Source organism: Juglans regia, chromosome 1 (assembly GCF_001411555.2).
Source record: "Juglans regia cultivar Chandler chromosome 1, Walnut 2.0, whole genome shotgun sequence".
Taxonomy (NCBI): Eukaryota; Viridiplantae; Streptophyta; class Magnoliopsida; order Fagales; family Juglandaceae; genus Juglans; species Juglans regia.
Window position 1 is genome coordinate 17,288,546 of NC_049901.1, and position 71,441 is coordinate 17,359,986.

Consider the following 71,441-nt stretch of genomic DNA (forward strand, 5'->3'; position numbering starts at 1 on the left):
CCAATGAGAGTGAGAGAGAGAGAGAGAGAGAGAATGATGGTATAGTTTTCTCTTTTATCCTGCTTCTTCTGCAATTTGTGATGCCAGAGCCTTTTGATGCCCACTGACTATGGATGTGCTTGGCCTGAGAACTTAAGAACTGGTTTAGATCTATGCAAAGGGCAACTTATCTATAGGGAAAAATCTTAGATCCAATTCAGCTTTAGGAGAGAGAGAGAAAGCAAGGGCATGAGATTTGATTTGCTATCGAGGGAGAGAGAGTGGAGAAAGAGAAAGAGAGAGACCGAACTGAGTGAAAGAGAGGAGGTGTTTTGATGTGTCGTTTTTACCGTAAATTGTCTATGCTTAAAACGTGTCACCCTCTTATCGAAGGTTATAAATCTAACAATAACACTGAGTCTGATCTGGAGAGGCTCTCTTTAGAATAATATTAGATATAATCTTAATGTGTGTAAATTTTGCGTAATTTATTTTTAAAAAATGGAATCTACTATTAAAGAATAATTTTTTTATATTTATCTTAGATTTAATTATTTTTTTTATAAGGTATTGCAAATATTATTTCTGTTATAGCAACCGGCAAGCGCTTACAACCTACGCCTCTCTCCTCCGAAATTTGAAACTATATTTTGGAGGGAAATGCCATTTCCATTTGTTCGCTCTCTCTGATATAAAAAAAAATCGAATACTTTCAAAACCTTCGCTATTTGTATCTGGTACGGTCGCTTCCATACTGTCCCCAACAATGGCCGAAACCCTAAGCCCGAACCCGAAGCAGAGGCTCCTCTCCTCGGCGGTCCCGCGGATCCAATCTCCGATCAGCCCATTCTTCCTGGGCTCCAACGACGATCAGCTCGAGCGCGCCCAGGCCCGCGCCGCTCGTGCCGCCAAGGTCCGCCGCAAGTCCATTGCACCCCCCCGACTTTGCGACGGAGATCCTGAGCCCGACCCTTGCCTCGGCAAGCAGCAGATCCTCGATCTCTTCCGCAATTGCATCAAACTCGCCAGCGAAAATGTCCGTATAATCATTCTCTCTCTCTAAAACTATATAGGTGTTTAAATTTGACTTGTTTAGTTTTAGGGTAACGTAACCGCTGAAAGAAGAAAACTAAACTTGAGAATTTTTCTGGAAGTTAATCAGATAGTATTTAATCATAATTGGAGGAATGTGACTTTCGCTGAGTTTTTCTTTCGTAAATGTTTTTGTGTTTCCTTTCTTAACTTCTTGGTGATTTTGAATCTGTTTGGGGCGTGCAGAAAATTAATCAAAAGAACACGTGGGAGCTAAATTTGATAGACCATTTAACAGAGATTATAAAGGTCGAGGAAGAAGACGATGCGGAGACGAATTTCCAAAAGGTACTCTATTGTACTTTATGTTGATTATAAGACTGACAATTCCAGCCTCTCTAACCGCCAATTTCTGTGTAAAATAGTTCTCAAGAAAATATTATTTGGGTGTAAATGGAATAAAAATTGGTCCTCGATTCAAGTGAAGGTGGGGCGCCCAAGATGTGCCTTCAAATTTTGTCGTGCGTTGTGTCCTACAAGAGGACGGGGTTGTTTTAGGTTTGTCGGAATTTTTGTAGGTAGAATTATAAGTTTTCAGTCCAAATTGATTTGCAAGTGATGGTTAAATTCCGCACACAGAATTATGCTTTGGGTCGGATTGTTTTAAGGTGGTTATTTTGGCCTGGTGGGAGTACAAATACCGTCACTCCATTTTTCTGAGTGGTCAACAGATATTACCTTCATTTTTTTTTTTTTACTCCGGGAGTCTAGTGCACCATTTTTTGCTGGGTTGTAGAAGTATATGCATAATGCGTACAGTTCAAGAATGAAGTTACTTTTGTTCCAAAACTGTGGGTGATATAACTTTCCTGACACGCTCTGGCACATGTTATATACCTCAAGTGTTAATTAATTTTCATTGTGTAGGCAAGTTGCACTCTTGAAGCTGGAGTTAAGATTTACTCTTTGAGAGTGGATTCAGTGCATTCAGAGGCTTATAAGGTCCTTGGTGGGATGAACAGAGCAGGTCAAGAAAATGAACAAGGTCGAGTTTATTACCATCAGAAGTTGCCTTTGTAATTTTCTTTTATGTGCGTGCATGTGCTTTTTTGAAGGGGGAGGGGTGAGGTTGGGTTTAGGAATTAAAAATATTGAAAATTTTAATTTCGAACATTTTAGTTATTGACACACGTGGGTTGCAAGAAATGTAAAGGAATATTCAAATTAAGTATATTGACCCTGATTATGAATTATAAAAGAAATTAAGAGGAATTATTGGCCTATAGATGGCAAAGTGACATATTTTCTAAAAAAGTCTTGCTTTCTGATGCATGTCATGGAAAGGTAAGAATAATTACTTGAGGTATCTGGTTATATTTTTGACGTTGTTGATTTGCATCACCAAATTTCACTTTTGAAGTCACGCCCTTTAAGTTCCATTAATTTTCTGATTCTGTATTGTAGCGTCAGATACTACTTTGGAGGATGCCAACGCTGACAGTGGACAAGAGGGAGGTCCTTCCAAAAAGGAGATGGAGAGAAAGGTGGATGATTGTCTTATCTTGAGAGTGGGTTTATTATTGAAAATATATACTAACAGATCTTATGAAATGCAGTTGTCGCCTTTATCAACACTGGAATCCTCTTTTGAGGCTCTTAACGTAAAGAAGTTTGATGGTGAACACATATCTTGTGCTGTGTCTGTTACTAGCATGAGTTGCAAGGTTGCGTTTATGATGGAGTTGCATTTGTATTTTCAGTTGCATTTGCAGTGGATCCACTTTATCATCAGACATCTGCACAATTCGATGAAGGAGGAGCCAAGGGTCTTTTAATGAATAACCTTGGGGTATATGGTGGATGCAGAATGCTCTTTGATTCACTGGAAATACCGAGGAAGTGCATGACATGTGAAAATCAGCATGATAAATCAGAAACAATTGATCTTTCTTTTGCCAAAGGTGTGTTGGTTTTGGTAATATATGTCGTTTCTGGTCTTATCAATAATAGGAAAATTTAGTTGCAATAACAGTCATTTCTTGTTCTTCGCAAAGACTATGTTGAACAGATGGTGCTGAACGTGCGGCTGAAGAATGAAATTTCTCCAACTCTAAGAGATATAGTCAATCAATTTGATGAAAATAATAGAAGACCATTGGATTTTTATTCTTCTGGCCAAAAATCAGCAGAGAAAGTTGGTGCAGCTTATGAGAATGAGGTTGATTTGGATGGTGATGCAGTTGAGAACTGTGGGGCCTGGAATTTTGATCATGATGACCAAACAAGTGTGCTTGATGACCCCATTTGTGCAGATTCAACTTACGCAAGTTATCATGAGGTGTTAGCTAAAGACTACCCATCAAATTGGTTTTGGCTGTCATATATGCTTTTCTATGATTTTTCTCTTTATTATAAGGGAATTAAGGATGGTGATGTTTGATCACAACTTGTTAAATTTTTGTAGGAAAATGAACCATTTTCTTTCCATGAATCTGGTAGTGATGACAGAGTTGAGAAAATTGATGGTTATCTGTTCTCAAATCTGGGGTTTACCAAACAAAATGCTTGGGCAGGTCCTGACCATTGGAAGTATCAGAAAGCTAAAGGTACGGTTCAGGGGACTACCAGCAGGTTATATCATCAATTGGCTTACTCATTTTGGTAGTATTTTGAATGCTATTGCTATGTGGAATACATTTTGAAGGTTCAGAGGATGATCCAGCTACAAAAAATGTGTCACCAGTGACAACAAAGCGACCGAGAAATAAGAAACAAACAGAAGTTGATATTGATTTCACAAAAGCGTTGGACGAAGATTTATCAGATGTCTTTGCTCCTCCAAAAAATCCCAAGTCGTTACTGTTGCCAGCAAATAGAGCACCTTGTAATACAAAACTTCCTGAAGATTGTCATTATCAACCAGAAGATCTTGTTAAATTATTTCTCCTCCCTAATGTAAAGGTAATAACTGCAGTTAAATTTATATTATGGTTCTTTTGAAATGCCATAATTTTATTTTCTTTTAGTATTGTTGAATGCTTAACTTGGTTGCAGTGCCTTCGGGTGCGGAGAAGAAAATGCTCAGGTAAAATTCTACAACATTATTCATAAATTTATCTTTTGATTCCTGAATTTCTCCTTATTCAGGCTAAAATATGCACTTTATGTTTAAAATGAACTATTGTAGTGAGCATCATTAGGCCTTCCTATATTTTCAGATGAACTGAGGCAGCAATCGGATGACTATGGGCCGCTGCCATCCTGGGACGATGCGAGTGTTTTTGGTGGGCAATATGACAATGGAAGTGACCATAGTGATGTAGAGGACTCCAGTGCACTTGTTTCTCAACCTCGCCAGGTTGGTTTCTTGCTTTTTCACTCCAGCATAATTTTATTTGTATTTGCATGCCAGTTGTGGACTTTTGAGGTAGGACTTCCTGTGGGTTGGAATCATAGGTGGCTTTTCAACCTTGATTTCTGCATCCTTGTTTTTAGGTTTAAAAATCTGCTATTATTTTCAGATTGCTTTGTTAAATAGAGCAAGCATGTACAGACAGTACTTGCAATTTGTACTCATAGTTCGTTCCTTTATGTAAACAATACAGGTCAATAAAATTGAAGTAAAGTATGACAAAACTTCTAAGCAAGTTGATGTCCAAGCATTGAAAGAAACTCTTTGGGACCATATACACGAATCTTCTGCAGTATCTCCTCAGGTACGGAAATAACTTTCTACAAATTGCAGTTATCCTCATCTGAATTCTTGCCAGCAACAGTGGCTTAATCTGGGATTTATCACTAAACTGAAATAACCATACAGAGGGTTGGCATATTGTTTGTTATTCCATGCTGCAGTTACATTTTTTCCCTCAAAGACATCTTAGCAGTTAATAATGCCTGAGGCCCTGATGACCTTGACACTAGATTTGTATTGTTAATTAAGAAAAAAATAAAAATAATGGGTATTTCTTGAACTATCATGCAATCTTTTATCACATCTTCAGAGCATCAATCCAGAGATACCGAATCTAGGGATTAAAATCCACTTTCAAGATACCTTGTTGGTGAAGTAGACACTTGATACCAAAACTTGGGCTTGTCTGATCTATATGCTATCAGCAATTTTAGTGTAAAAGAAACCAAAAGAAAAAGGAACAGAAGAATATAGAAGGCATCTGTAGACTTAGTTGGAACAATGAAGCTTATAGTAAAATAAAAATAACTAAGAGATGAAGCTTGAAAGGTTGAAAGGGGGCTTGAAAGAGAATATGAAAGTAGTCCATTTGGTATCCTATTGTATGAGCTGCCACAGGTTTACCTAAGCTACTTCTTGAAATAATGCCAAGAGTAGATGGTTTTTTTTTTTTCTGATGCAAAATTCCATATGTTGAGCTTATCTTATTATCCAAAGAGGATGTCTTGTTATTTTTTTTTTTCGGTACTGAATCACAAATAAACTTTGCTATTGATGAGGAAGAGTTACCTATAGAATATTCAAAAAGCATTCTTGCTACCTTCATTCTGTTAGGCAAAGATATTAATCTAATCTGAAACCTTCCTTAATCTCAACCTTATTATTCAAATTTATTATATCGTGTCAGCAAAAATATCTTTACTTGTTAGAAACCAATTTACTCTTTGCTGACTCAAAGAGTAAATTACACTCGTTATCTCCCTTGCACGTTTCCCCAAGTTGCTTTGAATCTACCATTTTTGAGTTTCTTCAATGTAGGATTGTCATGATGTTTATATCAGATGTAATATTTGTGTCTGTTATTTTCAAAAGTAGATTCTGAATTTACATATTTGTACATTGGAAAGGATCAGGAAGAAGCGGTGTCGTTCAGGCAAATCTTGGCCAGTTTTCCTAATGACTGCAGAGCTGCTGGAACTATAAATGAGATCTCCCCACATCTGTGTTTTATATGCCTACTACATTTAGCTAATGAGCATGGGTTGAGCATTCATGGACGTACCAGTTTGGATGATCTCAGCATTCACTTTCCTATTAGTGAGTGATACACGTGCAAGTGATTATCTAGGCCATTATTTAACCCACGAGTTATTGTACTCTGTTGTGGAAAATATGTAGTAAGCCTTTTGAATCTATACACCTCTGATCAATATGGGATGAGGGATTCGTGGTTCCACCAACTTGGATGATCTCAGCGTAAGCCTTCCTCATGATGATGATAAAAGAAAACAGAGCTGGTCATCTAAATTTGGCCTACTCTTTCTTGTGTTTTAGTATGAAAATTGTAGGCAGTGTATAATCCACTGATCCATGTACCGATCTTCCCATGTCCGCCTATATTTAATTTTTCTAGATCGGTAGATTTCGTTTTTGATCGCTGCTTTCAGACTGTAAACAACATGACCAATGTTATAACATGAGTGCTAATTTCCATATCTGGCATTTTTGTGGAAAAGATGGCATCAATCTGATCAGCTTGCCAATAATTTCACCATGCATGATGTTGGTGGATGCTAAGCTACATCCAGACAGAATATGCATTTTAAACAAAGAAAGCAAGGGATAAGAATATGGCACCCCTGATTTCTTGTTTTGCATGGAAATAAGAATAGCCACTGATCTACCACTTTGTGAGTCTTACAAGTTGAACATTGACTAAATTTGAGGTGGAAAAAAAATCCACAGATAGGCGGACTCCAGTGTCCATAATAACGAGATTCCTATACTTTGCTATTAATGATTATACACTGATTTAGATAGGCTTAGGATGACGAACAAATTCATGAGCCTCTTTGAGGCAAGGCCTGTTGAAAATTCATCACCACCAGCCGAGACCTCCCCTTGAATGACAGTAGCCTTAGATTGTGCCTTATGAGGTTATGATCAGTCTTTACACAGTCAGGACACTTCCCTGATTTTGGGTACGAGAGTTGGCAATATCTTCTTTCCATCCTCTCTGACGAGCTCTCAGCTCCCACATAGCTGTCAGTTTCTTTTGGGCCACTAATGTTAATTCAGATTTCTCCCTCGCTTCCTCGCATGTTTCCATGCCGGAACTACACTTATCTGCTTCCTTTTGATACTGGGATGTAATCTTCTTTGCCTCGAGCAGAGCCATGTCAGCATGCCGCTGATTTTCCAAAGCCTCAGCTTCCCGCAGCTTCAGCTCCTCTGTCAATAGCTCTGCAAAATTCTTTTCTGTGTCTTCACTCACCTCTGGGTCATGCTTTACACAATCTGATTATGCATGTCACATCCAACAAAGAAAAACTAGTATTACCAAAAGAAATGAGATCCAATAAAATTCAAATTCCAGTTATCATCCTCTAACAACTAGTTGATTTTCCAAAACCAATATCAAGGGAGAATGATGAAGTAAGAGAAAATACATGGTATTTCATGCTAACCAGAAGACAAGACATGTAAGCCATAAGGTAAAGTGCATTCCAGTATGGACGGGTGCAAGCCAAGTGAGAAACAAATATTGTCACGAATATCAAATTATCAATGCCAAAGTATTTCATATATATATTTTGTTGTCTACATGATGTGTGTCTCCCACATGTGGGAAAGCCCTAAGTTTCCACATAAAGATAGAATCAAAACTGCAAAGTGTGTAAGAGTACATTTGCAACACAGTTCACAAATCTGGCATATAGCATGATCCCACTTTTCAAGTCATTAATCCATCCAAATCCAACAAAATACCCAGGGAAACAAGAAAAACAAGTATTTGAAATAAAAGGTTACACATTACCAAAAATACATAATGGATTGAATAAAAAAACTCTCATATATTAAATTTCCTTGAGAAGATGATCTTCTATAACTGACTAGATACAATTATCACAAAATCATATGGAAGTACAAAAGGTATTCACAAAGACTGGATTAAAAAGAAATGAAAATAATTAATTTCTGTGTCGCCTGATACAAATACAAATTACACGTGAAGTGTCGAAGTGAATAGTTGAGATGGATTGTTAACCCCGGTTGAAATTATGTCAATAACCAGTCAAAAACCAAAACATGATGCATCCCTCACTTTTTCTTGGTGAGTAACAGGGGGATAATTTGTATTTCAGTTTTCAAAACAGTGTGTTAAAGCACATGCATGCTGGTGATATTGAGCAAAAATCTTTTTTGATAAGATATCGAGAAAAAATCTTAATTAAAACGGATCCTTAATAAATATCTCCTTCTGTGTTTGAAGCCGTAATTTTGAAGGAAATGTTAAAATAGCACAAGCTAAACTAAACAAGATCAGAATGTACAAGCCAGATTGTGATCCATCACAAAAAGAAAACTGCATAATATCTAACTGCAAGGAATAATGACATATTCTGCATCCGTACTTCCATGCAAATGCTTATGGGAACAATATTAAGAAAAACAATTCTGTTATTCAGTTTCATACACCAAATCAACTACATCCTAAACAGCTGATTCATGAACAGAAACTAACCTGCAAAGGAAGTATTGCTCAATCCTGCATAAGTACAGACAAAGAAACTGAAATAAGTACATGCTTCATTATAAGAATTATAGCAGGTGGGAGCAAAATATTGAGCATCATATAATCCACAAAGCAAGTGATTGACAATTTGCAGACAGACCAGGTGTTCTGGAAGTTAGAAACCTGGGCGTGTATTATTCACAACTGGCCATTGGACAGCAGTTTTGTTCATACCTAGGATACGTGGCCCAACTGAGGGGTTGCTCGATTCCTCATATCCAAAGATGAGCTGAAAGCAATGACCAATAAAATTCAATCCTAGTTCTTTGTATAAAGAGAATATTTTGCCTTTTCAAAGATGGAACTACGTGTTGCACATCTTACACATTACATGCATATAGTGGTCTTAACGGAGATTAGCTGCAAGGAAAATGGACTGGGATAAGGATTTGTCAAAGCATAGTCGAAATGTTTTGGATTGGGATCCTGAGTATGATAGTAGGAAGGCAAATCAATTTCAATTTATTCTAGCATTAGCAAAGAAAGAGTCACTAGTCACTACCCCGGTAGAAAACCTCACCAACCACACTTTCGGTTTAAAGCTTTTAGAAAGTTGTCCTAACTCTCTCGGTTTATATCAGAAATTTCAGGTCATTGTTGGCGTGGCATTTTTTAGATCAGTGTTGTTGAAGTATTCCTTCTCATAGGCACAAAAATCGCGCTTTTCAACAATCAAAAAGATAATTACAGGAAAAGTTGAAACCTAGGGCTTATAACACTGAGTGAGTGCTGAATATTACAATGTTCAGATACTACTATGAGATATCAAACCGGTTCAACGTAGATCTGGAGCCAATTGCACACCCCGGAAGACTTGTGTCAAAAGTAATAAAAAAGAAAGAAAGAAAGAAAGAAGCTACGAAACCTAGCTCAGAAACTAAAAGATCCCCAAGGCCATTAACGAACATCAATATTTCAACTATGCTTCAACAACACATTAACAATTTCCCATCAAGAATCTCAACAGAAAATAAAAAAGAGAAAAATCATTAATCGAAGCATTGTGGGAAATCATATTTTTTCTTTTATGCGCGAGATCTACACGATTTTTTGTTTTTTGTTTTTAAATTTAGCGGATCAAACAAGAAAAGAAAAGAGATCTAAGAAAGAAATAGACAGTGTGTAGAAGGTAAAAGATCATTCGTACGAACCTTGGGGAATGGAGAGCAGTGGCTGAGAGGAACAGTCGCATTGGCAGGGAGGACAGGAATTAGAGGAGGAGGAGTGGCTGACAGCGGCTAAGCCCTCCATGAAGTGCCAGTAGAGGGGTGGCCCAAGTATGTAACCCCCAATGCACAGCCCCACCACCACCAATCCCACCTTTAATACCATCGGATTATTCATTGCACCAGCGTAGATCAACTGCTCTTCCTCTTCCTCCTAGTCCTCTTCTTCTCTTTCCCGTTTGATTGTCGATATTTTTTTTCTCCGTCTTTCTTTTCTTTAATGAATACTATTATGAGCTTTATTTTCGTGTTTCAACTTTGAGCTGCCGTCGCAGCGGTTATTCGGTCTGATCCCTCTGTAATTTCCACTTTGAACGACTGGCATCTTGATCTTATAATTTAATGCTTTATAATTTTAAAAAAATAAATTTATAAATTAATATAAATTGAGATAAAACATAAATTATACAATTAATTTTACTATAAAATAGATTTAATATTTTTTATAAAATTATATTAATAAAATCTCTATTATAATATTTCTCAAATTTAATATAAACAATCCGTAAAATTTAGATTAAAATAAAATAAAATATTATTATAATATAATTTTATTTTAAAATTTAAAAAAATTAAATTATTTAAAAAAAATCTATTCATCATTTACTTTCTCATAAGATATAATATTAAATGATAAATTTATAAGTAAAATATAATAAATAATCTTTAATTATTTTTAATATCATCTTATAAGATAATAAAAAGATGATAAAAATTAAGATAATAAATAATATTATTTAATTATTTTTTATATTTTTTATAAAAATTTAAAAAATTTAAAAAATTTATAATAATTATATAAAATAATTTAATTTAATTTTGTCTAACCGAACAATCTTATATTGCCAGAGCGGTCACGCAGACAGCCTTCGGTTTACTTATCGAAAAACTCTTGCTCAATAGTCAATAGTGCGATAAACGATACCGTTTTGGTTCTTTCAATGGCCTCAAACGCAGAGAAACCTGCTCACTCTGTGCCCAACTGAAGGATTGCTCTCTCCATACACACTACACATACAGAGAGATAGAGAGGTGGGGGGAGAGAGCTTCCAAAACCTAATAATGGCGTTCGAAATCCCATACGATCTGATCAGGAAGGTCCAGATCTCTCTCCGTAATGAAGCGAATCTCTCTTCCTACGATCCGGACGATCCTTCGCTCCCAAGCCTCCCTTCTCTGCAACAAACCTTATCCCAACTCGATCCCTCGCCGCCTTACCTCCGCTGCAAGCACTGCGAAGCCAGACTCCTCCGAGGCATACAATCCCTGATCTGTGTCTTCTGTGGCCGATACCAGAGCAGGGACCCCACTCCTGAACCCCTCAACTTTCGAGACACGTTTGGATGCCGCTGGTTGCTCGAGTCCTTGGACCTTCAAGGAACGGTACGTATGGTAAATTTCGGTTGGCTACGGTTGTTTCAGCTTGGTTGCTGACAAATTATGAACTGAGGATGAGAAAAAGTACTGCTTTTGGAATATGAGGAAGGGTAGGGAACTGAACTTTGAGAAAGTCAATGAAATTATGCCGTCAATTGGTGTTTGGTTTCCGAATCCGAGAACGTACAGTAACATAAGTAATAAAAAGTTACAGCTTTGAATTTTGCATGTTTTATGTTTGGGTTTCCAACTAATAACTGGCTCATCTGTTTTTTTTTTTTTTTTTTAATTACGATAGAGCTAATCTTAGTACGTAGAAATGCAGCTAGGTAACGAATTTGAATGCAATTCTTATATTTCAGTGCATGAACTAGTTCGCAACCCGGAATGCATGTATGTATTTATGTACGTACGTTAAAAATGAACATCGCGGGATTCTTTGCATGAAGTATATTCTGTGAAATTGGTGCATTCTATTTTCAGGAGATGGTTGTACCATCTGTTGGAGCAAATGAATCAAACAGAGGACAGGGTGCACAAAAAGATGAGTTTCCCTTGTCAGATTTGTTGAATTTAGAAATAAAATGGTCTGTCGAATCTGAGAAAGTTTGGACTGCTGCCTCGAGTGAGACATCCATTCAAAGGTCCTTAAATTTGGCTGGCGTCGATATTGACAGCTTTTTTACTGATGGCGAGAGACGTGCCGCACCAAGTGCATCTGAAGAGCAGCTAGCCTGGAACAAACGAATTGGTAGGACAGAGAGCATGGAGTTCCAAGTTCGGGAAAATCTTAGTTTGTTTGAGAATGTTCAGCCTCCTGAGACAGCTACGTGGTCTACTGAAGATGTGGGTGGCGACTCTGTTTCTGGTTGGGAGGCAAACTTCCAGTCTGCTGATTCAGGGACAACTCATGAAGAGACCAAATCACTGGACCCTTTTGTGGGTTCTGTGGGTGATATTTCTGCTCATTTGGACTCAGTTTTTGGGCCTGGAAAAGATTCTGTTGATGGAAAAGCAAAAGACAATACTGTTTCATCAGCGTCCCTGGAGAGTGGCTGGTTTCAAGATGATCTATGGAGTAATTCCAATGCCGTAGTAACTGCACGGATAGAGCAGGCTGAAATAAGTGCAAACACTAAGGATAGCAGATTAGAGGAGAATGTGAATGATTCGTCTTCCACCAGTGTTGATTGGCTACAAGCTGATCAATGGCATACCAACAGTGACAAGGCACCTGATAATAAGATAATCAATGAAGATGATGATTCATTTGATTCATGGAATGATTTTGCAAGCTCTACTAGTGCACACAATCCTTCTACTAGTTCTTGGGATCAAACTGTTAGTCATGCAGCACCTTCTGTAGAACAAACTTCAGAAATAAATTTGTTTGTCTCAGCAAACAACTCGCAAGAATTAGATTTTGGTGGCTTTTTGCAACCGGGTTTATTCTCCGGAGCTTCTAGCAATCCAAATGGAGCTCCAGAAGTAAACACTAGTCAATCAGAGGCATCTAGTTCAGACAGGTTTGTATAATGCCAATTTCCATTTAACAGAATTGAAAGCAATCACTTGATTCTATCACTTGAGTTTTGAAGCATTCTGCTAGATGCCCAAGGAGTTAGTTTTCAGGTCATATAACTCATAATAGGTGTTACCATTTTATTCATTTACTTTACTTTAATAAATATTCATTAGCTTATTGACAACTTGAGTGATTGAGCGAATGTAAAACATTATAATACATGTGAAAAGTGATGAAGATGAAGTTAGTATGCTTCCACACTTTGCTAAATAAGTTAAAGAGAAACAATTGATTACAAGTTTGGAGATTTATCTATCTTTGGATGCCCCGTTCACCATGGGCTCCTGTTATAACTTTTGTTGCCGGTAACATATGTTTACCTTTTGCGGGTGTTAGGAGCAAATTTAGGTGTTGAGGGCATTTTACTTGCCTACATTTGTTATGGGTTGGATTCTAGGCTGTCATTTCACGATGGAAAGCCATTTTATAAATTTGGTGTTTAAGTGGCAATGTGGTTGTGGAAAGAAAAAGCTGATAATGAAGGGAGAACTGTCACCATCTGACATTGTCAGTGACGAGGCAAGGGGGGGCCATAGCCCCCCAAGGCTCTGGCATTTTTTTCTTTTTCTGTAAAATTTATGATAATTAAATTTTTTTCCTGTTTTATTTTAAAAATTAAACTAAAATATAATATTCATATTAGATTATTTCTCTTTTAAAGCTTGTAATTATTTGGGTAAAGCATACTTAACAAAAACCCTCACGTTCATTTTATAGCTGTCTACGCGGTATATAATTGCGCTAATTAATTTTTTTTTAAATATATGTTACTGCTATACATTATTCAGTGAAATACAAAACTTAGTTTATGGTTTACATATATTATGATATTACTCTTTTATATAATTCCCATATAGTCGTTTCCATAGTTCAATCTCACTTTTTGATTGCAATATATGAAATCTTAGATGTAAAATTACCAGTATTTATGGAAAAATGCAAATTTGAAATTTATTTGTTTCTTTCATATTGTTTACATGTTTTTTTATCACTTAGTTAAAAGTATTCTTAAAACAATTTCGATCTAACTATTTATTCCAGACCTAAAAGTATCCGACCCCTCCAAATTATAATCTTGGCTTCGTCCCTGGACGTTGTGGAGTTAGTTAAGGGTGAAGCATATGTTTTACGAGAGTGGTGGTGACCAAGGTACATTTTGTGCATATGAATTATATATTTGCGAGGGTTGTGATTGTGGGGTCAAGTTCTTAGATTTGCCAGCTATTTCAGCAAACAAGGAGGCTTTGGTGGCTAGAATATTAGTTGTCTTCTATGGCTTAAAGGTGCAAAAGATATTAAAAATTATTCTAGAACCTGGTTGAGATTCACACTCGTGCATGAGCACAAGTATGAGTTTTTGGATGGCTAGTTTATGCTAAAGAAATTTGCTGAGTAATAATTATCTCTTAGGTAATTACTTCATAGAAACCGATCAATTTAAAATTAAAGGTCTATAATATCTTTAGTTCATTCCCTAATTGCGTTTATTTGATTTATTAGGGTCTAATTTATTGATTAATCGACTTATTACATGGGAAAATTATGTTTGTCGGGAGAGGGGGATGAGGTGGAATTGGCAGGGTTTGGCAGCTATATGCTTTACATTTGTACCATTTATGTTTTATAGGTAAGAAGTACATCTTGCATGCTTAAGGTTATTCAATCTCGACTGGCTTCCCTTCTTGGTATTGGATTGCCGCTTATTATTTTTCAGTCACATGATCCATGCACTTCATCAGTTTTGGACCCCTGTAAATATAAATATAGCCTTTAAATTAGCATTTTGGTGTCGTGTGACCTTTAAATGTATAAAATCACTATATTTCATGCTTGAAAATGATTTTGGGCCAATTCTTTAAATTAGCATTTTGGTGCCGTGTGATCTTTAAATGTATAAATCACTTTATATTCATACTTGAAATAATTCTGGGCCAATTCTTTAATTTAGCATCTTGGTGTTGTACAACAATCAGCAGAATCAATTAATGAATCTTACATATTATGTTGCATGAAAAACATTAGAAGTCGTTGGGGGACCTTCCGGGGTCATGAGCATTTTGTAGTAGGCGATGGTTCGCGTGTCCCTTTTTGGCTTGATATATGGTGTGGCAACCATTGTTTACGAGATACCTTCCTTGCCATCTTTGCTCTTGCTAGAGTTAAGGAGTCTTCGATTGCTGATATCTTGGTCTTTTCAAATGGTGCCCCTCAATGAAATGTGGATTTCATTAGGGCAGCTCATGATTGGGAATTAGAGTCTTTTTCAGAGTTCTTTGCGGCTCTATATTCCGCAAGTTTTCTAGGGGGTTTCGGAGACAAGTTACTTTGGAATCTTTCTAAGAAATGTACTTTCTCTGTCAGTTCTTTTTACCATAAGCTCACGAACCCGGGTTTGTCGATGTTTCCGTGGAAGAGCATATGGAAGACGAAAGCTCCTTCAAAAGCAGCTTTCTTTGTCTGGATAGCTTCTTTGGGCAAGATTCTCACTACAGATAATTTGAGAAAACGTCGGGTTGTTGTCTTAGATTGGTGTTGTATGTGTAAAAAGCATGGAGAGTCAGTTGATCACCTGCTTCTACACTGCGAGGTGGTCAAGGCTATATGGGATGATGTCTTCTTAAGACTCGGACTGTCTTGGGTAATGCCTTGTAGATTGGTGGACTTTCTAGCAAGTTGGAGAGGCCTTCATGGTGACTCTCAGGTAGCGGCAGTTTGGAGATTGATACCAATATGCATGTGTTGGTGTATTTGGAATGAGAGAAATGCTAGATGTTTTGATGATCATGAGAGAACTTTGGCTGAGCTTAAAGCTTTCTTTTTTAAGTCATTGTTCCTATGGGCAGAGGCTACAGTTTGTAACGGATCTAGTGTCCATGATCTTCTCCTTTCTATTGTAACCTCTAGCTAGGCGTTTTTTCATGTATACTTCCTGTATACCTGGGCCTTGCCTAGTTCTATGAATACAATATCTTTGATTACTTATCAAAAAGAATATATTATGTTTCAGGATAGCCGAGACAAGTTCAAAAGTAGGAGGTGATGATGAAGATGTTACAAAAGGTGACGATGTCTCCAGTGCAAGAACCCGGTCAAGCTCCAGTGATGTGGAGTCAATAATGTCACAAATGAAGGATCTCTCGTTTATGCTTGAGAGCAATCTCTCAATTCCCCAGAAGCGGGATGGAAGCAATTCATTTTCTAATGGTAAGTGAGAGACCCGCCTAACATACTTTCTTTGCATGCCGTTCCCATATCTGTATCCTTGGTTTTTTCATGGTCAAAAAGCTTCATTTTCCTCCTTTTTTTCCCCTGAATTATTTTCTGCAAACGGATTTGATGTCCATGTGTGGTCATAAAACACATATTTGCCAGATTCACGAGTATGAGGATAAGTTCACTTGCCTCCGGTTCATTTTCTTTTTCTCAAGATGTTTGCTTAGGAACCGATGGACTATGTTTTATCAGCAGACTTTGTAGGTTTTGTTTGACAGTGATGGTAAGTAATCCAGGAGACAGATCTGGTACTTGCTTCCATAACCCTTGCTACGTGTACCAGTGCTTTGAAACCAAATCCGAACATTCTCAAAGTAGGCGAAACTGGCTTCTTATTCTTCTATTTAAACGTGGGTATTTGGGAAGTTCACTAAGAAAGAAGATCCACTTCACCAAATATTGAGTTAGTTCTATACTCATCCTCATTCTGATCTGTCAATGTACTTTGTGAAATGGAGCCTAGCATGTAAGCCTGCCTTGGCAAGCCATTTGCTTCAAACATAGTAAGCTAGCAGATAATATAACAAGTATTTACTACGTACCTTGTACCAACACAACACAATAAAATTACATAAATTTCTTTGGCGCACTTTCCAAGAAAATGCACAGCTAAGATTCATTTTGAAGTTGGATAGAGAAAAATGTATGCAATCAATGAGCACTAGCAGGAACAAATGCTACTTCTGAACTCAAACCTTCAGCTTTGGCAGTGGCAACAGGAAAAAAAAAAAAAGAAGAAAAGATATCCGATAACAGTATCTTGAAGCAGAATCTCGTGAACCATAAAGGATGTTATTTGTTTCCAAACAAAACATGAGTCGTTTCATTATCGGTGGTCTATTTAAGGTCACAAATATTAAGCATTTTTCCTTGCCATTTTGCCACCGCATCGATCCAAAATGGCTAAGCCAACAAACTATGTGATAAGGGAAAAGGAACAAGAGACGTAGCAGCAAGAAGAGCTTACATTAAGTTACACGGATGAGTTAGATATATTAATATTAGGATGTACAAGTTCTATGCACTTATTTAAAAAAGAGTCTACTATTAAAAAATAAGTTTTTTTTTTAATATGATTCTTATACTAAATCTATTTTTTTTTTTAAAAGAAATGTCCGAGATTTGTATATTCTAAAATTGTACAAATCATTTTCCTATATTTATTAAGATGGTGTAGTATACATTGCTAAGGTACTAGTAGGATAGTACTAGTGAGGGCGGCATTTGCTTGATTTCCATTTGCCTTATTAGCCAATCTCTATTAAAATACCCTAGCAATTTGAGTGCCACGTCAAGGGAAATGTATACCTCTCATTCCAAGAGGCAAAAATGCAAATAGAAGGTGTATAGAGAGGGAGCCAAATCTATGAAGTTTGAAAGGAAGCTGGTGAAGCACAATGGTAAATTGTCCTATGCACAAAGCTTAAAGATTAGGTGAAAGGTATTTTTCCTGCAACCAAACCTGCGAAGTTTGACAAGTAGCCAATTTTAACTGATGGTTTGGAGAATATTTTTTCTCCTCAGAGAGGTGGTGTTCCGGAAGACACCAAGGAGTGAAAATGGCAGGAAAAATTACCTCACAAGATCAAGCGAGCACCAACACGCAAAGACCCAGAGAAACCGAGACTTTTGCCTTCCAAAAATGAAGAATAGTGAGAGAAAAATACTCATGAAAACCTACCTGAGAACAACCTTGAGAATGGATGGAGTTTGGAAAAAATTCCAAGAAAAAGGAATTGAATTGTGAAAAGGGAAGAATAGATCAAGCTCGTGCTTAGACTTGATGCAGGATGAAGAAATGGAATGTAAGATGAATTCTAGGATGAGTTTTAGTAGGATTGAGCAAAAACCTGAAAATTCGACGTTGTACCGTCATAATCAGAGCTTTGACAAAATGAAGTCAGAGTCAGATTTTTTTTTTTTTTTTTTTTTAATTTTCTAGTTGGAGTTGGAATTGGAGGTATTGTCTAATCGACTCCACTCCGGTCCGATTGGATTTTGACTTATTCTCTTACTCCAGCTCTGATTCCAATATTGTACATATATTATAAAAATATATATTATTTATATATTGATCATATATACTAGTATAGTTTATTAGTTATATAACTAGAACTTATATAGTTAAGTTCAATACAATACCAGTACAAACTAGTTATTATAAAATAATATACTTATACTATAATATAAATAGACTAATAGTTTAGTATATATAAACCTCATAGTATTACTACCATGTATAATCAATTGGATGATTATCACCACCCCATCCATGGAATTACCGATAGGTTAGGCCAGCTAACTGATATGATTAGTGAATAATGATTAATCATATGATGAGAGGAGTTTTTTACCCCAAGGAGTTAGGTTGGAGTTTCCCCATTTTGATGGGAATAATTCTGCTAGGTGGATTTTCAAAGCCACCAAATATTTTAGATTCCATCAAACACCTTTCAACCATAGACTTTTGATGGCTTCTTACCATATGGAAGGTGAGGCCTTAGTATGGTACCAAGATGCCATGGATTGTGGGATTTTACTGGATGGGATTCATTTGTGAAGGCCTTGTAGATTAGGTTTCGGCCAATACATATGATGACTCTATGGAGGCTCTAACTCGCCTCAAGCAAACCTCTTCTATTGTTGCCTACAAGGCCTAGTTTGAAGGGTTATCTAACATAATAAGGGTATGCTAGAAAGGCATAAGTTGAACTATTTCTTAAGTGGATTGAAGAGATGAGATTTGTTTGCCTATATGAATGCTCAATCCTATCAACCTTAATGCAGCTTTAGATTATTAAAGATCCACAAGGAATACTTAATGCCATTTAGGAGAACATGGAGACATGGTGGAGTAAATGTTGAGAGGGGCCCTTTCAAACAATGGGAGAAAAGAGTAGAGTACTGAAGCCTAATATTCCAGTTAAAAAAAAAAAAATTCTCTTCACAAATGGATGAAAAGAGAATGAAGAGGCTTTATTATCATTGTGAAGAGAAATGGAACCTAACACGTGTGTAAATCCAAAGGTTTACTTTCTGCAAGTTGAGGATTATATAGTGAAGGGGGTAGAAAATGTAGATAATAATGACAGGTTGAATAGCTTAGAGAAGAGACCAATGGGGGGAGGATGAAAACTTGGAGATATACATCCATGCTATCTCGGGGTGTCCTAGCAATAATGTCATGAGATTGCTTTGAAGGATTGGAGGATTTTCAGTGAAAATTTTGGAGGATTCAGGAAGCACTCATAACTTCTTGAATCCATTAGAGGTTCAAGCAGCTAAATTGAGAATCCAAAATGATTACAGTTTACAAGTCAGAGTGGTTAATGGAGATAAGGTGTTGAGCAAGGGAAGATGTGAAGAAGTGATCAAGATCCAAGGCTCAAGATTGGCAGTTCCTTTTCATGTGTTGACTTTGGGGGACTGTGACATTGTGCTTGGGGTTTAGTAGCTGAAAACTTTGGGGCCCATTAATTGGGACTTCACCATGATGTATATGAGTTTGTTGTGGGGAAGATCACTATGACCTTGCAAGGACTTGATTATGAAAATATAGAAGTGCGAACATGAGAGAAGTGTTTGAAGTCCTATTTTGCGAGAAGTCAAGGTTGGTTCTTGTAGTTAGTAGCAATGGATTAGGGAAAAAAGGCTGAAAGTCCTTAGAAGAAAGTAACATAAGTCATTGATGAATTTGAGGAAGTTTTTGGATAACCAGTTGGGCTGCTGCCTATGAGAGCTTTTGATCATCAAATCTCCTTGAAGAAAAAAACTTCTCCTGTGTCAGTCAGACCCTATAGGTATCCACACTATCAGAAAACATAAATTGAGAAAATTATTCAAGACTTGCTGAAGTCTGGGGTGGTGAGACCTAGTCAAATTCCTTTAAAGGCAGATTGAAGCTGGAGAATGTGTGTGGATTACCGAGCATTAAATCAAGAAATCATCAAGGAAAAATTTCTCATACCTGTCATTGATGAGTTGCTTAATCAACATTTTGGAGAAATAATGTTTTCTAAGTTGGATTTGAGGTTGAGCTATCATCAAATTAGAGTTAAGGAAGAGGATATCCAAAAGACAACAATTAGAACTCATGAAGGCCCCTATGAGTTCTTAGTAATGCCTTTTGGCCTTACAAATGCCCTTGCTGCATTCCAAGGGTTAATGCATAAAGTATTCAAACCTTTCCTAAGTAGATTTATTTTAGTCTTCTTTGATGACATTTTGGTTTACAGCAAGACCCTTTATGAGTCTGTAGTGTACTTAAGATTTGTTTTGGAGGTATTGAGGCAACATAGTTTGTATACAAAGATGTCAAAGTGTAGGTTTGAAGTTGCTAAAATTGACTACTTAGGGCATATCATTTATGGCAGTGGAGTGAAGGCTAACCTATAAAAAATTGCCTTAATGGTGGAGTGGCCTATGCCTACCTCATTGAAATCATTGAGAGGGTTTTAGACTTCATGGGTTACTATAGGAAGTTCATAAGGCACTATGGATCCATAGCAACCTCATTAACTATGTTGTTGAAGAAAAGTTCATTTGTTTGGTCTAAAGAAGCAACCAAAGCTTTCCTCCAGCTGAAGCAGGTTGTCACTCAACCTCCTGTTTTGAAGTTACCTGATTTTTTCAAAAGCTTCATAATTGAATGTGATGCTTTTGGGGTAGGTTTGGGGGTTGTGCTTTTGTAGGAAGGCTAGCCCATTATCTTTTACAACACGGCTTTGAAGAGAAAGGCTTTATTGTTGTTAACATATAAAAAGGAGTTGCTGGCTCTGGTGTATGCAGTCAACAAATGGAGACCATACTTGTTGGGGTAGATCTTTAACATCAAAATTGATCAATAGGTTTTGAAGTATTTGTTGAAACAAAAGGTGGGGATTGATGCACAACAAAAGTGGATATCAAAGTTGACGGAACACGACTTTAGATTGATTATAGAAGATGGAACAATAATAATAAAGTGGCTAATGCACTTTCAAGGAGGGTCGAGGCCGAGGAAACAACTACTATAGCTTTAATTTTATTTCCAACTCCATTGTGGATAGAAGAATTGAAACAAAGTTATTTGTTGGCTCGTAAACTAAATGAGATTTACTCCCAACTTCATCAAGGTGGATAGGGTCCAAAGTACTACTCACTACAGCAAGGCTTATTTCCAAGGAAATGAAAGCTAGTGGTGGCCCTTTCTTTACCATTTAAGGCTAGAATACTACAGCATATACATCAAAGTCCACAAGTAGGACATGTGGGCTATCATAAAACATTGCAGAAGACCAAAATAGATTGTTATTGGGAGGGAATGCATAAGGACATTAAGAAGCTTGTGAGAGAGTGTGATTTGTGCCAAGCTAATAAGTATGAAACCCTCCATCTAGCTGGTTTACTGCATCCATTGCCAGCTCCCAGTAGACATTTCCATAGACTTCATTGAAGACCTCCCTCTCTCAAATGACTCGACTGTAGTGTTAATAGTGGTGGACAAACTTACAAAGTTTGCCTATTTTTTCCCTTTTTCTTACCCCTACACAACAAGTAAAGTGGCTTAGTTTTTTTTTTCCTAGAGTTTTTAAACTTCATGGGCTGTTCATGTCTATTGTCTCGAATAGGGACCCAATATTCACCAGCTCTATTTGGAAAGAGTTATTTAATTTAAAAGGGACATCATTGGCTTTCAGCTTAGTTTATCATCCTCAGTTTGATGGACAAACTGAAGCATTAAACAAGTGTTTGGAGGGTTATTTAAGATGTTATAACAATGACAAGTCAAAGGAATGGAGCATGTGGATTCCTATGGCTGAATGATGTTATAACACCACAAATCACTCTTCCATTGAGATTTCTCCCTTTGAAGCCCTCATGGGTATCCTCCACCTAAGTTGCTCACTTATGTTTAAGGAATAACTGCTAATGCTGCAGTATATCTATAGTTGAGGTCAATGGAGCAACTTTTATCATTATTGAAAGAGAACTTGCACAATGCCCAACAGAGAACGAAATTGTTTGTAGACAAGAAGAAGACTGAGAGGAGCTTTGAGTTGGGAGAATGAGTATTTTTAAGGCTACAACCTTACATGCAGAAAACAGTCTCAATGCGCCATAATTTGAAACTAGCCCCAAGATAATTTTGTCATTTTCAAGTGGTTGCAAAAATATGGACAATGGCCTATAGATTAAACTTACCCTCACTTCCAAACTTCACTCAGTTTTCCATTTGTCATGTTTGAAGAAAAAGTTGAGGCAACAAATCACTCCATTACCTACATTACCTCCATTGGACCCACAAGGGCATATTCAACCTGAGCCTGAATATAAACTAGAGAGAAGAATGGAGAAAGTTGGGAATTATGTAGTCACTGAGGTTCTAGTCAAATGATTGGGAGTACCAATAGAGGACAGTTCCTTGGAGTCTTTGTGGAAGCTCCACAACCTTTGCCTACACCTTGTGGGCAAGGTCCTTTAATGGATAGGGAGTTGTAAGTGGCCTTGGGGTCAAGGGCCTTAAGGGGAAGGGAATGTAAGATGAATTCTAGGATGAGTTATAGGGTGATTTGCTGGGAAAATGAGGAACAACATTATTAATAGACTGAAGTTTAAACGGGTCGTTCGGGTTTAGTCATACGATGCGTTTTATAAGAGGAAAAAAGACTGTGTTGGTGCATTAAGTGAAACGTTGCGTTTGAGTCTTTATTGTAATGAAACATTGTGTTTTGGGTCTCAAGTATAAATGATATGTTTTTCATTGTTAGTTAGCATTCTTAATGGTATATAAAGCTGAGTTAGCTTGAGAATTATATCTTGATCAAACTTGTGATGAACTGAAGTGAAGTGCCAGGTAGAAGGTTACTCGAAAACCTCTTCCAAGAATAAAGATTCAAATTCTTGGTTCTTTGTTTTCTTTCTTGCATTCTTTCTTTCTATTTGTTCTTGCTAGTACAAGGGAAGTGAGACTGTGACATGGAAGTATTGCCAAGCAAAGCATCCAATCGAAGACAAGAAGGAGAAATAGTGTATAAAAGAACCTAGAACGATCTAGGAAATGACGACCATGTTTGTTTATAAAAAAAAACTTGAGGATGTTAGATAACTTTTTTAGATATATTTTTCATTGGGTTTTGGTGGAAGTGAGTTTTGAATATATTTTTTTTAAATAAGTTTCGTGTTGGGATTTGTGAAAGTGGAAAGAGAGAGGTTAAAAGATATTTGGATATAAGTTTTTAGGAATACTTTTGGTTTGAAATTTATAAAGTAGTTTTGATTTTTGTCTGTATAATGATGGGATGAAAAGTTGGGAAATTGAAATAATGTAGTTTGTTTTTTGTGTATGAAAATGTTTGATTTGAAAATCTGAAATTTAGTGAAAACCAACACAAGATTTCAGAGAATTTTACTAAAACCAAACAAGGTGGAAACTTTCCATTAGGAGTGCTATCCACGCCCTATGGAGCCCCCTTCCCTCACCCCGTATACGCCATTGTATCTCGGGAGCGGGTTCCCGTTCGTGTGCCTGAGTGCGGAATGGAAAAATAAATCAAACAAAAGAGAAAACATAACAAAATACAAAATTACACAAAATATCCACAGTAATGAACAAAATACAAATAAAATCTACAACGCAATACACATCGAATGTTCCAAATCGAAAAAAAATATTGAAACTAGTAAAAAAAAACTCACGGACTCGGAGATGAGGAATCGAGGAGGAGGAGGATGAGTAGTAGAGGATTGTGATTGCATGAGGGAGACCCGAATAGAAAGCCATAGAAGAAAGAGAGAGAGAGGGAGGGGGAAGAGAAGAGAGTCTACAGGGGCGGGAGATTTAGGGTAACCCCAAAACGATATCGTTTCGGCATTTGTTTAAAAAAAAAAAAATGTGTTACCAAAATGATGGTAATGAATTATATATATATATATATATATATATGTTTTGGTTTGGGCTTAAGCCCAGCCCGGGGGGTGGGGTGAGGAGGGGCAGGCCTGGGCCCAGACCTCCCCTTGTTTCCCCTGCAGGCGGGGCCGAGGCATTGGGATGGCCGCCCCCTGTTGCCCAACCCTACTTCCTATCTATAGAAGGAAACACAACATTTCTTTGGAACCATGCTAGAGACAAGATCAGGAGAAGTGAATCCCTCATCAGGGGCACAACATCAATGCACAAGCCATTCCAATAAGTTGAGATCGTGCAATTTTTTGAGAACCAAAACCAAAATAAAATGTTTTTTAAAGTGTATTGAAAACCATGAAAACCAAAATAAAATGTTTTTTAATGTTTTCCTAAACCAAACATGGTCGAAGTTATCCATCTGAACAAGAAAATGCAGTGTTTCTTTGGAACCACATGGGACGGGACATGATGACCCGGAGAAGCGAAAAACTGAAAGTCCTATCAAGAACTTGACATCAATGCATAAGCGGTTCCAATAAGAGAGATAAAATGGATAAAATTAAACGAACTGTCTATAGAAGCCAACCTTAAAAAGCATGTCAGGATCATATTTGAATGGCGTTTTTGTCAGATACCCAATTACAACAAGGGCAATCAAATGACATTCATCTATCTAGACCAAATATTGGAAGACATTTTCGTCCATCCAAGTGCTAAGAAAAAAAAGTACAAAAACGCTCTTTTTCTACAGAGAATACATGCTAATTTTACTTGTGCTGGGAAAGCTTGGATTCCAGAGTTGTGTTTGTTCTGTTTAGCCTCCTACGTATAACTCTTATATAACAGTATATTGGTGTCCCATGGAGACGTTGTAAAGTAATTGTTGCAGAAACCCGACGGTTGTTGGGTCATCCTGAAAGGAAAGTCATACAAGATGGAGTCATTAAAGTACGTATTTTGCTTGCTCTATTACAAAATTTCCAAAGTGCAAAAACATCAGGAATGTAAATGAAGTCAGCGACGAACTTACACGGAGGAGGTTGATGATGTCGGGATCTCTTAAGCTGGCGGGAAGGCAAGTTCTCAAACCATCACGTGCCCTAGCATTTCAATAAGAATTATAATCCATGTCATGAATAGATAGAGACTGATCTTAACATTTCACATGCACATGATTAACGTTGGGTTGACCTTGGATTATGTGAGAGCCTCAGATAACAATAGATAATATATTTTAGCAGCCGTTTTCCGGGTAGCTCAGCACGACATTCCAACATGTTCCCCAAAGCACGACTCAAAGTATAAAACCGTTGTGCAAAAGCACAGCAATACCTCAACCCCTCCTCGTTTATAATAATTCTTTGAACAATATATGTGGCAACCTGTAGTGTCAAATATATTAACATGCAAGTTCATGACTAATTTCTGATCAGAATTAAGCATTTATACATACAAAGGAACAACAATCCATATGATTAATTAGATATTGCATACATGCGGTTGGACAGAATATAAAAATGAAAATAAAATGCGCTTGTGATATTTCTTTTTCTTGTTTAAACTGTCCACTAAACTCAAATTGCATTCTAGCTGAAAGTTCAATCGAGCTTTGGCTCAGCTTGTCTTGAGAGTAAAAGACTACTCGAGTTTTGCTTGCAAATATTGAAAAATCAAGCTCTAGTTTGCTTACAAAATGATTGAACATGTACAATCAATGAAAGTATTTCACAGTTCATAGAATTAAGAAATCGCAGCCAGTACTTACTGTTTTTGACAATTCACCGCCCACCTCCATGCAGCGAAGGCAATAAATAAATATTTCATTTTCTAGAAGGTAACTAACAGCTTCTGCATCACCAGCCTTCAGGTAGAAACAAGGATGAAAATGTAGTTAAAAAGCAATCAAGTCTATACAGAGAATGGATATTTCCCATGAAGCAGAGACTCTGTTTCCTGCATAATACAGGAAATATATGTGTTCTGATTGGAACAAACGTTTACCATGCAATTTTCGAAACAAACTTTAACTATCAACAATCAAATTGGGTGAGAAAATATATATATATATATATATATCAAGGAACATGGGAAAACAAAGTGCTTAAAGACTACTGAAGAGGTTGAAGGAAAGATTACCTTCACTAAGGAACCGATAACACCTAAGCTGGTAAGCCTTAGATGTTCATATGGCCTTTCCTTGTTCTCAATGTTAAGTAGAGGGAATAGATACGATGGAATTCTAGCTGCAAAAAGATCATGAATTTCAATCAGAAGGTCACCATATCCCTAAAAGGCAACCAACTTGTAACAATGCTTAACTCCATCTACAAGGCATATTAGATCACTTCCATAATTCTATAAGAAAACAGAAGGTACAAAAAAAGGCTAAATAAAAGACATGAACAACTTTTTCTAGGATGAATTTATATGAACTATGTGAAGATTCAGAAAAATCACATGGCGCATATGATTCAATTCTATATATATGTCACCAGAAAATAGGATTAAAAAACACAACCCCCATATGTCAGTCCAATTTTTCATCCTACTTCTCAATCATGGAATGGTTAAGTCCTGTACGTTGCTATTTTTGCTAGTAATGAAACTAAGATGTAAATTGGACTTCTTCTGAATCAAAACAATAGCCATTCTTTTTGGGATTGCGTAAAATTACCCTTGATAAACCGCATCCTTGTATCTCGGTGAGAAGCTACGCACTGTAAATGAAAACAATGTATGATCAGTTGCTTCTTAAATTGTAATGAAAACTCTCCGAGCATGGAAGCACATCATAAATAGAAAGAAAGAAAGGAAAAAGAGTTAAACATGTAACTGGACAATGACAGTGTAAGACCTTTGGAAAACATTAATGTATATATAGTTACTTCTTTAGAAGGAATGGCATCCAAAGGGGAAAAAAATGCTAGTTATGGTTTGATCACTCAAGAGAAACGTCTTCCATCTATAACCAAAAGTTAGTTAACAGTACATATACTGATCAATGTCATGAGAATGATTGAAAAACCTCATAAAAGAGTACACCAGCAAATTGATCTTACATGGAAGAAAAAGAACAATGCAGTGCTAACTTGATAATTATTTTTCTGAAAATGAAAACATGCGGCCCATATTATATGTACTTTTCAAACATAAAAATGAGCATATCATCCAATCAATTAAATAGGAAAAAACAAAAAGAAAGTAAATAAAAGTAGAATTAGATAGTGGCGCTATATAAAGCCAATATTGTAACCTGAAATAGAGCAAGAGCACAGCATACACGATTCGATGCTCTTTGTGTTAGGTTTTGGGCTGATATTAAGCGGTATACATCGAGTATTTCCTGAAATATTAATGATAGTAGGTTCAATTGTAAACGTCAATCTTGAAATTGAAAGTCAGTTTCAAATACATGATATATATATATATATATATATAGGAAACAAAAGAAAGCCTCAATTGCAAATGGGTGTAATTAATTTAGAATTTAATGTGTTAGAGAAATAAACAAATTAATGTAAGACAAAGGTGATCAAAATGCTATTAGCAAAACTCAGTTAAAGTTTATTAATGAATGGAAAAGGCATCCAGCGGATGGAGTGGCATGCCATACCTTTAAGAGCGAGTATATCGTACCGAAAGAATTCCATAACAATAGAGGTAAATCTTCACGAATTGATCCCCTACTCTGAGAAAAAAATTAAAAAGTAATCATAGAGATGGCAATCGGCTGCCAAAATCCTAAGTTTCAGCTTACTGTATAAACTGTCGTTGAATTGTTGAAAAGTTCTTCGAAAATTTGATGGCTTTTGAGTAATTAAATTTCTGTTTATAAAAGTGCTTTGGTCATCAATGTCCTGGCACGACACATAAAGGAGTGTCAATCAGTAAATTATTATAAACTACCTAGAGATCCTTATGACATTAACAAGATGATCATCTTTGTAGATTAGTATTCGACCTTTATTAAAATTAGCATCTTTAATTATATGCATGACTTGATATTCGATCTATCAGACTATCTATCTATACATATATATGGGTCCAAGATTTCTAAATTTACATAATATTCTACTATTTTCTTTGAACTTTGCTACTGATTGTTTTCACGTAAGTCTACTTTTGTTTCTTAGAATTCTAATTTTCATGTTCTATCAACATTAATATCTGAATTGAATTTAGGTGATTTATACTTAGGAGGACTCCAATTAGTAGCAACAACCTACTAAATTTTTTGGGCTGTTTGTGACGCAGGTGATTTATAATATTGAACACCGCAGTACAACTATTCTATTCTTCAATAGCTTGTAAGTTTTATTTATTATCACTGCATGCATCTAAGAGGCCAGGTTTTCTTGTTCTGAGTAGTACTGATCATATACGTACAAAAGTTCTGCATCAACTTGGAGTATAACGCTTGCTTAGATCGAGTACAATTAAGGCCTTTTCTTTGGAGTCAATATATATATATATATATATATATATATATATATGTATATATATATATATATATATATAGCAACCCTTGATGCAAGGCATTAGAATATTTCCAAAGCTGATACCAAGATTATGGAAAACATGAATTACAATGCACCTAGAACAATAACCAAAACCAGCTCAACCCATACCCATGTCAGACTAGATCTCCTTTAAATAAGGGTAATCTAAAACAGAAAAATCAATAAAATTCGATTATTGGGGAAGAAAAACTTTCGCTTTTATATATATTGGTTTTTACAGTACTGTTAAAATGGACTCCAAGAAGAAAAAAGCGGAATCCTTTATTAGGATCGAAGTACTGTTGCACCCTCAAATTTAAATTCTAGCATTTGTCCCAAAACTGTATGTAATAATCAAATTAATGGGCCACATTGAAGTGATGACGTCTCTAACCATTTATATATGCGTCTATTTATATTTTGCATTAACAATTTTAATTACACGACAAATATGACAAAGAAATGCCCAAATCGGCTAAGTGCGCTATAAATCATCACGAAAGAAAATGTTAAATGGTTCGTTTGTTTGGACTTTGGATACCAAAACAGAATGGGAAAAGCGATAAAAATTAAACCTCAAAAAGTTGTATACATTCTTTTCTCTCCCGTTATTTTCTTGGCAACCAATCAACCAATGAGAGGAGTTCTTTATTATAAGAGTTCTTACACCCTCAAAATGGCATGTTTGTCCATGAAAAATCAAAAAGATTTGGTTCAGACTCTCAATCCGACCGCCTTGCATTCATATGAATTTTTGTTATATGTGTGTGAAATGCAAAGTTATAATCAAAAATAAAATATCATCTATGATAAATTTTCTTGGCAACCAATCAACTTATGAAAGGAATTAGAGTTCTTGCACCCTCAAAGTGGCGTGCTGTACATGAAATCAAACAGATTTAGTTGTGACACTCAATCGACCGGACCGATCGACTTGCATGCATTCATACGAGTTTTTGTTATATGTATGTGAAATATAGAGTTATAATCAAATATAAAATATCATCTGTATGATATGTGCTTCAGAATCTTTAATGACGAACAAAAAATATAAGTAAATATCCTTACTGACTGTTTGTTTGGAGAGAGAAATCATCGGAAAATTAATAAAAGAAATGAAACACCGTACATCAACCATGGATGTAGTACTAGTTCTTTCCCCATTAATATCGTATCCGGAATCAAACATATATCGATCAATCAGAAACATGATGCAGTGTGTGCTTCCCGGAAAAACAAAACGAAAATAAAAACGAACCTTGTCTAGGAGGTAAAGAGCGCGCTCTCGTGTACGATAATCATTAAGGTCAAGAATCAAATGCAATATTTTGGCTCTTGAGGGGTCACCTTGATCATGATCAGAAGTTTTGTAAGTGTTGGCTCCGGACGTGCTAGGACCCGCTCCGAACGATGACGATGACGGTCTTGGATCTGAGAAAAACAGCGATTCTGGAAGGTTTGCCATTGATATCCCAATTGAAAATCTTGAAAGAATTTACACCTTTTTATCTCTGGGTGTGTGCCTGCGTGTATCTCTTTTTCAGAGCTGCGATACGTAGTGGGAAAAGAAACGTTTGGACTCGGGACTCGTACTGTGTACTACGGACTACTATGGAGGCCTTTGGAAGCTAGTAAGGTTTTTCTTCTTGCCCTCGTGAGAGTGATAAATCTTTGAAGGAGCATATTTATAGGGTAAAAAAGATACTATTGTACGTTTTCTAACACAAACTAATACAAGTGGTCCAGGATTATCGTCAGCTTGTGCCCAAAAATGTCCAATTAAGTCTCGCAACTTCTCGTACGTGTATATATATATATATATATAAAGAAGAAAATTCTAGTTGAATCAATAAAAGTGATGGATTAAGTTTTTAATTTTTAATCTTTTTTACTTAATGATTAAGAAAGTGAATATCAATGAATTGATTTTGTTTTTATTTTTTAAAAATATTTACAACTGCATAAAAAATGATTAAAAGAAAAGAGAAAAAAAAATAAAAAAAAGTACATTTATACTCATTGGTACACTTTCTTCGGTTAAATATCGGTCCTCGTAGTATTATCCATAAAAAGATATTATTGGTGCTGATACAAGTGGCACATAGCCGCCGTCAACTCGTGTTGTAAATTAAAATGTTAAATTAAGATCTACAACGAGTCCAACTCTTTTATTTAATATTAATTTTATCATTATTTTTAATTAATTAAAAAAAATCAAGAAAACAATATAGAGGCTAATACGCTATTATTATCAATATTATTAGTTAAAATGACAACCTTTTGCCAATGAATTATGAATTAGTAAATACATGGTAATCTCAATGTTTTCCCAAAAGAAAAAACATATTAAATTCATCATGATATTGTTGATTTGAATAAAATAATATAGTAAATACTTTAAATAGTATTATCTTAAGTATAAAGATGAAGAATTATATAAAGTATCACCAAGAAAACATACACTCAAATTGTATCAAATCAGACGCGAGCACTGACAGAATTGATAAAATGCATGTCCATGCTGTGGCTGCACGTGTCACGCATGCATCATTTTGGTTCTCTGAGAAAACAGAAAAGACAAAATTAATTAAAAAGAATGTAGAAAAACATGCAGGTCCAACTTTTTGGTTATCACGGCTGCATGCATGCAGGCAAAGACAGCCTAAAAGAGACCCGTCGTGTAATGACGTGGCACCGGCAAGAAAAGAAATCCAAGGAGCACTGTATCAAAAGAAGATGTTTTAATGGGATTCTATATATCAACCTCGTATATGTAATTAAGGTTTGGTTTGTTTTTAGAGATGAGAATAGATGAAATAAGATTAAAGTTAAAAATTTAAATAAAATATTATTAAAATATATTTTTTAATATTATTTTTATTTTAAAATTTAAAAAAATTGAATTGTTTATTTTATTTTATATTAAAAGTTGAAAAAATTATAATGATGAAATGAAATGAGATGTTTTTTCAAAACAAACGAGGCCTAAGGTTTATATACACATAATATATTTTATAATATATTGTATAATAATATTATAAAATAAGAGTATTTTTATAAAATAATATTATTTTTATAATATATTTTATAAAAATATTTCTTATTTAAAATATAGTTATATAAAATATTGTAAAAAGTATTATGTAGAAATCATTTTCCTTTTTCCTATATAGCTATTGTTTGCCAATTGGTTTCAGCAAATTGAACATGCAACGGCTTTAAAACAAAGTGCTTGGTGCTTTAGATGAGCCTTGGTACAAGCGATTTGGTACTAGTATAGATGCCGACATGATATTTTTTATTGAAAAGAAAAATTAAGAAAGGAAAATTTTGAGAGAAGAAGAATGTCATCTATCTCACGAAAATCATTTCCACTTCAATTCACACTATTTTATTAAACGGATACCTTATATGTCAGTATCGATGCGCGATTTGGTGCTTGAATTTGCTTGCAAGAAGATTTTTCTAAAAAGAATTGAAAATTGATAGTTGCAGTCGTGAGTGTATAAGGGCCATATAATCACTTTGAAAAAAATTAAATAAATATGAGATTCACAAGAAAAAAATTATTTTTTAAATGGTGGACCTCATTCTTTTCAAAACGACTGCATGGTACTTGCTTACTCCATAACTGCATATAACATTACTAAAAAAAATTTGTTAGGCTAGGTTCTTGTTGCCAACTATTAAAATAAATATAATGATAAGTTTATTACTTCTTACTATTTGTTTACTATTCTCTTTATTTTTTTTAATTTTTAATTTTTAGTTAATGGTAACGGAAGTGAGTTGTATATTTTTTAATTTTTTTTATGGTTAAGGATATTAAAAAAATACTTCAAAATAATAAAAAATAAAATTTTTAAATATATTTTAGAGTAGTAAATAAGTGGTAGTAAATAATTTATCCTAAGTTTTTATAAAAGTTGAAAAAAAATTAATAAGTCCATTTAAAATTAGAGATATCGTGCTAAAAAAGCAACAGCTTTTAGTAATCATTTCCCATCTCCACGTTGTGAAGGGAAATAAGTCAAACGACACCGTCTCTACCTCCTTTCCACGATCAAATGAGGTACATATAGACCCCGACCGAGTATACTGACGCAAGGATGTTAGCTTCCATCTTTACATCGTCAGCTTCCACACTCTTCCTCAAACCCTCAGCTTTCTCACTTGTACGGACGCTCTCTCCCTCCGCTTCTCGCCTTCAAGTTCGTTCAATGGCGGACTCTGCTTTCAAGAAAATTCAGATTAAGAGGGACGACACTGTGAGTTTCACTTACCAGATTTGTAATCAGCTGCTGTGATGTGTGCTTCATTTTCATTTCCTTCCTCATTCTGATTCTTTTTATTTCTTCTTGTTCCTTCCAATTTTTTCACGGGTTTTGAATTATGGGTTTGAGCTATTTGGTGATTTTGATTAACCGTTTATTTTCTTATTAATCGTTTTTAACTTTTGTTCCTCATTAGGGTTGTAATGTAGCCGAGATTTTTTTGGTACTTGAAGTACATTTGGATATCCTTGTGTAATTGAATGGCTGTGAATCAAATTGCATTGTAAATATAGGTATGACTATCCATGATGTTGAATTGATCTATTGAATTAGGATCAAAGGAAAAAGAAACAAATGAAAATGGTAGCCATCCCGGACAACAGATGACTGATTTTGATGGCGATCCTACGGAAATTGTGGCGACAGCGATAAATATTTTCCAATGCCCTCCTTGATGATCATCGGTTTTACTGCTAAATGTTTGTTTTAGAAATGATTGGACTATTCTAACACCATGGATGCCTGAAAAACCCGTTGGGAATGACTAGCTAACCGAATACAATTTGTGGGAATTTCATTCCCTCTAATGGAAGTTGTGGATGAAGTATTTGGTCTTTCGTGCTAGTTGTGAATATTGGGAAGAATAAAGTAAAAGGGTTGGCGATTCGTTTAATTACTTTTGGAGTGAGCAACTTTCAAGCATGTTCCATTGCCTTCTCCACGCACTCTATACAACTTAGTGCTTCACCTTACTAGGAGATTAGTGTCTCAGATTCATATGGGCTGTGAAATTTGAAATTGTGATGTTTCTAAATCTTATGGGATGTGGGATGTATATACGATGATGCTTAGAGGAAGGGAGATGCACTTGTAGCTGCTGTTTCACAAATTTAAGGATACCGGATACCGAGTATGTCAGCTCAATATATTATGCATGTCATGTTAAGGTGTTTCATTGCATCCATCTTAAAAGTCCACTATATAGCTGAATATTCTTACTTTATTGCATTGTGCACTGATAGTTTCCTTATATATTAATTTATTATTTTCATAATTGATCAGGCATTTGATGCATACGTAGTCGGCAAAGAAGATGCTCCTGGGATTGTTGTGCTTCAAGAGTGGTGGGGTGTTGACTTCGAAATCAAGAACCATGCTGTGAAAATTTCTCAACTTGGCCCTGGTTTTAAAGCACTTATCCCAGAGTAACAATACGTGCTTCTTTCTATATACAAATTAGTTATTTATCAATGTCATCATTATTCCACATTAATGTTTTATTTGTTTGAGTGTTGTTACTTTTTACTTCTTACTTCAGTTTGTATCGGGGAAAGCTCGGTCTGGATGTTGCAGAAGCACAACATTTGATGGATGGTCTTGATTGGCAAGGTGCTGTGAAAGATATCCGTGCTTCAGTTAACTGGCTTAAAGCAAATGGCTCAAAGAAGGTTTGTTGTTTTTTTGTTGGATAAATAAAGAATCTGAATGACTGATTTAAGTTGCATCATAATAGTGGCATTTTACAATTAACTTAATAAAAAAAAATTTTACCATCTATAAAGCATGGTCCTCAGGGATCAACAATCTATAACTTGTGATGTTTTTTTTTTTTTTTTCTGTTGCTCACAATTTTATTTATACTGCCATGAGATTGGCCTTAATGGTACATGATTATTTCCTATGTATGATCCAATGCATGTGAATGAAATTATTTTGACTCCTTGGAATGCTTTTTCTACGATGTCACTCCACAAAAAGGCATAGTTAACTAGTGCTTTTTGCTATCCTCATTTACATGGCTGAAGTTTAAGGGATGAATGATATTAACATTTCAAAAAGCAAACTTATGGTTAGGTGGATTTTACTTATCAAAAAAAGCAAACTTATGGCTTCATTCAAATAGGTAGGTGTAACGGGTTTTTGCATGGGGGGTGCTCTATCTATTGCTAGTTCTGTTCTGGTTCCTGAGGTTGATGCTGTTGTTGCATTCTATGGAGTTCCGTCATCAGAACTTGCAGACCCTGCCCAAGCTAAGGCTCCCGTTCAGGCTCATTTTGGGGAGCTTGATAATTTTGTTGGCTTTTCTGATGTGACGGTATGGCATCTTCCTTTATAGCCATCAGTCTTAATCATTGTTAGTCATCTTTCATTATAGGTAAAAATTTACCATTGCCCATGGCTAGTTGTTGATGCTAATGAGCTTTTGTTCAATTTGTCTTTTACCTTCCATTGTTTTAAACCATGTGCATGGACAGAAGCCAAAATTCCCAATTCATAAATTGTCTGATTCCATGTAGTGTTCTAATTAATAGAAATCTAGATGACCTCATTGCAAAAGTTATCTAAGACTCAATTCACTAAGCTCTAGCAACTCTCTAGCTTGAGGCATTTAAATCCTTTCAAAATTGCCAGATGATATTGTTTTGAGTTCTTGCAGTAGTAGTGATTTCCATTTGGGAGATTTAAAAGGTGGTGGAATTGTTGAAAAGTATGAGACGAGAATATGTGGACTAAAGGAGAGGCTAAATGATGATCAAGTTATATCGTGTACCCATAAACCTTAGATTCAACCATCCCTCTACAGATAAAATTAAAATTTGTCATAATTAATGTTATGATTACCGAACAATTTAAATGACCCAACTTCATTGAAATTATTTATAAAAGAAAACAGGAAAAAGAAACGACCTGCCTTTTGGGTTTGTGCTACATGCTCATTGTATCTTGTGATATATTGAGTTTTCAGGCTGCCAAGGCTTTGGAGGAAAAGCTGAAGGTGTCAGGAGTTCCCTATGAGGTACACATTTATCCAGGCAATGCACATGCTTTCATGAACAGGTCTGCAGATGGTGTGAAGAGGAGGAAGGGCATGGGAATGCCTGATGAGGATGAAGCTGCAGTTGAGCTGGCTTGGTCTCGCTTCCAGTCATGGATGACTCGCTATTTATCTGCTTAAGTAGTTTCATGTTCTGGTATCCTGCTACTACCTTGAAGTGTGGCCCTCTACATTAGCCTGAGAAATTTGATGCCCAAATTTGCTACTTGTTACTCTTCATGGTGATAATGGATATATAATCGTGAGGATTATACTTGATGGTGAAACTTCTAACATTATTCTAGTTTGCTTATAGTTACGCAAATAAATTAGTTTGTGGTGCAGAGCTACCATATGGCTCTTCCCGACTATTATTTTTTCACCTTTAGGCCTGGTTTGGACAGAGAGATGTTTTCATCTCATCTCATATTACCCATCTCATGTCAATATCAAAACACTACAAATACAAACTTTTCAATTTTAAATCTTCAGCTTTTTCATATAATCATTACTTAAAGCAAAACTCTCTTTGCAACCGGTGCGGAGTCAGTGACGTGGGATGTCCACGTGTTTTATTTAAACAGTCAGGTTTCACTACTTTGCAAACTGCAGATCAAAGGAATCCCTTCAGAATCCAAAACTCTCACCTCTAATGGAAGAAACTGGGAGTTTCTTCAGATTTCTATACCATGTACCTGCAATGGTGGAGGCAAGTTAGCAACAATGGAAGTCATGTCAATCTACAAAAAGAAAGAGAGAATTTTACACTAAAAAGAAAAAATTTTCAAATTCTAAGAAATAGGTTTTCTTGTTCAACTTTCAGAGAGTATCAAAGGCTGAAACTGGAGTTAAGATACTATGTGGAAGGAAGAAAAATGGCGGCGTTTACCCTTGTTGTTGAAGACGGAGGAGAGAGAGGAGGTGTGTTGTACCCGCTTTGCACCACATCCACAACTACTTTGTTTATTATTTATTAATTTTTTTAGGGTTGAGGAGCACTATAAAAAACTAAAAAAATTGATCAAGTGTAGTCGGGGGAGACGAGATTTGAGTAGAGAGAGAGGGGGAGGTGCGACGCAATATGAGCGAGAGGAGCCGTGGACGGCAGAATGCAGACATAGGGGAGAGAGAGAGAGAGAGAGAGAGAGAGAGAGAGAGAGAGATGAGGGAGAGAGGGAAACAGAACCGAGTCTGTGAATTTTTTCTCTCTACATTGACTCCACAAGTTCGATTGTATACTGAAGAATTGTTACTGTATGACTTTTTCAAACTTTTAAATAAAATATAAAAATAATTTTTTTTTTTTAAATCTCAAAATAAAAATAATATTAAAAAATTATTTTTTAACAATATTTTAAAGTCATACTATTTTTATTCAATTTTTCTCTCATTTTCTAAAATTTTATAAAATATTTTAATTCAAACTATTTCATTACTATTTACAAATCATTTCAAATTATCTCATTTTTCCCATGTTTTTTTTTCCCTTGATACACCAGTCTTCTATCATGGTTTCTCAAGTCCCTAGGAATCCTATTAATTTTTTGGAAAATAAAAACTTTTATGAATGGATTATTGCCCGTTTAAATGGGACTAAACACATTATTGATATCTGAGTTTATTGTCACATCAGCTAATATAATTTTTGTAATTATTATCATAATTTATACAGAACTAAATAGTCATAATTTTCGAATGACCCAAAAAGATTCAAAGTGTTAGGACCTGAATAAATTTTCTACGAAGTCTTGATTCTCTTGTGAATGCTCATGACTTGGTACTGAATGGACAGGCATTACTACTCTGCCAATGTCCATAAATTGGCTGATGGTGGAAATTAGGAATTTTACGGAAAGTTGGCTTGGAAAATTGGGTCTCACGAGCTTTAACGGCTCGTTAGATACTAAAAATATCTCATAATATATATGAATAATAATAAAATAATTTATAAATAATAGTAAAAAAATAATATATAATTTATAAAAAATAAGAAACTAGTTTCTAAATATTTGAGAACAATTATGTTTTCATATGGGCCCTAAAAACCTCCAAGTTTAAGCTAGAAATAGTAGGATATTAAGAGTGGGCTCCAAATCCGATAGAGTCAAATTTCTCAACTCCGAGTTCTGACTCCAATAAATATCGAAGTCCAAAAACAACTCCGAATCCGACTTCGACTCTGATCTCTAGAGAGAGCTAACTCTAGCTCCACTTGGCTTAATTGGAGTTGGAGTCGGAGTTTCATTCGGAGTTGGGGTTTTTCTTTCCCATTTTCTTACCCACTCGCACTTTCCCTGCATCCAAACAAAGCTTAAGAAATTTTCTTATGCATTATTCGCACTTTCCCAGCATCTTAAGAAAGATTAAAAAAGATCTATACTACTAAAAACAAGATTCCAAACCAGTAAACACAATCGACGACTGAGACAATGATGTTGAAGGATCAGTATTGGTTGTCGAGGACGTCCTTTCCATGAGAGGACGTTGCAGATCTAGGGTTTCAACACCCTCACAGCTTGCGAGCTGAAGTAACCGAAGTGAAGAGTGTTCTTTTACTTAGTTCCTTATTTAGTGTTTGTTGTTAAGTGTTATCCTTTTGTTGAGTCAATGGGTTGAGCTAGGCCAAGTTGTGTTTGGGCTCATGTGATATGCTTAGGGGTGAAAATTGAACCGGTCAGTTTGGTTTTGGCCCAAAATCAAAACTGACCGATCGGTGGTTTTTCACAGGGGAAATCAGTCAAAACCGACCGATATAGAGGAGTGAAACCGGCCAGACTGGTTTCAGTCAATTTGTTCGGTTTCCGGCCGGTTTAGGCCACTTCTTTTGGGACTTTCTTGGGCTTTTGATTTTGTCCAGTTCAACATCTTTTTTGGAATTTTTTGGCTCAATTCAAGATCTTTTTGAGCTTTTTTTTAGTTGATTTCAAATTCTAATTTGCTAAGTTTTTAAAACTCATTTTAAATATTCAATTTCATTTTAATTTTAATGTCATTTGTAATGTTAGCCTTAGGTTAAAAATAAAATTAATTAACAATAGTAAAATAATAATGTCGTGATGGCGTAAGTACTAACTAGAAACTACTAAGTATATACTACTATATTAATTACTAGATAACTTAGAAAAATAAAAACTCCACTAGATGTTTAATACACATTAAAAATAAAAACAAATTGTCCTAAGCAACAATGCAACTAAAAAACATAAGATAAATAAATTGCAATAATTTTTTATCTTCTTCAGTCTTCAATCTTCAATAGTTGTGACGTCTGATTGTGCTCCCAACTCTATATAGAAACATTAATAAGATTAAAATATCAAATATTATTAAATCTGAATGATGAAAAATACTAAAATTAATTTATAAAAGAAAATGAATATTGAATGAGGAAAACATTACCAGATACTATCACAAAGTTTTACGCATTATCCATGGACTTTCGGATATCAATTGGTGTTGACGGATGTCGCGACCAATTCTAAGCACAAATATGAGCTTTAACGGTTCTTGGAGCCAACAAACTCCGAAAATGATCAAGTATGCAACATCCCTTACTAAATGCTGACTCTGATACAACCGTGGAAACATGTATAGTCAATAGGTCTCGTGTAATCTTCGCAATTATAGGATAGTTAGGCTCATTAATTTTTCACCAAATTAACAACTCAAAAGATGGGCTAAGTGCCTCACAACCATTTGATAAATATCGGTCCGCCTCTGTTTTGGCAATTGTAGATCCAGTGGTTGAAGATGCTTGATACCACTCATAAAACAATTGTGATTCATGATTGTCTTCACCACCTTTTGTAGTTGTAGATGTTGGAGGGGGCTTATGTTCCTGGCTAGTCAAGATAGAACCAAACGTAGCATTATACTCTGCATATAAGCATGCTAATAACTATCTTACACTCGACACCAACTCTTCAACGCGAGTCTCATCATAAATTTTCTTCAGGTTGAAAGTAAGAAGCCGTAACTTACTACATGGATCAAGCACAATTGCAATCAACATCAACAAATTCATCCTATCTAATGAACCCCAATACTTATCATATTTCTTTCTCATGCCTATGGTCATGTTCATCAAACAATTATTATCATCCTCACTCATTCTAACCAACTCTTTTTAGAGCATACAAATCTCCAAAAAACTGATTCTCGCAATGACATCATGAAACATTTTTAAAAACTTACACAAACCCACATCGTCTTCCGCTCCTTAGCTCTTGAGGTCCCATGTGTCTATCGTTAAAGTAAGAATGGAAATTGTAGTCCTCACTTTCCATCCGCTTGAAAGTTTTTTCAAAATTTTCAGCCTCCTCCAACATCATGTAAGTTGAGTTTTTTCTTACAATCAATTTTCTCTTTCTCTGCACATCTTTTAAAATTGTCTAATCATGCAAGAGATGAGCGCACATATCTAACCGCATTCCTAACCATTTTGATGGCGTCATTACACTCCTTCAGACCCTCATTCACAACAATTTCAAAATATGAATACAACATCTCATGTGCATATACTATCCCCCAACACATTTCACGTAAAAATTTGTCTAAAATATGAAATCGTAATATCATTTGAACTAGCATTATCAACAGTAATAACAGATATCCCTATCAATGCCTCAATAAAGAGACATGATTCAATATATTTTCCAATAATATCTTCCGATGATTAGAGATTAAACAAAAATTATTATATATATATATATATATATATTACAATTTTCAATCCCTATCAATGATATGTGCAGTTAGACACAAATAATTAATTTTTTTTACAGATGTTCATGTACCAATAGTCAATGAAATCCTCATGCCCTATCTTTAAACAACTTTTTAAGTTTTTCCCTTTTTTATGTAAACAATTTTATACAATCTCTTGTAACCATGACGCGACATGACATTTTAAATCGAGGTTCAAGCAACCAACACATCTTTCTAAATCATTGCCCTTCAACAATTCTAAATGGTAATTCATCAATAATTACCATTTCTGCAATCAACAACCTCATAGCCTCTTCACTATATTGTAGGTTACAAGATTCCTTACCGTACTACCATGAGTCTCTCCAACCCCCTCCATTGGGTGTTGCCCACCAATATGTTTTTGTATCTATCCAAAGGCCCAAATTTATTAGGATTTTTTGGACATGTAGGCAAATGATTTTGCATGGTTAAAGTTTTGTTCCTCTTCCAGTGGCAAGTGTACATCTTGCTAAGGGTGAATTCGGTTCAGCCTAATTAGTTTGGAGGGGATTTTTGGGATCAGACCGAATCCCTTCGATCTAGGATTTTTCCACCCTGGACCGGACCAAACACCCATAGGGACTAGACCGGATCGGCCCAATTCTTTTTCATCTTTTTTTTTTGTTTTGCAAATAAATTAATAAAAAATTATTTAAATTAGTAAAATTTAAAATTATGTGAATTATTAATGTGAATTATGTAACTAACTCATTAAAAAAATATTTAACTATAATTATATTTATCATGTTGATAGTTACTACTTATTAGGCTTTAGTATGCATAATTATTAATAATGTCCTATATTAAAAATTAAAATTCTAACATTTTATATATGGTTAATGAATATCAAATAATTTGATTGTACATAGATTGTTCATATTTGCTTGCAATTTAGGTATTTAAAAAAATACCTATTACTTTAATTAAGTGTAAATAGTATAGTATGTATGAATATATTATGTATCTACATATATAAGCATATGATCTATGAAACATTATTAATTGATAGCATATATTATTTAACATTTTATATGGTCAATGATAACAGATTAGATAGAAATTTTATAATTAATTTATACAACTACAATATAAAATAATATATTATATATATGAAAATATATATATATACTAATTCGGTCGATTTCGGTCCGGCCCCATTCAAAAATCACAGACCCTGGGATGAAAACTAACCCCTTTAGTCCCACAAATGATGGACCGAAACTGACCAAAAGAATTTTTGGTCAGCTCGGTTTTTTCGGTCCGAACCGAAAATTCTTCGCCTCTACATGGACAACAACTAGTCCCAAATATCAATACAATTACACAACAGTTAGTTTACAACATGACAAACATCACAAGTCTAAGACTCTAATCTAGATTTTAGCTCGCTCATCAACCTCACAATTTATTTCAAAATAGTTTTATAACAAAATTGTCAAAAACATTTATGCAAAAAAAAAATTAAATCAGCACCCAATAATTTTATCTAACATTCACAATGAGAATTAGGTCTCGGATCACTGTTCACAGTCCTAAAAATTTGATCTAAAATTTTTAAAAATCCTGTACATACACTAGGGGTGAAAACCGATATCGTCGGCACAATTTTTGGGTAAAACTGACATCGACGCAGGTTTTGGGTAAAACCGACGCCAACTGATGTCTGAAAAAATGGGAGAGCCACCGATCGTAACCGGTCGATGGGGAGGAGGAAACCGATCGAGGTGGTTCTCGATCAGCGTCGATTCTTCTAGCGGCGATAATCTCTATATATATATATAGAGAGAGAGTTACAGAGAGGAGAGAGAGAGTTGCAAACTAAATCGGAAGAAGACGATGAGGAAGAAGAAGACACATCTCGAAACGATGCCATTCCACTTAGTTTAAGTGGAACGACGTCGTTTCAGATTTTTTTTTTTTTCTTACGTTCTTAATAATATGTCTCCGTTTGGTTTAATTCCAAACAATGTCGTTTCCATTATCTTTTGTAATACTTATAGTTATAAAACGACAATTTCCATAAGGGTATATTAAAAAAAATATTTTATTATATCGGTTGGTTCAGCGGTCCAGTCTAGCTTCAAACCGGGACCGAATCGCTGAACGTCGGTTTCTTTAAATTGCCACCACACACCGAACAGTTCTCCACCGGTTAGTTCGCATCAGTTTCTCTACAACCCTAACACATGTAAAAAATTTAGACAATAAATAATACGAAAAATAATTATCAAAGATGAAGAACATATAAAAATGAAATACATTAAAACACACAAAAAACAACTACGCCATGTGGAAATGGAACTCAAGTGACAAAGAGATGATAATCTCAAAAGCCACTGGTGTGTGACATGGCTACGTGAGACAAGTGGACCTCGAGTCACAGAGATGTCGGAGAGATAAGAGAAGTTTGGGAGAGGTGACTTAGGAGAGAAGAGGAGACATGCGGTGGTGTGGGGCTTTAATGAACGGCGTGAACGCCGTGAAAACTGAGGGCAGCGGTGATGTGGGGGGCAGCGACAACTGATTCGCAATCACGGCTAAAGGTTTAGGGTGTTCATAAGGGCATGCAGTTCAAATATATCAAGCTAGATTTCCCAAGATTTTTTGGGAAAAATCCCACCGGGTGGGTATACAACGTTAACCACTTTTTGCATTACACCCCATGCCAGACCATCAGAAAATCCTGATGTCCTCATTCTACATGGAAGGTGATGGATTAGTGTGGTTCCAAGATGGTGAAGAATCGGGAAACTTATACACGTGTGGTTCATTCATTCAAGCACTACAAATCAGGTTTGGGAGTTCATCCTATGATGATCCCATGGAGGCAATAACCAGATTAAGACAAATCTCAACCGTGACAACTTATATGTCCCAATTCAAGGTACTCTCCAATTGACTTAGGTGGGCTTTCTGAAAATTATAAAGCTAGTTGTTTTCTTAGTGGGCTTAAGGATGAAATTTGATTGCCCATACGAATGCTTAAACCATACACCCTCAACTCTGCCTTTGGTTTGGAAAAAATTTAGGAGGAGTATATTAATAATTCTAGGAGGAATGTGAAGCTAGCAAATCAATTTGATATACCCTTACTAGGGTCTTAGTTTGGTGGAGGGACCTCGGATTCATCACTTGGGGGTGTTAGGAGGGAATCTCCAACTTCTAAAGGATTCTCTCATAAGGGTTCTTTCCCTATACAGAAGGTTAGTGTCAATGAGATGAAGCAAAGAAGGGATAAGGGGTTGTATTACTGTTGTGAAGAAAAATAAAATACAACCCATAAGTGTAAGAGGGTCAGGCTGTTTGTTATGGAAAGAGTTGATTTTTCTTATGAAAATGAACTTGAGGGGGGGAGTAATGAGTAGCTGGAGCTAGTGGAAGATGGATTAACTGAACCAGGTGCTGGAAGTCAACCACCTGAGATTTCTCTACATACTATTGTAGGATCTCCTAACTTGAGAATCATGAGGTTGATGGGAAGAGTCAAGGGACAACCAGTGGTAATTTTGGTGGACACTGGCAGTACTCATAATTTTCTTGACCCTACCATTGTCTTCAAGGTTCACTTAACCCTTAATTCTAACGAACAAATGGAAGTAAGGGTTACTAATGGGGAAAGGATCAAAAGTGAATAGAAGTTAGATGGTGCATAAATTCTGGTGCATGAGCATGTTTTTACTACGTTTTTTTTTTTTTTTTTGCTACCCTTGGTGGGTTGTGATATTGTACTGGGAATGTAGTGGCTTAGGACCTTGAGAACTGTGTTATGTTATTTTACTACTCTCACAATGTCCTTCACCCAAATAATGTATGAATCAGGCTCAGAGGGTAAAATCCTAGTCATTTAGAATGGATGGATAGTATGAGACTTTCACATTTGACTAAGGTGGAGAGGAGATGAATGCTTCTCCAAATGTCTGAAGTTGGGCAAGATGAGGGAGAAATGGCAGTACCATTAGCTGTAGAGACAGTTTTGCAGAAGTTCAATGTGGTCTTTGAAAAGCCAAAAGGGTTGCCTCCAAAAAGAAGTCATGACCACCCCCATTATCCTTAAGGAGGGGATTGCCCCAATATTTGTCCGTCATTACAGGTATCGTTTTTATAAAAAATTAGAAATAGAAAAAATAGTCAGTGAGTTATTGACTGCTCTGGTTATTAAACTTAGTCAATCCCCCTTCTCCTCCCCTATAGTATTGGTTAGAAAAGCTTACGAGGTTGGCGACTGTGTATTGACTATTGTGCCTTAAACAAAGAGACGGTCAAGGATAAGTTTCCTATTCTCGTCATTGACGAGCTTCTTGATGAATTACATGGGGCCACCATATTTTCTAAGATGGATCTAAGGTCTGGATACCACCAGATAAGGGTGAGGGAAGAGGACAATCCCAAAACAGCGTTTAGGACTTATCACGGTCACTATGAGTTTAGAGTTCCTAGTAATGTTGTTTGGATTGACAAACACCCCTGCCACATTTTAGGGACTTATGAATGAGGTATTCCAGCCTTATCTAAGGAGATTTGCGATTATTTTTGTTTACGATGTCTTGATTTACAGTAAAAATCCAGAAGAACATTTACTCCAACCAATTGTTATGTTGAAAACACTGGCAACACACACTTTGTTTGCCAAGAGAAGTAAATGCAAGTTTGGGTGCAAGGAGATAGAAAACTTGGGACATTTAGTCTTAGCTAAGAGAGTGAAACTGACCCCTCCAAGATTTAGTCTATGTTAAATTGGCCCTTGCCTAACTCTCTTAAGTCCTTGAGAGGTTTCTGGGGCTTATGAGGTATTACAGGAAGTTTATAAGACACTACGGGTTAATAGTTGCCCTTCTTACTGCCCTGTTAAAAAATAATTCATTCCAATAGACAGCAGCAGTTTCTAAGGCCTTTGAGGAGCTGAAAATAATAGTAACTAAGCCCCTAGTGTTAGCCCTACCAAATTTCTCTAAACCTTTCTTCATTGAATGTGATGCCTCGGGAGTGGGTATAGGGGTTGTTTTGATGCAAGAGGGTAGACCCTTGGCTTACCTTAGCCATGCTCTTAAGGGAAAGGCCCTAGATCTATCTACCTATGAGAAGGAGCTCCTAACTTTGGTTTCTGCTGTGAAAAAATGGAGGCCATACATTTTGGACAAACCCTTTGTAGTAAGGACAAACCAGCAGAGTTTGGAATTTTTGCTAAAACAGAAAATGGACACTCCTCTCAACAGAAGTGGATAAATAAATTGTTGGGGTATGATTTTTCTATCGAGTATAATAAGGGAGGGAAAATAGAGCAGTAGATGCACTATCCAAGTAGCCTGAATTGGAGGGAGAAATCTCCTTGGCAGGGATCATAGTGTTGGACCCTATGTGGTTCTAGGACCTTTAAACTTCTTGTAAAATTGACCTCGAACTTTCTGAACTATGCCAAAAGTTGTAGTAGGGGCAGCTTATGAATCAAGGATTCTCATTGGTGAATGACTTACTACTTAAGAAGGGAAGAATTTATTTGTCAAATAAATCTCCCTTTAAGGAACAAGTCCTACATTACATACACGACAGCCCCTATGGTGGGCATGTTGGATACCAAAAACCTCTCCATAGCGCCAAAGCTGACTTCTACTGGTCAAGAATGAAGAAAGACCTTAAAAGTTACATCAAGGAGTGCCCCCCTTGCCAGCAGTGCAAATCAGAAAATGTGTACCCTTCTGGCTTGCTCCAGCCCTGATCCCCACAAGAAACTGGACAAACATTTCTATGGACTTTATTGACCCTCTACCTACATCCAAGAGAGTTCCCATAATTTTGGTTGTAGTAGACCGTCTTACAAAATATGCTCATTTCCTCTCACTCTCTTACCCCTATATTGCAGCTACAGTGGCTAAGCTATTCATCTCACAAGTCTTTAAGGTTCATGGTATGCCTTCCACTATAGTCACTAATAGGGATGTGACTTTCACAAGCTCTTTTTGGAAGGAGCTTTTCAGGTTACATGGAACTCGCCTATCCTAGAACTTAGCCTTTCATCCCAGTCTAATGGCCAAGCAGAGGTTGTTAACAGAGGGATTGTGAGTCATCGCCCTTAAGAGTGGGTGACCTGGTTATCATGGAGGGAGTGGTGGTACAACATCAACCTCCACTCATCCACCCAAATCACTCATTTTGAGGCCTTATATGGTGTCCCCCCACCAACCTTACTATAGCATGTTGCGGGTACAACCCAAAACTCAAAGGTAGATACTCAGTTAAAATCAATGGATGAAACCTTGGCCATATTAAAGAAGAACTTAGACGCAGCACATGCATCTATGAAGAAGCAATATGATAAGAAACATACAATGAGAGTATTTAAAGAAGGAGACTTAGTATACCTAAACTCCAGAGGTATAAGCAGCAGAGTGTGGCCCGTCGTTCAAGCTCCAAACTTTCTCCTCGATATTTTGGCCCCTTTGACATTTTGCAGTGAAACGGTGATGTAGCTTACAACTTGGAGCTGCCACCCGGGTCCTTGATCCACCTTGTGTTTCATGTGTCCTGCCTCAAGAGATGCCTAGGTCCTTCAGTCGTAGCTTAGACGGTACTGCCTCTGTTGGACCCCCATGGAACCCCTTGAGTTGAGCCTGAATGCATTTTGCAACGACAAATGACTAAATACCAAAATCGACCCTTGGTCAAATTGTTAGTAAAATGGGTAGGAGAGCCCAAGGAGAACTCTACTTGGGAGTCGGTTAAGCAGTTGCGGAGGTAATTTCCAGAACTTGCAGGCAAGGTCTTCTAAAGGGGGAGCAGATGTTGCAAATCTAGGGTTCCAACACCCTCATGACTGGCGAATTGAAGTAACCGAAGTGAAGCGTGTTCTTGTACTTAGTTCATTACTTAGCTTTTGCTACTTAGCGTTACCGTTCTGTTGAGTCAATGAGTCGAGCTAGGCCAAGTTGTATTTGGGCTCATGTGCTATTTTAGTAGATACTCAGATAGTGCATCATGGACTATATCTTAGTTGGACATTGACCAAGCCCAATATCATATTAGAGGCACTGTAGTCAATTTTGTTGCTATCTTTCTGTTATCTTTTACTATTTAATGGGAGAATACTCCAGAAGGAATACACACGAGAAAATAAAAGGCATTTTGCCCCAAATTGGAGGTCCTGGTTTCCATGAGAAATCAGTTTGTTGTCTCTCTTCATTTAGATTTTGTTTAATTCTTCTCTCAATTTCAGTGGGTTCCTATTAGAGGTATGACAGCGATGATCCTAGCGACGGTTTGGTATACATGAGATTTCAACAAAGAACAAAGAGAGACTTAGGAGGTAAAGAAAGAACAAAGAACCAAGATTAGCATAGAGATATGTTGAGTTAGCAAGGTTAGCTCTATCTTGTAATATAGATCTTTCATATGAGGAGAAAGAACATTAGGATTTCATGAAAACAACTGAGGTTAGCAAGGTTAGCTCTCCCTCATAGGAAGCTTCAATTAGCAAGGCGTAGGGTTAGAAAGAACATTAGGAGTTCACGAAAATGATCAAGGAGAAAGAAATATGGGTAGGGTTAGCAAAGAGATGAACATATAGGATATGAAAAATGAAGTCGTTTTAATATTTGTTAAAAAAGAAAAGAAAGAAGTTGCTAGTTTGTGATTTTGTGTCTGTGGGGGCTCGAACTGTGTTCATTTGGTTTGCAAAACTCATCAATGACCATTAGGCTACTTGATCAATTCTATCAATTATATTACAATATGAAATATATTAAGTATACCTATTAGAGTCGGAGTTGGTAGTCTAGATTCTTGTTCAACTCCAAATTCTGACTCCAATTCCGACCATTTTTACCATTGAACTCACTACAACAAATTTTACTATTAGAGATGAAATTTATTAGGGATGAATTTAATTTCATCCCTAAAAGTACTTATCTAGGACGAAATTTAAATTTCATCTCAAAACATGGATGAGGTTCTCAAGGCGTTCGAACTATATCTTCTGTGACAAAATATATCGTTTCAAAATTAGAATTATGTTCGAACGGGTAAAGATATGTTCGAACAACGAGTTATCGTCTGTTCGAATGGTTTAGTCTTTGTTTCAACAGCAATCTTGGCGGGAAAGTACATATAATTTTGCCGGGGCAAGTCCAAGACAATTCGAACGGGCTGTTTTGGTTGGGAAATCTGGCGGGATGGTTGCAAGACAGTTCGAACTCAAAGAAATTGGGTTTAAACTAATTCGAACACCACATTTATTCATTTGAACAACTTGTTTGGTGAGAAATTATAACAAAATTGGCAGATATTTGATTCAATACCGTTCGAACGAAAGTTTTCGGTTTGAACGGGAATGAACTTTGTTCGAACCCACAATAAACATTCGAACGAGATTGTTTAATTATAATAATTTATCCAAAGATATCCAAAATACCTTTAAAATAAATATTTTTCAATTTATTAGTTACCATTTTCAAAATATAAAAAATATAGATATTTTGTATAGTATTATTTATGGTGAATTAAAATATTTCATATTCAGAAATTAATTTTATGTAATTAATTTGGGTTAATTACACTTTGTCTATTCGAATTTTCACTCAATTCACAATGTGCCTTCGAAACTAATAATTGCATCAAAGTGGACCCTCGAACTTTCAAAACTTCCCAATCTCCCACTTCCGTCTACCAACAGCATTAAATCTAACAAAAATTCACTGCACGTACTGTTCATGTGCATCACATTTACTGAAAATATATAATTTTTATCTAATTTATTATCATTAACCATATAAAATATAAAATAATATATGCTATCAATTAATAATAAATCATCAATTATTAAATAATTTTTTATTAATTTATATATGGTTAATGAATATCAAATAATTTCATTGTATACATAGATTATTCATGCTTTCTTGCAACTTAGGTATAAAATAATCTTATATATGATTAATGATTAATGATTTATTATTAATTGATATCATATATTATTTTATATTTTATATGGTCAATGATAATAAATTAGATTGAAATTATATTTTACAGTGAATTTCAGTTAGATTTAACACTACTGCTAGACGAAATGAGGAGATTGGGAAGTTTTGAAAGTTCGAGGGTCTACTTTGATGCAATTATTAGTTTCAGAAGTACATTTTGAATTGAATGAAAGTTCGAGGGAGAAAAGTGTAATTAACCCAATTAATTTAAAAATATTTGAATGAGTTCTTTATGTTAAATAAGATTTTTAGTTAAATAAATATTACTTTAGTAAAATATGAAAAAATATTTTTGGCAATAAATAGGCTAGCAAACACCAAAAATAAAAATCATACACTAATTACATCCCAAAAATATAATGTACGTTCTATACAACATAAAAAAGTCAAATAAAAATTAAAACTATCAATCTAGTAAGTAGCTCAAAATCCTCTTGTAAGGCAGATATGCGTCCCTCCATGTCGTGAAACTTCCCCATGATGGGCTCAACGATCTCCTTGATCAACAGTCGGCAATGCTCCTCGAGCGGAGATCGTACCTCATGCAAAGTAGCCCCAACAGGCTATCTCTAAACACCGGTAGGAGTAGAAGCTGGATCACTTGTCATGACACTATCTTGTGCTACTGGAATATTAGCTCGAGTCTTCTGCAAGTGACCCTCACTCCTGCTGAATTTCATCTTGTTAAAGGGCCCAATCTATGGCTACCTTCTTTCAGCCATTTGCACATTAACCCCCAATCGGACTAGGAGGTTAGAGATCATCAGTGCAAATGGTAGACTTCATCCACTAGAATAGCGTGACTCAGATCGAATCCAGTAGAAAAAATATAATGGCAGATCAATCGGCTCTCCTCAAGCTATTTGTAACATAAATCTAGCTCGCTCGATGCCAAAATCTGTCTTATGTTTCCTCAGATCGACGTTAGTGGAAACAATTAAATTTAGCATTCTAAAAAATGATGTATAGTCTACCTGCCTGATGACCTTGTTGACATCATATGGAGGAGCCGAAGCATCCAACGTCATTTGACGAATCTCATCGTCTGTGAGACCGTCATCTACTGAAGCATCGTCCTCATTATCACCCTCACCATTTGTCCCTGCATCTGGCGCAGGCAGTTCAGCCGGTGCAAGGTATTTGTCCATCACGCGCGGAATGCCAATAAAATCATAAATAACCAAGGGTGAGACAGTAATACTCACTCCCTGAACGGTAAAAGTGAAGGTATCCACATTAGCCTCCATCTCGCACATGGTACGGTAGAACTCACCGACCATGTCTGGATAGGCAGCGCCCCTATGCTGATAGATTGGTGCCAATCCCCGATCGGTGATGATGAAGTATATGCTCTGTCCATCCCACAAAATATCGCAGAGGTCATCAAGAATGATATCCCGCTCGACCAATATCGGTCTCCGCAGCTCAGCACTAGCTTCCTTACTAGGTTGGCCGGCTTCTCTCTCACGTTTTCATTCAGTACTTGCCATTAGTTCACTATTAATCATAAAACCACAATGAAGATAAATAAAATATTAATAAAATTGTGGAAACATATTATATTAAAGAAATATGTTTGAATTAATAGAAACAATCTATTCGAACACAACATAGTTTGTTTGAACTAAAAATAATTACAATTTAAAAGCGAACCACTACGTTCAAACTAAACACACATAGTCAAACTAAATAGAGTCCTATTCAAACAATACTAAATCTTCACTGTTTGTAAAAAATGACATACAAGTTTGAACAGAAAAATATATCCGTTCGAACACTTCTTACTTAAAGGAATATTTTGTTCGAACGACATCTACCATATTCGAACACTACAATATGGTTGTTTGGGAACTAAGCGTTTGAATGAAAACTTGCCAAATAGCCTTGGCTGAGTCAACTCAGCACCGAACGAACAAACCACCTAATCACATGCAAAGCTTGTTTTAAATCGGTAGAAATGATCAAGGAGTGAAGCCCATCATTTCTACCGATTAATAGCCGGAGTTAATGGCTGGAAAACACCAAAATGGGGTCGAATTGATTCAAAATCTGACCCCCATCACATTACTCAAATAATCTTTAAAACCAAGCTTTAAGCAACAGTTTTTCAAGGGCATACCTATTAGAATACTTAGGGCTTTGAGCAGTGGAGTTACTGGTGGAATTGGTGGTGGCGACGATGAGCGACGGTTTTGAGGGTTCAAAGAGAAGTTTGGGTGTTTTGGGTTTCTTCCTTTCGATATTCGAACTGGGTATTTGTATTGAACAGCATTGAACAGCTGCATTCCAACTGAAATTTGAGCGTTCAAACAACTTTCATAGGCATTAAGTAAGTTCGAACAGATAAGATTGTAGTTCGAACAGATATATATACACTAACTATAATATAGTATTTTTATAGTGTTAGTATAGACACTAAGTATAGTATAGATCATAATAGTGTATATATATAGTAGAATATAGTATATATTATATATATAGTGTATAGTATATATATAGTATATAAATAGTATTCATATATAGTATATATGAATAGTATATAGTATATGTGGTATATATATTATATATAGTGTTAGTATATAAAATAAGTATAGTATTTGATTTGTATAGTGTTAGTATATAGAATAAGTATAGTATAGTATTTATATAGTATATAGTATATTATATATATAGTATATATATAGTATATTAGTATTATATATATTATATAGTATAGTATTTGTTCGAACGATTAGGGTCCGTGTTAAAGGAATATGCCTAGGAATATCTTAATTTCTAGTTCGAACCCTAGTGAGGTTAGTTCAAACGGTTAAAGGCTGAATTAAAACGAGCGGAATTTAGGCGCCATTGTGAAACTTTTGTGTTCGAACTAGTAATTACTCGTTTAAACAGTACTTTACAGACTTGAAAACCTATACTTCCAGGATTATTTCACGCAGATTGTGCAAAGTGAGAAACAAAGAGAGCGACGATAGCGATTGGAGAGCTCGAATTTGGTATTCTAGAGCGAGAGGAGAGGTTCTAGAGAGAGAGAGAGAGAGAGAGAGAGAGAGAGAGAGAGAGAGAGAGAGAGGAACTTCTTTGTAGTTGAGGTAAGGAGTTTTTTTGTGGATTTTTTTTGTATTTCGAATTATATATAGTTGTTTTGGAGATTTAAAGATTTATCTACATGTAGGTATTGGTAATTTGAGGAGTTTTATTGGATTGCAAAAATTTGAGGTAAGGTTTCTAAATATTATTAATGTTTTTAGTATGTTAGTGTGAAAATAATTAATGTGTGATGTGTGAAAATAATTAATTTTGGGATGATTTGTTAATGTTGTTAGTATGTTAGTGTAATAGTGTGATTTGGGGATGAATATTGTTAATATTTTTAGTATAATAGTGTGATTTGGGAATGAATATTGTTAATGTTGTTTGTATGTTTGTGTGATTTTAGAATGAATATTATTAATGTTTTTAGTATGTTAGTGTGATTTGGGGATGAAGGAAGCCATGAGGAGGATAACATTGACTTCTACATAATTATAGAAGATATCGTAGCGTTAAAGTACGTGGAAGGATATATGATCTAGTTGTTTAACTGTAATTTGTGGGATGTCTCAAATCCTAGGTTGGGACTGCATAACGATGAATATTTTGTGAGTGTCAATATATCTCGCACATGGTATGAAGATGATCATTTCATTTTCACTTGCCTAGCAAATCAATTTTTTTATTTAGATGATCTCGAGTACGAGAACCCATGGTAAGTAGTGGATAAATTTACATCAAGAAATGTATATGATTACATTCCAAAGGCAAACGAACAACATGAAGAATTTGATAGTCCAACAAATGAATAAGCACATCAAGAAAACGAATCAGACATCAATCTATTTGATGATCTAAGCCAATATGACATGGTCCCATTGTGTAGAGAAGATGTTCAACCATAAATAAATGAGAGTGAAATGTCAGAAGAACATGAATCAACTGAAGTGTCAAGTGAGGATGAGGGCAACTGGTCCAGCAAAACTGATAGTGAATGAAATTAATATTTGTGTAGGTATCATTGTTATAAATATCCGTAACATTTTTTCAAATAATAATTTATTACAGTTTCAAACAAATATGTCTCTCAAACGCAAAGCAACTCGTGTGTTATCTCCATCAATTACTCACTTCCCAATTGGTTCATTTGGCATGAATGGTGGGCCAATATCACCAGACCTAGAACAAGGTATTTTACCAAAAATAAATACCACATTTAATACTCGATTTAAGTAATATACATTTTCAAGATAAAATCATTTAATTAAAATATGTGCTTTAATTACTGTATATATAGTTGTTGTAAGCCAACGCTGATGTCGAGGCACTACAGGGTGTTTGTATAGAGAAAGTAAGGATCATGTAAATTAAAGTTGATATTCCTAATGATCACACCGGTAGCTCCGGCGATTCGGTAGCTTGGCTTGCTTCTTATGTTGGTACCTTTACTTGCACATATGCATCGATGACTACATCCCCTGGGCTAAAGTTTCCCAAAATGTGAAAGGCCACATAAAAAATCGTTGCTTGGTAATAAGCTACTTAGCAAAAAATTAAGTATAACATGTTAATTTTGAATTAGTTTATATTTATACTAATTGTTTATATTTTTTTAAAAGACAAGTTTGAACTTAATTTTGGTCGGTGAGCTGATCGACTAACAGTTGAGGAGTTGATGTCCAATTTATTCTGGAGGTATAAAGGTCGATGCCATGCACACTATTAGAAGTTCAATACTGCAATAGAGGGGTGTCAAAATCCATTCCAGGCAATGTCACCAAACGAATGAGAGAAGGTTTATGATATATTTGAAGATTCTGCTTATTAGGTAATTTCGCTGCTATTTTTTTTATAGTGTATGATAGATGTATTAAACATATAGACATAACGTTTTTTCATTTTTTTAGCAATAGAGTACTGTGAACAAAACAAATAGATCAAATTTAACGTTACACCATTATGCAGGCTCTCAATTTTTTCATCGTTTATCTAAGAAAATGGTAACGTTATACTAGTCTCCGTTAAATATTAACATATATACTTTTCTGATTTAAGTTCTAATATAAATTTCTTTTTTGCAACAAGAAAAGCGTCTTACTGACTATAATATGATCCAATTATATGCTAAAGCACATAAAAATCGTGATGGTATTTGGATCAGTCCCAAAGCAGAAGCAAATTATGTAAGTTTTAAGTTTTTTTTAATTCAATTGCCTAATAATATTTTTATTATTTATACTAGCTTCAAATTTTTTTTTTTGTATGACAAGATGATATCATTTAAGGAAATTTCTGCGGATCCATATGATGAATCATTTATCAATGATGCTTAAATCTTTTCTCATGTTCTTGGACCACGTTCTGGATATTTGAGGAATTTTGGACGTTGCGTGAAACCATCTTCAACATCATCATCCTCTTTTTAAGTCAAATCAAATGACAAAGCTCATGAATTAGAAGAAGCAAGGCTTGAGATAGAACATTTAAGGTCCAAGGAAAAAGATTTGCTAATCTAATTTGATCAAACAGCTGAGAGATTAGAGTTGTGTTTGTTCGAACTGATTTCTTTCCATTTGAACGTTTTTTTGGAATGAAAATTTCTCGTCTGAAAAAAAATATCCGTTCAAATGCCTACGATTGGTTCCACTTAATTTCGTCCTTAAAAATATTTGTTTTAGACAAAAATTTAATTTCGTCTCAAAAACCTTTTGAGACAAGCTTTTTGAGACAATTTTGAGACAAAATCCTTTTGTTTCAAAAAACTTTTTAAGATGAAAATGAGATTTTTTGGGACGATATGCAATTCTCTCGAAGTGATTCCAACTCCAAGTTCAATCTCCGGATTTTTTGATTTCGTTGGAATCAGAATTAGAGCGAGTGTCTGCCGGAGTGGAGTAGACTTCCACCCCTAGAGGAGAGATGGTGGAATCAATATTAATGGGGCTTTCGGTCGAGGGATGCTGCTTTTTTCTAATAATATTTGGCACTTTCCAACGCACCGATTGAATTATTTACGGAAGTAGATTTCTTGGAGTCGTGGCCATCGATTACACGTTTTGTTTGGTAATATAATAATGTCACTTCATTGACAAAATAATTGAATGCTGACGATAGGATTAAAAATATAGCAAAAAAATAAAATAAAATAAAATAAAGATAGAAATCTATTTATTATTTGAATAAAAAGAACGAGGGCTGCGCTTGCTTCAGCGTAACGCCGTAAACTGCATAAGTATTTTCTGTCAAATAATATTTTAAAGGGATAATAATATCTATTCTTTGTTTGATTAGTTAGTGATGATTCAAAACATTTTCATGTGATTGACTGGTCGGAAAATCATTTACAAAAAATGCTAACTTGTTCCATATTTTTTTATAAAAATAATTAAAAATATAATTATTAATAAATTTGTATATTTTTTTAAAACAATTATACTAACGTTATGCCAACGATAAACGTTGGGCGGCGGATTTGCACTCATGTCCTATATTTACATATATACCTATATCACATTCAATCCATTCGGTCACACAATTAAATTAATCTTTAATCTACGCAACTATTTATTTATTACGTCACACTATTAAATTTTTTATTCTATGCAAAGATTTCTGTTGATTGAAATATTTTAGGAATTCATTTTGTATATCTTTTTTCCATGGGACTGATCTTTATAAATTTAAATTTTCTTCGCATATTTTAGAGGAATAAGATGCAATTTTCCATATTAGAAACACCATTTTCCATTAACCATGTTTTCTAATGACAATTCATAGCCATTTTCTAGCCCTACCAACTATTTTTGTTAAAAAAAAAAATCATAAAATTAATTACCGTCGAAAGAGACATATATATAGCCGAAACAATTAATATATAATGCTAGTAGCATAAAGAAACAAGTCTTGGTCCAGTATCCTTAATCTATAACTGCATGCGACAGCATCATCTTTAATCTTGATCTTGTTACTAGCTATGGCTGTTTATCCAGAGAATTTAGAATTAATTGACTAAACAAAATACCAATGACCTTTTTTTTTTTTTTTTTAAGGGAAACTATCATTATTTATTTATTAGAAAAACTTAATTACATCAATAATTAGATACATTTTGAGATGTCTCCATATCAAACATGACATTATAAATTAAAATAATACATTTGGAGCTCTACCAGTGACCACTTGTTGACCAGTCTATCTTGAGGATGCATCAATCGCTATATATTGTTATATAATATATATATATATATATATATATATATATATATTGAATTAATTATCACGGGCGTTGCTGGGCATGCACCAAACTAGGTAGCCATTGCCCAAATTAATAAAAGGCCCTGCTGTGCGGGTACTATTGATCACAATAGGCAGGTAAGCTAACTATTTGGGGAACCACCTTCTTTGAAAAATAATCCTCCTTACAATTATATTATATCAATGATAAATAAATAAAAATGCACTTTAGTTCATGCATGTAATTTCAAATTTGACACGTTGTACCATTAGATATTAACAAAAAACTGAGAATTGCATTCTTGTTTTAATTTATTATGATTGTTGAAATGAATAAAAATAAGTGACGTGACACAATTTTAATAGTCATATTTAAATTAAAGATGGATGCAAAATGTCAATTTTTTTACATAAGTTGAGGATCATGTAATTAAGATAAGTTGAAGTTGAAAAAGTGTAAAATGAGTAATTAATAGTATGAATCATCATGTATAAAATGCATTTATCATGTCTTAAATAATTGCTGCGGCTCGATCGTGGTGAGCAGTACGTAAGGGCCGGCAAGTACTGTTAATTTGAATTTTACATGATGATCTGATCTTTTATGTTTTTATTTATTTTCTTACCTTTTGTGCGTGAGAGTATCCGTGAAAGGTGATATAGTAGTACTGGAGAAGCCCGTGAGCAGCATTGGCAAGTTAATGTTCATGAAATGCATGGATTGGAGATCAATTAAGCTTATCATTAGTTGCGATTTGGACTGTTTAACTAATCCTTTGGACTGCATACCAAAACTTTACTTTAATTGGAGCCACTCTCTCTCTCTCTCTCTCTCTCTCTCTCTCTCTCTCTATATATATATATATATATATATATATATTATAATGTCCAACCTTCCACAAAATTCGCATCATGATCAGAAGTTGAAGACTTTGTCCACCGTTTTTAATATGCATGACACGATATATATCATAAATGAGAGAGAGAGAGAGAGAGAGAGAGAGAGAGAGAGAGAGAGAGAGAGAGAGAGAATTGGCACAGCTAGCTTTATTCACATGTTTCACGAGTACCTTGAAGAAGATGGCATGGGTTGGATCTCTGAAAATAAAGAAACAGATGCACCATGGCTAGTTCATGTACATTAATGTGAACTTGACTCATGATCATCAGTTGAATATATAATAATGATGCTGGGGTTGCACATATTTGTAAGCTACTTACCTACACGATTCTTCTTCCACTAACTTTCAACCCATTTCAATGCCCGATAAATTAGTATAAACACTTTCGGCGTAAATTAATTAATTAATGTAATATATATATATATATTAATTATATGCTCTCAGAATATTTAGAAGAAAACAAGAAACCGAAAAAAAAAAGGACAGACAACAACGATCGAGTAGTTTATATATAAATCTACCATGAATTCAATATTTCATCTAATTAATTTGGATAAAAAACAGTACTAGTCTTGATTTTCAAAAAAAATAAAACCTTATAATTATGTTATATATTTTGATTTCTCGTCATGATTATTATTTTCACAAGATGCAATATTATGGGAATATATTGAGTGACTATAATAGACATTCATGCAGTGAATAATTAGAAGTCAAAGCAAAAAGAAGCTGGGAGACGACATTCATTGCATTGCTTGTCGGTGTCGTGCATGTGAACTACAAAAAGGAAATTACATACTAGCAAAAAAACAAAATAATAATAATAATAATAATAATAAAACGAAGATATAATATATATATAGTATTATATATAACTTAATTTAGATATTGCAATATAAAACGAAGATATAATATATATATATATAATATATATAGTTTTTTTCCTTTTCTTTTCCTCCTCATTACTAACGCGGATACGGAGGCTTCTCTTTGTCGGCTAAGTACTCCTCCAAAATCTTCCTGGAAATCAGTGCTTTTGTACGTGACAATTTGGCCATCTTGTGGAATTTAATATGTGTGCATGTGGACCTTTTCTATGTGAACTATATATATATGACGTACGTAGTTGGACCCTAAAAAGTTGGTACACCAATTTGTATCGGAAATTATTGTGTAAATGTCTAACCAAACCCATGCATGATTTCTTTTGTTGAATTATTATTATTTTATTCACATATAAAATTAAGATTATGTCATTATAATATCTTTTAACAACTATTTAATTAATTAATTTGTATTATCTGTATGTTGACTCATGTACAGATCATACAAATTAACTTGTGTTAATAAGACTCTTAGATACGGCTTATAATTTTGCCTAAATCATCAACTCGTGTTGGGAAAATCCTAGGCCGACACCTCGAGATCCACGTATGCATTATTCATTTGATCAAAGTGATCTCCATGCATGTAATTGTGTACGTACGTTTAGGAGAAAAATTACTAGAAATTAATTAGAGTACTACAAGGACATGAAGCTTCATTTTCACAGCTAGCTACCCCTACTTGTTATTGAAGGATATTGGGGCTATATAGATAATGAAAATTAAATAACTATTTATTTGCGACGAAATGACTATTTGTGAATAAAATATATTCATTTTAACTGTAAATAGTTATTTCGTTGAAATTAACTGACTACAAATAAATAATTTTCTTGTAGTGTATACATATGTATATATACACATACTGATCCAGCTTGAAAATGAATTTATAAGCATAAAGCTGTATACCTTTTCGAAACAGATTTCTTTCTGTTTATGATCTGTATTAATTTGATCTTCTAAGCTAGCTGCTCGAGTACTACCCGATTGAGTCGTCGTCAATATTAAAGTGCAGGGCTTGAATCTTCAGAGAAATCCTTTTGAATTTTGGAAAAAAAAAAAGATTTTTTTTATTATCATTGTTGAGTACTAGTCTTTATTCATACGATTTGAGGTTTTATTTATTTATTTATTTGTTTATTTATAATGTATTATAATTTAGATATAATTAATTAATTATGAAAGTGTTGAAAACGATGCGGCCCGTAACTTGGGATAAAAGCAAACACGTTTGTCCCTCTATGATCGTTTACAACATGAGAATGATCAATTGTCTGAAGTGTACGTTCTATGATCGATCTTTTCTTTAATTTCCCTTCATGCGGTCCATATATATATATAATAAATTAATTAATTTCTTATAATTTCATAATATATCTTCGTGCGATCTGATGCATGCAGTACTAGTCTTATAATTTATCTATAATAATATTAATTCAAATTAATCAGCTGATAGCGGTCCATTTTGTTGTATTTATTCAACTAATAATTCTGAGGTTGATCATACGTGTATCGATCCTTACCTCATCATAATCTCAGTCTTCGATATTTTGCCTTTTCTTAATTACTTTTTCAAAGTAGTTGTCTTAATTTAATTAATTCTCTGTAGTCATGACAGATGATGATCATATATAAAAATAAATTAACACGGAGTTGTTGTTCCATTAATATTATTGTTACAGTAGTAGTACTGCTTTCCCTCTCCTCATTATATTTATAATATGCTATGGTACTACGTACCTAATTCATTCATGATGAAATTAAACCTCTTCCTTGAAAAGAACGACGAAAATATTTAGTATAAACTATAAATTATTTAAGTGCATGCTAACTAACTATTAATTGAAACTGTATTTTGAGGCAAAATTGGCCAAATATCATGAGTAGCGACGTCTTGGTTAGATTTATATATATAAGTGCCACTTGATTTTAGAGAAATTAGACGCTTTTTAATTACCTGATAATTTATACTCGGAATTAATTAATTAAGCTGCCTGTAGTATATATGTCCTATATATATATATATATCTCGTAATTTGATTAATTCAACAGTTTTTTGAAGCTTAGATCAATTCATGATGAGATATGGTCCATAAAATATATATGCCATTAATTACTAATATTAATGCTAATTGCTAGCTATAAATTAAATATTTGTAATGGCAATAACGCTAATTTACGATCGAGTAAAATAAATTTTGTTTTAAAAAAGAAGCTAAAATAAGTACGTAGACTCGTAGTAATTAACCAACTTTCATTGAACAATAAAACAAAAAAAAATGTTTAAATAACATAAGAATTTTTATGTTAATTTGAGTACTTTGGTATAAGAATTCTTTTTAATTAATTATGTTTCAGACCAATACATAGGCGCATTGAAGGGATCGGCTAGCTGGCTGGCTGGCTAGCTAGCTAGGGTACTGTTTTAGGACTAGTAGATCATCGGAAACCTTTATTTATTTATTTATTTATTTTCAGAGGAATGTTATATAAGTTAATAAACTTTATTTCTTTTTATCGGAGAACAAACTTTTTTTAATCGTTAAATTTAACAAAAGGGTTCTCATAATTAAATTTATTTATTTTTAAATATATATATATATATATATTATGGCTACACCAATGTAGTATGTACTGATCACTTAAATATATAAGATCCAACTCATGTTAATTAGATGGATAAAAAAAACAAAAAATACATCATATCATGACATGATTTTAATTGTTGAATCAGCTTAAAAAGAAAAAGAAAAGACAATTAATTAATTAATTAATTTACAAGGTGGAAAATGGTAGTTGAGGGACAAAATGACAACCTCGATCGATAGTTTAGTTTGATGAACATGCAGATCATGTTACAAATTAAAACACACTTATTTACCTAATTAAAAACGATAATAATGTTAGAAATTAAAGAAGTTGTATTATATTTTCAAAACCACTATATGATATAATTATGAAAAATAAGTACTCAATGGGCGGGGGGGCATGGGTTTTTTTTATGATTAAGTTGATATTCTGCCAATGACAAGAAATTATATAAGATCACGTAGTACTACCGGACTCAATTAATTGAATCACGTTTAATTTGCTCCTGTTAATTTCTTCATACACATGATTACTGCATGCATGCATGCATGAGTACTAGCTAGGCGCTACTACTTTGATCTCATGTATCGTTAATTTCAAATTCAATATTAATCCTTTTCGATTTCTTGTTTGAAACAAATTAGCTAGTAGTGCACTTTTTTCAATCTTTCACATGATATATAGAAATCTAGGGTGGCCAGGTTCCTCGTGATCGAAGAATAATAATATTGTATCAAGTCATGTAGTACTGAAGAAGCTGGCCGGTAATTAATCAACAAGACAGACCCATTTGCTAGCTCCTTTTGACTTTCCCCTTCAAAGTTCAAATAATGCTGCCCGCCTCATGACTGCCTTGCCTTTTACATTCATTTCCATTTTTTCCATCCATTCATCAATCCCTCTCAGTTTGAAACGAATCTGGTTCAGGTTCAACTGCGCATGCATGCGCTCAGGCCATATTATAAATTAACACATATACATATATAAATTCACTAAATTCTTATAATGTACTTAATGAAATTGTCAGTCACTATTTATATATATAGATCGGACTTGACTTGACTCATCATAAACTAAAGTATATAGTCCAAATACATATGCTAACTTACTTGGTAAAATATATATATATATATATATATATCACGGCCTATACTTAAAAGCGGCTATAAATTTACTGTTCATAGATGAACAGTAATAAATAGTAACAAAAGGTTTTTTTTCCGTATGGTTTTTTGCCGTTTGCTACTGTTTATAAACAGTAATTATGAACAGTATTTAATATTTACTGTTCATAGATGAACAGTAATGAAATGAATAGTAACAAAAGTTTTTTTTTTTCACATGGTTTTTTGCCGTTTGCTACTGATATGAACAGTAGGAAAAAATATTGATTTTTGAGTTTTAAATTCCAACCCTTCATCTTTAATTTTCAGATTTAATCAAACGATAGAAGTTTAAATATTAATTTAAACTAACATAAAATAGATAATTAAATTTTAAAAATTATATCATACACTTAAAATTAACTTTAATTTATAAAATACTAATTTCTCATCATTAAATAAAAGATAAAGTTTTACTGAATATTAAATAAATGATGAAATTTTGTTAAATATTTTTAAAAAAGTATAACAATATAAATAATTAGAGTTTTAACATAATTTAAATATGATAATATTCTTAATTAACTAAAAAAAAATACAACTAATGAAGAAGTAGCCTAAAAATATGTCTTGAATGTGTATTTCACTTTTTTATTTTTATTTTCCTTTTGTCATGTATTTTTTTAATCATCATAAACATTTTTTAAAAAAATAAAAAATTCACAAAATTATTAAAAAAACACTTCTTCAATCACTAGATAAAAAAAAAATTAAAAAAAAAAGGGCAAACGTCGCTCGGACGTTACCTACTGCTAGTATATATATGTGTGTGTGATCCTAATTTTGTGGAAAAAAGTAGTGATGGAGGCCGTGTATATACGTAGATTAATTAATGATATTTGTTTTAAACTTATAATAGTTTTTTTTAATTTATTATTATCAGTATATATAGATAGAATTAGTCATATATGCATACTATAATTTATTTTTTGTTTAAATTATATCATGAATTATGTAAAATATTATATATTTTGATCATTTAATTAACAGCTTATCAATTGAATCTTTGATCTTATTATAAATGAAATATATATCTCGTATCTTGTATTGAATAGATATTACTTATTACATATGATCAAACAGATCAGAAAATCATCTTATTCTCGTAAATATCGCTATTTTGTTATGAACGACAAAATTTGAAAAACTACCGTACATATTTGTTTAACAAATCCATGGATGTGTCAATAGTAATTAGTCACTGATTTAGCTAGGTTGTTCACATGAGGTCAATTAGACATATATACATGTCTTTTTTTTATCAAATTAAGTAAAGGGTCCCCTCCTGATCAATTATCAATCAAATTGATGTCGACATTTTGATGGTTTCCTAAATGTACAGTTTAAAAAACTATAACCACATCAATTATTAATATATATCTTATAATTACATACAAAGGTATATAGAATAATCCAAAAGTTCTAAGACTTTAAATTACTGGGTCCCTTACAAAAAAAAAAGAAAAAAAAATCTATAAGAATACAAGGAAGTCTTTAAAAAAAAAAAAAAAGAGTTAATTTGGACATAATTAATTTTATTAATCAATTGAGCAAAAGCAAGGGATTCGGTCTAAGTGAGCCGACGGAGTCTTCCCCTCAGGTTCGGTCAGGATCAGCTATATACGTGTCCAAGGGTTAAAAAAAAATATTAATAATAAATTTTTAATTTATAAGGGATGGGATCCAGTTTCAGACGGCAGATGTGTGGGTGTACCGTGTATGTGTGGACCCGAAAGGCAAAAGGTCCCCCATCAGGACCGTTGACCAAGACTACTTTGCACGAAGCTTAGTGGCGCCGGGCCAGTCGGGGCGGTGAATTTATTTTTGGAACGCGTCAATCTTCTGCCTACAGCCCACACTTTGACCCACACTCAAAAATCACCCAAAAAATAAAAAAGACAAAAAAACAAAAGGAAAAAACTTTTCCTTGAAAAAAAAGTCCTCATGTGGACCCCACCTTCCGTGTGTGCCCCTGTAAGGCAATAATCGGATGGACGTGATTACCTCAGCGACTCTACCCCCTGTAGTAAGCTTGCATTTTCGAATGTCTCTAGCTATTTGGTAGTCATCCGATTGGAAATTCATCCTCATTTTCTTTCATTGAATTACTTAAAGATTTTTAGGACGTAACCTACACTTCCAAATCTGTGTATATATTTTTAGGAGGTACTAAAGATCACAACTATTAAGATCAATATAAGCATGTTATTAAGAATAATGCAGAGATGATATTTATAATTACATTCAAAATAAATGAGATAAATCTCTGATTCATATAAAAAAATAATTTTTTTTAATGTAAATTTATTTTTTTATTAAAAAAATATCCCGAGACTTATATATGATTTTGCATTCATTAAGTTCTAAAAATGGGAAAAGTAGATTTGTATTGTTTTTTTTTTTAAAATATAGTTGTACGTTCAATGGCAAAAAGAAGAGCCAGAAAAGAAATTTGTGGAATTCTAGAAATTAGCAAACTCACGAAAGCACTGCCACTTTACCTCTTCAAAATCCCTTCATTTTCTCTTGATCCAATCCTAAATCTAATACATTATTCAACACCACACCAACACCTCACTACTACTACTCTTTTTGGTCTTCTCCAAGAGTCCCAACGCCCTCTTTTATTGCCGAGTCCATTGCACCGTTTCAAACACTTGTACACATCTCTCTATCTCTCTCTCCATCTCTTGCATTTATGGCCAAAGGAAGTGGACTCTCCATTGATTCAGATCCAATTGGGTTCTTTCTCAACCAGCCAATAGTGCTCAACTCATTCCCTGAAGACGACAACAACCACCATTACCACAACCGAAATATCAAGTGGAAGCTCGGTGCCATGGACGCCACTCTAAACAGGTCAGCTCCTCCCACCATTCAATTCCCACTCAATCTTAACTGTTCCCATCGCCAAGATTCTCCTCCGCCGTCTGATGGTAAGCGCACCGTCATGGATGAGATGGACTTCTTTGCCGAGAAGCACGGCCACGACAACGAGGCTGCCTCTACCGATGTCGATAGAAAAGACTCAGACGGTCCGACCGCCTTAGAGTTTAACGTCAACGTAAGTGATCCATATAATTAAGCTTTTTCGATCAGTTCTAGGATGTATTATTATGATTCTCTCCAATATTGAGATTGAATATTTTTTCGTATTACATATAGACTGGTTTGAATCTTCTTACGACCAACACTAGTAGCGACCAATCCATGGTGGACGATGGCATATCACCGAACGTGGAAGACAAAAGAGCAAGGAGCGGTGAGGTAGGGGAACCGAAGATCTTTTTGGATTTCATCATGGATTGGTTTTAGATTTTAATGTTTTACTTTGATTCTTCTTTGAGTTTGGAGCTGATTTTTCTATCAATCTGTCGCGTTTCAGCTGGCTGTTCTTCAAGCTGAGCTTGAGCGAATGAATTCCGAAAACCATCGTCTAAAAGAGACGCTTAATCAGGTTACTACTACCTACAATGCGCTGCAGATGCATTTCGCTACTCTTATGCAGGCTCAGAAAGCCAAAACCACTGAAGAAAATGGCATGGTGGATGGGAAGGTAGAGGTAAAAAATAATGGAACACTAGTAGTGCCAAGGCAATTCATGGATCTTCGGCTGGCTACTAATGGTGATGCGGATGAGAACTCGTTGTCTTCGTCGGAAGGAAATGGCCGGGACCGGTCTGGATCGCCCGCAATTAAGGGAGAAGTCATGGGGTCGAAGCAGCAGTTTGGGCTGGGGAAGGATGGGAATAGTGATGAGGTGCTTGCTTTCGATCAGGATAAGAAGGAACATGGTAGTAAAATTGGGAGAGAGGATAGTCCGGATCAAACATCACAAGGATGGGGTCCTAATAAGGTTCCCAGATTCAATTCACCTAAAGATGTTGATCAGACTGAGGCGACGATGAGGAAGGCACGCGTATCAGTTAGAGCTCGATCAGAGGCTCCTATGGTAGGTGATGAGGGTGATTTTGATTTTGTTTTAAAATCAAAAACTGATTTAATTAATGCGGCTAATTGATTCTTATAGTTGATTGATTGGAAATGTCTTGATGATAGATCACTGATGGCTGCCAATGGCGCAAGTATGGGCAGAAGATGGCTAAGGGAAACCCATGTCCTCGAGCTTACTATCGATGCACCATGGCTAATGGTTGCCCAGTTCGAAAACAAGTATGTTTTCTTCTAGACCTTTTTTCACCTTATTTTTGGGAAAACTTGAGTGTAAAGTAGTGCTAGCTTGCTCGGAAAAAAACTCCTCCAAATTCTTGTTAGAACTTTAATAAATATTTCGGGTAGTTTTAAATTAACAATAAATATGTAAAGTAAACTCTTATATATGTTAATCTTTCTCACTATTCTTTCTAAGTTCAGCCAACAAATTAAGACCTCGATTGAGACCTGCACCATCACTTATTTGGTAAATTTAGTACCATTTTTGTGGATAAGATTTTTTAATTAAGGCTTTTTATTTTATTTTTTCATTTTAAGGAAGCAGGCACCTTTTTCCATGCATGTTTTTGGTAAAAACACAGTCTTTAATCTGTTTTTGACTTCTAAGAACTTAGAAAATCGGGGAGGGAGACCACGTAATTACAATCTGTTAATCCGAGCCTGATCATGGATTGCCTAACGTTCAATCTTAAAGTACGGTACTGTTTTCTCAAGACTGAGTTTTTTGAATTAATTGGTTTATCTTAAACAGGTACAAAGATGTGCAGAAGATCGAACGATCCTCATAACCACGTACGAAGGCAACCACAACCATCCCTTGCCACCGAACGCCATGGCAATGGCATCGACAACTTCATCAGCTGCACGAATGCTGCTCTCTGGTTCCATGTCCAGTGCTGACGGATTAATGAACTCAAATTTCCTCACCAGAACACTCCTGCCGTGCTCCCCTAGCATGGCCACCATCTCAGCATCAGCCCCATTTCCCACTGTTACATTGGACTTGACTCAATCCCCCAACCCGTTCCAACTCCCAAGGCCACCAACCCAATTCCAAATTCCCTTCCCAAACCCCTCACAGACACAGAACCTCGCCACCGCCCAGGCCACATTGCTGCCTCAAATATTTGGTCAAGCACTCTACAATAATCAATCAAAGTTCTCTGGTCTTCAGATGTCTCAAGATATGGATTCTGCTCTTCAACTTGGTCACCAGCCACAAGCATTGGCGATGAACCAGGGGCAGCATAACTCACTTTCTGATACAGTCAGTGCCGCCACTGCCGCCATCACCGCGGACCCGAACTTCACCGCAGCTCTCGCAGCAGCCATCACTTCTATTATTGGCGGTGCTGCTCAGACGAACAACATTAGCAACAATAATAATAGTAATAATAATGCCAACATCACAACCACCACCACCAGCAATGGCAACTTAACAAGTACTACTAGCAACAGCAATAGCAATGGCAACAATAAAATCAGCAATTCAAGTTTGCAAGGCAATTAATAAGGCGAGGCTAATTATATATTATAGCTACTTTTCTTTCAGTTTTGATTTTAATTTTCTTCCTGCTGGTAAGATGTTTTTCCTCTCTTTTGGGCTCGAAGAAGTGAGAATATTATACGTGTTCGTTTTTTCGTTTTTTTTTTTTGATAAACTTTTGTTTGTTTCTTTGCTTGTTATTTTTTCCCTGGAATTAAGCATAGACTTCATATTTCTTTGTTATTTGAATAATATTAAAAGAATATATAGTGCTACATCTACAAAATGCACAAAAATAATTTTATAAATTGACGTGATTTTATGTGATCCGTCAGATCTACTTTACAATAAAAATAACTTTATAATCTGACAAATTATATTATACCACATCAATTTATAAAATTATTCATTTTGTAGTTAGAGTATTTTTCATATTAAAAATATAAAAAGGGGAAAATAAAAACTAAATATATATTGAAAGAATGCATGCATATAATATATCATGATCAGTTTGTAACTTGTTTTGTACGGATCCGGAAATCAAAGGAAGGGTGTTTTGTCTTCCATGTTTTCTTTATTCTTGTCGACGTACGATAACTTGCTTAATTTGTTCCTAAAAGATCAAGGAAAAGATAAAAAGAAGAGAACGTACAACAGGGAACAGAACAATGGACTTAATACTTTCTTGGAGTTACCGTGTATCACAGGGCACTTAACCAAAAGAGAAAGAAAATAAAATAAAAGAAAAGAAAATATTGGGAGTCAATAGAATTAAAGGAGTCAAGAAAACCGTCTAGAGTGGTTAGAAAGGATGGGAATGCATGGTTCGATAGGGTTCGTTTGACACGCAAAGAAATTTTAGATAAAGAGTGTGTAGAGAGCGTGCGTGAGTGACTTTTTTTGTTTGGGAGGTGGGGGGTTTGTCACGTTTTGATCTTTTGTCTTTTTGCATTTTATTTATCCCGATTTGATGGACAGATTTCTTTCCATTCTCATTGTTCTTTTGTTTTTCTTTCCTTCTTTCCCACGTACGTACGTCCAATCAAGAATAATGGAAGTGGTTGTTGATATCTAGATCATCTCTTCCCCTTTCTCTTTCAACTAGTTTGAGTCTCTCAATATATATCATGTGTGTGTATGCATATATATATATATAGGCATAGCCTTTTTCTTTTCCAATTTCTCTTCGTTGCCGTGGTTCTCACTCTCTCTCTCTCCAATTTCTCTGTCCATGCATCATGCATGCATGGACCAAGTGACTAACACAGATCACACTTTTTCATATTTCCATGCAAGTTGCGCAGAGAATTAAGTACCTAAAGCTTTTTGTTCTGCAATATTCAGAAAAGAAAAAAAGAAAAAAGAAAAGTCTAATACCAAACCAGCAAGTGATAACCGTGAAATTAATTGGAAGGTGGCAACAATTAATCAGATGGGGCACTTGCAGCTTCTTGAATGCTAGCTAGCTATAATAAAGATATATATGAAGGACTAGGCACGGGATCACAGTACGCAACTTGTTTAAGTTATGAGTATTTATTAATTACTCGCGAAGACTTTGGAGACTAATTTGTAGATAACAAAGCAGAACAGTATTATTCCCAGTTCCATTATTCCCAGTTCATGTAGCGTTTAAAACAGAGGGTTTGGCAGCTGCTCTGGTAGCGTACGTACATGGGGTGAGGGTTGGAGCCGCGCTCGATCGGGTTCCGCATTTTGATCATGTGGGAAAGCCTATGTTCGGTTCCATTCATTACAGTACGCGCGCAGTAGTACTGTTCATTCCAGCACGGTTAACAATCATGTGGTGAGAACAACTATTCGTTTTTACGAATTAATATAAAAATTAAAAATAAAATAAAATATTATTAAAATAAATTTTTTTAATATTATTTTTGTTTTAAAATTTAAAAAATTTAAATTATTTATTTTATTTTATAAAAAAATTTGTAAAAATTATAATAATTAGATGAGATGAATTAAAAATTTTTACAAAAATAAACGAGGCAGTTCCATCATTGCATTTATATATGACGTACCTTAATAAATCTACTACCTCTTTCTAATTGAAAAATATTTTAGCTATAAAATAATTACATAAAAATAAATTTATAAATTGATATGATATGATGTGATACGTTAAATTATAAAATTATTTTTATTATAAAGTATATCTAATAAATTTTATAAAATTATATTAATTTATATATTTACTTTATATAATCTTTTTATATATGCAATTCACTATACATACACATAAATACAAGGGAATCTGTACTGAGAAATTGGTAGTCCAATCAAAGCATCACAAACTAGCAAGACTGCTCCCCATACGAGAAATTTCACATGCTGCAGTACTACAGTTTCTTAAGTAGTATATAAATATATATATATATATATATTTATATACACGATGAAATAAGTTTTTTAATGACCTCATTTTTTTTAAAAACAAATACGAATGTTACGCGTCTTAAAATTGTATATTTTCTTACTAGAGAAATGATATGCTCACCGTTGAGAGTTTCCGCTGAGAGTTCTTGTTGGTGATTCTTTATTTTTTTTATAGTTTTTTTTTTACTTCATGATTAAGTAACTGTTTTTTAATAATATTATAAATTTTTTTAAAAAAATATTAAAAAATTCATATAAAAAAAATGAAATAATAAAAATACATTAGGGAGCCCCGCAGCAGTAGGCGTAGACCCACCTTCCTACTAAAGTTTTAGTACTGACACAGTATCACATGCTGATCTTTCGAGGATATTATATTATATATATCTAGCCCTGAAGATAATAAGGAGCAATTAAAGAAGAATCCAAACTTGAACCCATATACATCCAAATTAGGAAAGTGCGAGCCCCATGAGATTCACTAGATCAACCCATACAAATTGACGCCACATTCACACGTGACACCCTGCGGGCGCTTGCATGAAGCCCCCTAGCAGCTCCATTTTAGCCATTTAGATCTGCAAATAAAGACAAGGGAAAACGTAGGAGCTTTGAAGGAGTTTTTGAATTGATAATCTGTTATTTTCTATGCAGTACTTTAGTCACATTTATTTTCTTTACGTGTTAGGTGTGCTTTCGACAAGTCGTAACCTATATGATATCTAGTATTGAATAACTAGTGTAGTTGGTATAAGAGATTTTATGCTGCACGCCTTAATGAAGTAGTGGGCTTTGATTCCGATAGAGTTGGAATGGCCAACTCCAACCTTCGACTACGACTAAGGTTGGAGTCCAAGTTGAGTTCCAACTCCGATCACTCTAGAGTTGGAGTCGGACGTCAAAGCCCAACTCAAAATTAGGTTTTTTGTTTTCCAATTTTCTTATCCATTTCCCAGCATCCAAACAACAACCAACAACACTCAAATAAAGATTAAAGAAATTTCGTACTTATATAGTGAAGCTTATGCCTAATAACTTTATGAAAATGATTCCTCTGTCTCTGCTCTTATTTGCACAACAAAGGCAAAAATTAGGATGATGATTGACAAAGACAAGCATGAGAGACTCAAAGAAAGAGAGGATGCAAGGCTAAGAGAGAGAAGTTAGAATAAATTAAAATTCAAAGAATTAGGGTTTTAGCTACTGTTGGCACTGAGGACAAGAGAGAAAACAAAAGAAATGCTTAGGGTTTTAGTCAAAAGGAAAGAGATGAATATATAGGAGAAGAAAACATCGTCATTATAAGATTTTCTTTAAAAAAAAAAAAAGTTTGCAAAACATTGTCTAGTATGTGAGGGGGCTCAAAAGATTGTTCTTAAGTTTGCAAAACATTGTCTCAACTACTTATTACTTATATTACAACATTAAATATATTAAGTCCAACTATCAGAGTCCGAGCCTATATTGGCTCCGACTCTACCATTCATTTTGAAGCAACTCCAACTCATATTTCGAACTCCAAGTTTTCTGACTATGTCGGAGTAGGAGCGGGTGTTGGCCGGAGTCGAAGCCGCCAAAAGTTTTGCTAACCCCTAATTGAAGGAGAAAGTTCTTACTTTTATAATATTCTAATTAAACTCTAATTATATA

General features: G+C 34.8%; 6 protein-coding genes across 10 annotated transcripts; 4 read left to right on the top strand and 2 right to left on the bottom strand.

Moving 5' to 3' along the window:
* Positions 1-651: 651 nt before the first annotated feature.
* Positions 652-6,547, top strand: LOC108980648 (condensin complex subunit 2). Of its 3 annotated transcripts, none has more exons than XM_018951648.2 (13): positions 652-1,015; positions 1,258-1,359; positions 1,939-2,056; positions 2,476-2,555; positions 2,628-2,688; positions 2,772-2,972; positions 3,066-3,349; positions 3,476-3,617; positions 3,716-3,972; positions 4,066-4,096; positions 4,230-4,369; positions 4,617-4,727; positions 5,833-6,547. In XM_018951648.2, exons 1-13 carry the CDS (start codon positions 746-748, stop codon positions 6,028-6,030), a joined length of 1,995 nt encoding a protein of 664 aa, XP_018807193.1. In that variant the 5' UTR covers positions 652-745; the 3' UTR covers positions 6,031-6,547. The 3 variants fall into 3 exon arrangements, with proteins under 3 accessions (XP_018807193.1, XP_018807195.1, XP_018807194.1); XM_018951650.2 differs by having other exon boundaries at positions 5,839-6,547; XM_018951649.2 differs by having other exon boundaries at positions 2,482-2,555.
* LOC108980649 lies at positions 6,462-10,030 on the bottom strand. Its single transcript, XM_018951651.2, has 3 exons — positions 9,653-10,030; positions 8,451-8,474; positions 6,462-7,222 (listed from the first exon to the last, which is right to left on the bottom strand). The coding sequence occupies exons 1-3, from the start codon at positions 9,843-9,845 to the stop codon at positions 6,876-6,878; spliced, it is 564 nt and encodes a 187-aa protein (XP_018807196.1). The 5' UTR covers positions 9,846-10,030; the 3' UTR covers positions 6,462-6,875.
* A 568-nt stretch (positions 10,031-10,598) lies between these two features.
* LOC108980650 lies at positions 10,599-16,101 on the top strand. The gene is made up of 3 exons (XM_018951652.2): positions 10,599-11,110; positions 11,588-12,630; positions 15,697-16,101. The coding sequence occupies exons 1-3, from the start codon at positions 10,790-10,792 to the stop codon at positions 15,899-15,901; spliced, it is 1,569 nt and encodes a 522-aa protein (XP_018807197.2). The 5' UTR covers positions 10,599-10,789; the 3' UTR covers positions 15,902-16,101.
* Positions 16,102-24,401: 8,300 nt separating this feature from the next.
* Positions 24,402-29,983, bottom strand: LOC108980646 (CCR4-NOT transcription complex subunit 9-like). 3 transcript variants are annotated; one of them, XM_018951645.2, is made up of 9 exons: positions 29,605-29,983; positions 27,461-27,535; positions 27,128-27,190; positions 26,522-26,564; positions 25,984-26,090; positions 25,613-25,708; positions 25,039-25,229; positions 24,878-24,947; positions 24,402-24,760 (listed from the first exon to the last, which is right to left on the bottom strand). In XM_018951645.2, the coding sequence occupies exons 1-9, from the start codon at positions 29,809-29,811 to the stop codon at positions 24,683-24,685; spliced, it is 930 nt and encodes a 309-aa protein (XP_018807190.1). In that variant the 5' UTR covers positions 29,812-29,983; the 3' UTR covers positions 24,402-24,682. The 3 variants fall into 3 exon arrangements, with proteins under 3 accessions (XP_018807190.1, XP_018807189.1, XP_018807191.1); XM_018951644.2 differs by having other exon boundaries at positions 27,101-27,190; XM_018951646.2 differs by lacking the exon at positions 27,461-27,535 and having other exon boundaries at positions 27,101-27,190.
* A 2,422-nt stretch (positions 29,984-32,405) lies between these two features.
* Positions 32,406-35,920, top strand: LOC108980651 (protein usf). Its single transcript, XM_018951653.2, has 5 exons — positions 32,406-32,614; positions 33,683-33,825; positions 33,939-34,068; positions 34,524-34,715; positions 35,367-35,920. Exons 1-5 carry the CDS (start codon positions 32,456-32,458, stop codon positions 35,574-35,576), a joined length of 834 nt encoding a protein of 277 aa, XP_018807198.1. The 5' UTR covers positions 32,406-32,455; the 3' UTR covers positions 35,577-35,920.
* A 28,576-nt stretch (positions 35,921-64,496) lies between these two features.
* Positions 64,497-67,656, top strand: LOC108984287 (probable WRKY transcription factor 31). The gene is made up of 5 exons (XM_018956193.2): positions 64,497-65,021; positions 65,123-65,224; positions 65,343-65,909; positions 66,017-66,130; positions 66,663-67,656. Exons 1-5 carry the CDS (start codon positions 64,656-64,658, stop codon positions 67,419-67,421), a joined length of 1,908 nt encoding a protein of 635 aa, XP_018811738.1. The 5' UTR covers positions 64,497-64,655; the 3' UTR covers positions 67,422-67,656.
* The last annotated feature ends 3,785 nt before the right edge of the window (positions 67,657-71,441 follow it).

Excerpts from the sequence above, each read along its gene's own strand:
- LOC108980648 (XM_018951648.2), top strand. The coding sequence starts at position 746 with ATGGCCGAAACCCTAAGCCCGAACCCGAAGCAGAGGCTCCTCTCCTCG. Across the intron at positions 1,016-1,257 it reads TCAAACTCGCCAGCGAAAAT|AAAATTAATCAAAAGAACAC; the intron begins GTCCGTATAATC and ends TGGGGCGTGCAG. Across the intron at positions 4,370-4,616 it reads TTGTTTCTCAACCTCGCCAG|GTCAATAAAATTGAAGTAAA; the intron begins GTTGGTTTCTTG and ends TAAACAATACAG.
- LOC108980649 (XM_018951651.2), bottom strand. The coding sequence starts at position 9,845 with ATGAATAATCCGATGGTATTAAAGGTGGGATTGGTGGTGGTGGGGCTG. Across the intron at positions 8,475-9,652 it reads ACTGCTCTCCATTCCCCAAG|GATTGAGCAATACTTCCTTT; the intron begins GTTCGTACGAAT and ends GTACTTATGCAG. Across the intron at positions 7,223-8,450 it reads GAGCAATACTTCCTTTGCAG|ATTGTGTAAAGCATGACCCA; the intron begins GTTAGTTTCTGT and ends ATGCATAATCAG.
- LOC108980650 (XM_018951652.2), top strand. The coding sequence starts at position 10,790 with ATGGCGTTCGAAATCCCATACGATCTGATCAGGAAGGTCCAGATCTCT. Across the intron at positions 11,111-11,587 it reads CCTTGGACCTTCAAGGAACG|GAGATGGTTGTACCATCTGT; the intron begins GTACGTATGGTA and ends TTCTATTTTCAG. Across the intron at positions 12,631-15,696 it reads GAGGCATCTAGTTCAGACAG|GATAGCCGAGACAAGTTCAA; the intron begins GTTTGTATAATG and ends ATTATGTTTCAG.
- LOC108980646 (XM_018951644.2), bottom strand. The coding sequence starts at position 29,811 with ATGGCAAACCTTCCAGAATCGCTGTTTTTCTCAGATCCAAGACCGTCA. Across the intron at positions 27,536-29,604 it reads CTCTTTACCTCCTAGACAAG|AGTAGGGGATCAATTCGTGA; the intron begins GTTCGTTTTTAT and ends TTTTTTTCTCAG. Across the intron at positions 25,230-25,612 it reads GCGGTGAATTGTCAAAAACA|GTTGCCACATATATTGTTCA; the intron begins GTAAGTACTGGC and ends TTGACACTACAG.
- LOC108980651 (XM_018951653.2), top strand. The coding sequence starts at position 32,456 with ATGTTAGCTTCCATCTTTACATCGTCAGCTTCCACACTCTTCCTCAAA. Across the intron at positions 32,615-33,682 it reads AGATTAAGAGGGACGACACT|GCATTTGATGCATACGTAGT; the intron begins GTGAGTTTCACT and ends ATAATTGATCAG. Across the intron at positions 33,826-33,938 it reads TTTAAAGCACTTATCCCAGA|TTTGTATCGGGGAAAGCTCG; the intron begins GTAACAATACGT and ends TTCTTACTTCAG.
- LOC108984287 (XM_018956193.2), top strand. The coding sequence starts at position 64,656 with ATGGCCAAAGGAAGTGGACTCTCCATTGATTCAGATCCAATTGGGTTC. Across the intron at positions 65,225-65,342 it reads AAAGAGCAAGGAGCGGTGAG|CTGGCTGTTCTTCAAGCTGA; the intron begins GTAGGGGAACCG and ends GTCGCGTTTCAG. Across the intron at positions 66,131-66,662 it reads GTTGCCCAGTTCGAAAACAA|GTACAAAGATGTGCAGAAGA; the intron begins GTATGTTTTCTT and ends TATCTTAAACAG.